This window comes from Muscardinus avellanarius, assembly GCF_963383645.1.
Source record: "Muscardinus avellanarius genome assembly, chromosome: 2".
Lineage (NCBI taxonomy): Eukaryota > Metazoa > Chordata > Mammalia > Rodentia > Gliridae > Muscardinus > Muscardinus avellanarius.
The window spans coordinates 139,092,072-139,152,255 of record NC_137787.1 but is presented as its reverse complement, the minus strand read 5'-3'; the positions used below and the strand labels follow the sequence as shown (position 1 = coordinate 139,152,255).

General features: G+C 47.0%; 1 protein-coding gene across 1 annotated transcript; it reads right to left on the bottom strand.

Moving 5' to 3' along the window:
• Positions 1–32,506: 32,506 nt before the first annotated feature.
• TMEM272 (transmembrane protein 272) lies at positions 32,507–58,651 on the bottom strand (the record flags this gene model as incomplete). Its single annotated transcript, XM_080690057.1, has 4 exons — positions 32,507–32,863; positions 37,547–37,629; positions 42,674–42,733; positions 58,594–58,651. 4 exons carry the CDS (start codon positions 58,649–58,651, stop codon positions 32,507–32,509), a joined length of 558 nt encoding a protein of 185 aa, XP_080546183.1.
• Between the last annotated feature and the right edge of the window lie 1,533 nt (positions 58,652–60,184).

Genomic DNA, 60,184 nt, shown 5'->3' with positions numbered 1-60,184 from the left:
TGGAAGAAAGAAAAGGAAAGAAAAGAAATAGAGCAAATTCAACTAGGATCTTTTCTGCTTGACATCTTACCAGGCATTTAGCATCTAGTCTCTGTGTGGGCCTGAAGTCATGAGATGACACCATGAAAGCAGATGTACTTCACTGTGCTATAGTTTGGGTCTTTTTTTTTTAATTGGTGCACTGTATTCATACATCATAATGGGATAAAAAAAAAAACTTGTGTAGACATACGTGCACACATCGCCCAGTTAATCCCTACCTCACCCCATTCCCTCCCCCTGCCTCCTTCCCATGCTTGGCTTAGTGGTTGACATCTAATTTTATAGCAATTTATCCAAAATTAACAATGATAATCTTACATAACAGATTCATTGGTCTGGTATCAAACTTTTGAACACTTAGAGATTACATTTCAATATTTCTTTTTGCTTTCTTTCTTACCGGAGGATATTTTTTTCTATTTTTTTAAGGTGAAATTATCATACATTTTTTTTCCAGAAAAAAATCTATCCTAACATGAAATATGAACTCTAAATACCCAAAACAATCTCGAAAAAGAACAAAGCTAGAAGATGTACATTTTCTGATTTCAAACCTTATAGAGCTACAATAATTGAAACAGTGTAGTACTGCTATAAGGCAGATATATAAGCCAGTGGAGTAAAATCAAAAGTCTAGAAATAAATTCTTCCATATATGGTCGTTATTTTTGACAAGGTTTCCAAGAACATTTGGTGAAGGAAATAATGATCCTTTCACTAAATATTGTTTAAAAATAATAATTACATGAAAAAGAATAAAGTTGGATCCTTACCTAACACCATATACAAATATTAACTCAAAATAGATAAAAGACCTAAATGTAAATCTTAAGACTATAAACTTTTAGAAGAAAACCTGGGTCATAACACTTCACAACATTGAAATTGGCAGTGATTTCTTGGATATGATTTCAAAGGCACAGGCAACAACAGAATAAACAAACTTCCTAAAAAATAAATAAATATTAAATAAAAAATATTGTATATCCAGTATAAACAGAGTTAAAAGTTACTGATAGAATGGGGTAAAATATTTCCAAATTCTATATCTGAAGGTATATTAATATTCCAAATAGAAATCCTAAAAATTAGCAACAATAAAAGCAAACAATACAATTTAGAAATAGGTAAAAGACTAACATAAATAATGAATCTCCAAAGATTTTAACCAATAAACATATGAATATATTCTTCTTTGCTTAGTTGTCTGTCTTGTTTCTCTGGTTCTGGTGTGTATTACCTATTTCTTCTTTGTAGTTAATCTCTTTGAGTATTTTCTCTAGCGCTGGTTTTGAAGACATGAATTCCTTCAGTTTCTGTTTGTAATGGAAGCTTCTTATTTCCCCATCTAATTTGATAGATAGTTGTGCTGGGTAGGATATTTTTGGCTGGAAGTTTTTTTCTTTCAGAATTTGGAATATGTTACTCCAAGCCCTTCTGGCTTTCATGACTTGGTTTGGGAAGTCTGGAGTGATTCTAATTGGTTTGCCTCTGAATGTCACTTGGCCTTTTGTTTTTGTTCCCTTTAAGATTCTCTTCTTGGTTTCCACATTGGTCATTTTGACAATTATGTGGCATGGGGAACCTCTTCTCTGATCCTGTCTAAAGGGAATTCTATATGTTTCCTGGAACTGTGTATCGACCTCTTACTCTATGTTTGGAAATTTTTCTGCTATTATTTCTTTGAAGATATTATTGATCCCTTTGGTTTCACCTTCTTTTCTCTCCTCTATTCCAATTATTCTTAGGTTAGCTCTCTTAAAATGGGCCCATATTTCTTCAATGTCAGATTCCTGTTGTCTGATTTTTTTTTCTAAGTTATAAATTATGCGTTCATTTTTGGAATGATCCTCTTCTAGAAGCGAGATTCTATTCTCCATGTGGTCTAATAGATTATTTATACTTTGAATTGAGGCATTTACCTCAATGATTGCATCCTTTATGCCTTTTAGACTCTCTAAATTCTTTTTGAAGGTCCTGTATTATTTCAACAATTATATTCCTGATTTGATCCTCTGGAGATCTCTGAATTTCTGTGTTATCAGGTTCTGATAATATGGGGTTGTGGGCATTCATTGCTCTATTGTTGTTCCTCTTTCCCATGATTTCAGAAGTTGGCACCTTCCCTGGATCACTACAACTTCACTTAGGGTGCTCTGTATCTTGAGTCTGTGGTAATCTCTGCCACCACTACTCCTTTATTGGGTTGGACTGCAAAATCTCAGACCCAGGGAGATTATCAAAGTCCCTGGGCATGCAGTACAGGGATTTCTCCTTTAGGGGCCGCAATTTCACTCACGGTTATTGTGCGTGTTGATCAGGAGCTGTTGAGGGTGCGATGAACTCGCTGTCGCTGCTGGCAATATGGCGCCACTGCCACACCCTCAGCTGTGAGGCTGGTGCTGCTGGCAATATGGCGCCGCTGCCACACCCTTGGCTGTGAGGCTGACATATTTCTTTTCTGGTTTTGAGCTCTGTTCTGAGTCCCTGGAAGGCGTGATGAGCTTGACCACTGGAAGTTTTAGACATTCTTTGTGCTGAAAGAACTGCTGAATTATACCTGAATGATCCGCAGCTGCTCACTTCAACTCCTTGTTTACCTTTCCTCTCTGCATCCTGTTGCTGTGAGGGAAGATGGTGCTGGCGCGGCCCCGCTGCTGCATTGCGGGCTTGATTTCTGGTCTCTGGTTGTTCTTCTAGTCTTTTTTTTCTCTGTCCCTTGTGTTTACATTTTTTATTTCTCTGCTGATGGCATTTTCTGGCTATGAAAAGCGCTAATTTTGTGGCAGTAGAGATCGAGTTTTAGCAGGGCTTCTAAACGCTGCTTTTCTCGGTCACCATCTTCCCGGAAGTCTCTAGTTTGGGTCTTGAGTGTCCCAAAGGTCCCATGTGTTGGAGGCTTGGTCTCCTGAGTGACACTATGGGAGGTGGTAGGGTCTTTGGGATGTGATGCCTAGTGGAAGGACTTAGAGTCATTGGGAGTGTGGTCTTGAGGGGGATTGCAGGACCCTGGCCCTTTTGTAATTTTCTCTTTTGCCTCCTGGCCATGAGGTGAGCACTTTTGATCCATGACATTTTCCTGCCATGATGTATGACCCTGCCACAGCTCCAAAGCTGTAGGATCAGCATATTAGAGATTGAGACTTTCAAAAGAGTAAGCCCAAGAAAACCTTCCTTCATATAAGTTGATCTTCTCAGGTTATAGTAATATTGAAAGCTGACCGACGTTAAGAAAAAGTACCCAATGCATGGATATGTTCTCAGAAGCAGAAATCACTAGGCAGAGTGAGGTGCTATCTAATCCTGATGTTGAGTTAAACCAAGAACCTAGAAATCTACACTGACTGGAGACACCTGATTCTCATCTTGGTGCTGGACGTCAATGGGGTTAATCCCTCGGACGTAAGGCACTATGACTGCACCATCCAGCCCGTCAGGGAGGTGGCAAGAGTCAAATGCTGCCCAGGTACTGTATTTCTGCAGTTTTTCCCTCTAAAACTCATAACTCCAGTTTAATCACAAGAAAGGCAGCAAATGAATCCTAAATGAGAGGACATTCCCTGATTCGTACTCCTCAAGACTGTCAAGGTACTCAAAACCTAGGAGGTCTGGGAGACTGTCAGACCTAGGAGGAGCTGAGGGAACATAACTAAATGTAATGTGGACCCTGGATGGGGCCAGAGATAGGACATGAGGGAGAAACAGAGGAAATCTAAATAAAGTATGAAGTTGAGTTAGTAACACTGTGTCAATACTGGTTCATTAGTGAATGCAAACTATACTCATGTTAAGATGTTAACAAAGGTGAGATCAGCTATAGAGTAAATAGGACATTTTTGTACAATTTGTACATCCAAAACTATTCTAAAATAAAACTTATTATTATTATTATTATTATTATTATTATTATTTGCAGTACTGAGGTTAGAACCCAGGGGCATTTACACTCAAGCTATACCCCTAGCCCTGTGTGTGTGTGTGTGTGTGTGTGTGTGTGTGTGTGTGTGTGTATATATATATATATATATATTTTTTTTTTTTTTTTTAAGCAGGGTCTCCCTGATTGCAAAGGGCCTAAGTAGCTGAGGCTGTCCTTGAACTGCGATTCTCCTATCTCAGCCTCCCAAATGCTGGGATTACAAATGTGCCGTAAAATGCTTCTTTTAAAACTGCTGTCTAGGGAGGTAACTGCCTGATAGAAGGCTGGTGCCTTTCTTCCCATGCAGTAAAGTGGTGACAAATGGCTACAGGGCCTAAGAAGGAGGGCCACACGCCTTTCTCCTCCTGGCCCCTTGGTGCATCATGCAGAGTGGATGGGTGAGAGGAGAGTCTGCTCTGAGAGACAAGCATTCCTTCCCCCAGCCTAGAGGCTGCACACAACCACTCTGAAAAGATCACCCTAGCAGCCAGGCATAAGGGCTCATTTTTGTAATCCCAGTTCTTAGGAGGCTGATACAAGAGGCTTGTAGGTTTTAAGCCAGCTCCAGAAACTTAGCGAGACTGGCAAAAGTTAAATGCTGGCCCCTGCACTGTATTTCTGCAGTCTTTTATTTTCAAAACAAAAGATAAGCTGGGCGTGGTGGCACATGCTTGCAATTTCAGCATTTGGGAGGCTAAAACAGGAGGATCTGGATTTGCAGACAGCCTCAGCTACTTAGTGAGGCCCTTTGCAACTCAGTGAGACCCTGTTTCAAAAAATAAAGAATAAAAAATAGGGCTGGCCAAGTAGCTTGGAGGTAGAATGCCCCTGGGTTTCATCCCCAGTATTGCAAAAACAAAACAAAACAAAACAAAAGATAAAATAGGGCTAGGAGCTGGGCATGGTGGCTCATGCTTGTAATCCCAGCTACTTAGTGAGGTCCTTTGCGATTCAATGAGACCCCATTTCAAAATAAAGAATAAGCCGGGCATGGTGGCACACACTTGTAATCCCTGCCTTTGGGAGGCTGAGACAGGAGGATCACGCAGGTTCGAAACCAGCCTCAGCTGGCTTAAGAGACCCTGTTTCCAAATAAAATATCAAATAGATCTGGGAGTGTAGCCTGGAGATAGAAGGCCCCTGGGTTCCATCCCCAGTGCCACAAAAATAAATATAGAAAGAAGGAAAGAAAGAGAGAGGGGGGAGAAAGAAAGAAAGAAAGAAAGAAAGAAAGAAAGAAAGAAAGAAAGAGGGGCTGGGGATGTCGCTCAGAGCTAGAATGCCCCTGGGTTCTATCCCTAGTACTGCAAAAAAAAAAAAAAAATATATATATATATATATATATATGTGTGTATATATATATATATATATATATATATATATATATATATATGTGGCTAGGGGTGTAGCTTGGGGGTAGAATGCCCCTGGGTTCAATCCCCAACACACACACACACACACACACACACACACACACACACACACACACGATCACAAGATTACCCTGGCACTGACCTCTCCGTACACCTGAACATCTGATCCTATCAAGTCAGCGAGTACAAGCTCAGATTCCCACATGACCTGACATCTTACCAGATGTCCAGCTTGCCCATGCTCACCTGACTCAGTGGGCCCACTGCACACCCCCACCCTAAGGACTTTCAGTGTTTGATGTCCATCCAACCAGGCAGCCAGGACCAGCCCTGTAGCCCTCACTGCTCAGCTACACGTTCTGCTTTGGGAAGCTTGAAGAACTTCTACAGAGCAACCTCCAACTCCTACAGAGCAGGGTTAAAGAGAACCAGGGAACTGAAGCAGACAATGCAAGGTTGGGAGTGGTAATATTAGTATAAATAGTAATGGTGACACCCAAACAGGTTGATCATCCCTAATCCCAAAAATCTGAAATGCTACAAAATCTGAAACTTTTTTAATGCCGACATGATAGCACAAGTGGAAAGTTCCACATCTGACCTCATGAGATGGCTCACAGTCAAAACAAAACAGCACTAAAAATACTGCATAAGATATCCTCTGCCTATAGGAAACGTAAATGTGTAGGTAAAACATAAACACATTTTGTTTTCAGACTTGGGCCCTATCCCCAAGATATCTCATTATATATATGCAACTATCCCAAAGTCCAAAAACTAAGAATCCGAAACCCAACACAAAACTGAGTATGGTGGCACACACTTGTAATCCCAGTACTTGGGAGGTGGAGACAGGAGGATCGGCAGGTTCAAAGCCAGCCTCAGCATCTTAGTGAGGCTCTCAGCAACTTAGTGAGACCCTGTTTCCAAATAAAATATAAACTAGGTCTGGAGGTATAGCCTGAAGGTAGAAGGCCCCTGGGGTCCATCCTCAGTATGAGAGAGAGAGAGAGAGAGAGAGAGAGAGAGAGAGAGAGAGAGAGAGATCTAACACATTTCTGGACCCAAACATTTTAGATAAGGAAGCTTTTTCTATTGATTGAAAGTGATGCATCTTTAGGATACCCTGAACTTCTCATGTTGTAGCCATTAGCATGCCATTTTGGTCAGGGTCTAACAGAAACCATTTGCAACAAAGGGTACTGAATGCAGGGATTGGTTCCCCAGGCAATGAAGGGAGATGAGAACTCAATGAAGATTGATGCAGTAACCCTGAAATTAGCAACAACCAGAAGGCTCCTGCCAGCCTAAGCTCAAGGGAGACTTCAGTGTGATGTGAGTCCATGAACCAGGAGACAAACCCAGAGAGGAGACACAACCACCACCAGGAAAGCCAACATCCTGGCTTCCCCTTCCTCCCGCCCATATATCTTCCTCTAATACCTGCCAGGGGCCAAACCCACCAGAAGCCAGGTGGTATAGGAACTGAATTAACATATATGTTTGGTCCATACCTGTCCCCAGCCTACCCGTGCTGTGAGGAGGCCAGGGCAGGCGGAGCCTCAGAGGAGTCGCTAGTTCATTCTTGTTCACACACTGCGAGAGGCCGTGCCTGTCCCTGTCACCTGTGTCTACCACTCCTGGATTATGGCACACTGCCTGGGCTATTGCCCACATCTAAATATATGTTAAAAACCGAATACAAGTTTTCACGCCTAATTTCCAGATGAAGAAAGTGAGGTCCAGGGAAGCTAAGAACATTGCCCCAACTCACAGGGAGTCTTGTGTGGCACACAGGCCTCAAATCAGATCTCAGCTCCTTGTGCATAGCATGTGTTTGTGCGGGGGCTGCCTGCCAGTGGGGGAGCTGATGAGGCTGTGGGGGGGTCCTCTTCACCAAAAGGGCAGAGCCCAGAGGGGACACTGAGTCAAGGACCCTGCTCAAGGGGGTGAGCAGGCAGGCGCCCTTAGCCCTGGACTGAGGGTGAGCTGAGACTGGAGGCCACTTAGAAACACAAAAGTGGGGAGCTGGTGTGGTGGCTCATGCCTGTAATCCCAGATTGCGACAGGAGGATCATAGGTTCAAGACCAGTCTCAACAACCTAGCAAGACTCTCAGCAACCTAATGAGACTCTGTCCCAAACCAAAAAAACAAAAACGGGTTGGGAGTATATGGGGTATATCTTGGAGGTAGAATGCCTCCAAGGAAAAAAGGAAGCCCATCTCCTGGAACGTGTACAGAGGTCTGTGGGCAGTAAGGGCTCACTCTCTCCCCACCCCAGGAGCTTCCTCTTCAGCTCCATATCCCTCCCAAAGATGGTGAAATTGGATATAAGGATGGCTCAGTATTATAAACAGAACCATAGCATCATCATTTTCTATATAATTTACTTTTTAAAAAATGTGGCCCAGACCACAGCAGGCTGGGATCCAGGCAAGCCTCTTGCCCACAGCCTGAGATTAGTATTCCTGCTGCATCGAGTAGCTGCACAGCTGAAAGTTATCAGCAGGCCGACAGCCAGCTTTCAGTCTCCACGACTGCAGCGGCACTTGCAGACATCAGAGGGAGATTTAGAGACCCTGGTTCTCACTGCTCCCGGCACCAGGCCTCAGGAGGCACCTGAAGGCGTGAGAATAGGGACGCCTGTGAGAAGGAAAGGGACAGCCGCTGGCTTTGAACATATTGCTTAGAAAAATAGCAATCGCCTTCATAAAATGATGCAAAATACTCCCTTGGAGATCAGGGCATTTTTCTCTTTGGCTTTGGGGTCCAAGTCTGAGGGGTGCTGTCTGCCCTTCCCCAGGTCCCCTCACTTGGGCGTTGTGAGGCTTGGTGGAGGAGGGGCTCATAAGACAGTCGTGGATGGAATGAAGATGCCTCTGGGTGACAGGGCGTGGTTCTGGTGCCTGAGGGTCATCTCCAGGAGTCACTTCTCTCCTGACAGAGGGGGTCAGGGATTTCCATCCAGGGCCAGCCTCTAGGATAACAGGTCCTACAGCTGCCCAGACCCCACATTCAAAAGGGCCTTGTGCTTGGTTTAATGCTCTCCCTTCGCCATCTTGAAATTCTTCATGACTTTTACACAGGGACCCGTATTTTCGTTTTGTACTGAGCCCTGTCAATTTCACAGCTAGTTCTGGTTCCAACTCCATCAGAAGAGGAAGACCACAAGATGTGGGCCAGGACAGAAAGTTGTCACTCGAAAGTCACTCTCTCAAGCTGCTGTTGGTTGTTACTATTCACTGAAAAGCCACTGGGGATTCAGTGACCCCATCTGTGAACGATGATGTAGCTCTAGAAACCAGCTTTTCTGAAACAAAGATTAGGACATGCGGGCTCACGTGTCTCAGGCTGGGTGTGATGCACAAGTCTGGAAAACCAGTACTTGGGAGGCTGAGAGAGGAGGATTGTAGGTTCAAAGTCAGCCGCAGACAACCTAGCAAGACCTTGTTTCCAAATAAATAAAAGGAAGGCCATTGGGCTAATCAATGTATATCTCAGCTTGGGGGCACCTGTCACCCCTACTGTGTCTCAGTGACATGGGCTCCCTCTGGGGTAAACACCTGGCAGGACTATTGTCCAAGGCCTGCCTGTTGGTTTCAGGAGTAGCCCAGGACTGAGGTCAGACCTCAGCACCCGCTATATTTTGGGTCACACCCAGCTGTTCTAGAGCGGGGCTCAGTTCTGCGTGGGTAGTGGCTGCCTCCAGAGCAGAAGCACAAACATAGGCCATCCTCAACCCAGAGACACGGGCAGGGGTCCAGCCTCCCTGAAGCTGACCACAGAGGCAAGAGACCTGAGCAGGAGGGCAAGGAGCAGGTCTCCTGGCTAACCATCCTCCTCAGGATCTCACCTTGCACCCCTTGGTGATCACAAACCGAGTGAACTGTGCCACCTGGTGGTATTCAACAGAACCATCTGTTCGTAATGATGTAGCTACAGAAACCAGCTTTTCTAAAAGAAAGATTAATACATATGGACCCACAAAAAGAATACCCGAGAGACTATTCTGGAATGTGTTGATGGATGGTCTCTACAGCTGGAATGGCCAGGGTAACAATGAGGGCAGCACTGGCGACTGACCGTGCATCTAGGACCATTTCCTGATTTTGTTAAGGATCTGAACACACAAAGGATAAGAAATGTCAGTCTGGACACTTCTGTATCTCCGACATCACAGCTACCTCGAAGGGCTGAGCTGGCTTCACTTTTGGTTCCTCTGAGGAGTTTTAATGATCCAGATGATGGACCAGGGATTCCTGGGGATCTGCTGTTCAGCCCAAGTGGAGAACCACTGGCCCAGCACGTAGTGGGGACTCAGTAGCTACTGGATGCTAACTGCATAAATAAATGGTGCTTGTGTTACTCTAGCCGATGCCACGCCATTGTCACCCCAGGTTCATTTCAAGGGATTTCTGTGGCCCCGGCAGTTAGGAAGTAAACATTAAGGAATCTGCTTTCTTCACTAAAAATAGCCCACTTTATTAACTGGGCCTGTTGCACGGGAGGCTCCGCGCTTGCCATGACACCAGGCTCTCCCTCCGCTTCCTCCCCACAATTCTTCAGTGGAATTCCCCGTTGCTAAGATGCAGTTATTCCTCTCCTGGACTTGGCAGATAATTTTTAAAAGCTCTAAATGATAGAGTACTCCCCTGGAAAAAGTCTACCTTGGTTTTGGAGAGAGAAGACTAAAACGGGAACATCTGCAGCATCTGGAAAAGTGATAAATGACCAATCTATTTCCCTGACTTCTGTGGGAACACCCAATTTTCCTAGAAAAGAGGATCTGGAAAGACAAAGTAAACTTTTTCCAGCTACTAAGGTACTACTAAATGACCCAAGACAGCAAGTTCATGCAAGAACTTTCAGCCTTCACCCGGAGGAAGACTTCTGCTTACTGAATAATCACAGGACACTGGAAAGCCTCATCAGGGTCAGGTTAGGAAAGTGGAAGGGCTGGGCACGGTGAGGAGGTGGGAGCTCAGTGTACCCCTCCCTCCTCATTCAGGAGGCCCTGGCTCCTCACTAAGGCCCACATCCAGCTTGCAGTGGACTTCCAGGATTTCTGTTCATGCTTAGTGTCCTGAGATTCTCAACAAGAAGACCTAAGAGCTGGGTTGAGTGGGGGCACAGCTGTAATCCTAGTACTTGGGAGGCTGAGACAGGAGGATTGCAGGTTTGAGGTCAGCCTTAGCAACTTAACAAAACCCTGAGCAACTTAGAGAGACCCTGTTTCAAACTTAAAGATAAAAAGAGCTTGGGGTGTAGCTCAGAGGTAGAATGCCCCTGGGTACAGAAAAAAAAAAAAGACATGAACTGAAGGCCACATATCTTTTATTATTATTATTATTATTATTATTATTATTATTATTATCATTATTCCATTGGTGTTTCTGATGTCCAGGGTCCGCTTGAGCCCCTCGCTGCTTTTAATCAGAAAATGCTGCGGCATGTGGGCAGGACCTGAGCACTTCTGTGGATTAAGTGTAGAGACAGCCAGAGGCTGTCTCCATCCACCTGCAGCTCAACATGAAGCCCAGGGAGCCAGCAGCTGTGTCCCTCACCGCGGGGTCACTGCCCAGAACCTGCTGACCGCAGTGACCTGGGGCACTCTTCCTGGTGTGGCTCACCCACAGGATGGCCTTAGGGTTCGCAGGACACACGGCTGGCAGGCCACTTATCTCTCCCGGGTATTTCAATGGCAGTTGCTTTTCCAATGTCGTGGTTCCCTCTGGTGACCAAGAAGGTTCTTCAGCTATTTGGGCATCCAAGTCACCGGGGACAGAGTTGTTAGAGGCACATTATAGCCTCTCTTGGAAACAGCAGAGCCGTGGGCAGACCGCTTGCAGAAGCAGGGACACCACCGCTGTGTGCAGAGAGGGAGCCTCACTCTGGCCTTGGTCATTGTTTGCTGCCTCTTCCAACCCCTTTCCTGCTCGGCACCCCGCTTCCCTCTGGGTTTCACAAACAGCACCAGCCTCCCAGAGCCTACATTTCCTGAGCCATTCTCTTCTTGAAGTTTTTTTTTTTTTTTTTTTTTTTTTTTTTTGTGTGTGTGTGTGTGTGTGTGTGTTGTACTGGGGTTCCTGGAAACCCTTCTACCTCCAGGCTACACTCCCAGACACCTATTTTTTATTTGGAAACAGGGTCTCTTATTAAGCTAGCACGGCTTGCTTCAAACCTGCGCGATCCTCCTGTCTCCACCTCCCAAGCACGGGGATTACAAGCGAGTGCCACCGCACCCGGCTCGTCTCTTCTTGAAATTTTGAGAATATCTAGGCATCCCAACTTTCTTTTCTAACTGCCTCCAGTCCTATGAAGCACCACCTTTCTCTCTCATTCTCTCCCTCTCTCTCTCTCTCTCTCTCTCTCTCTCTCTTTCTCTCTCTCTCTCTCTCTCTCACACACACACACACACACACACACACCCCTCCACAGATGAACAGATTTTTCCCATTTGGGGGAGAGAACTTAAGAGATCACTAGCATCATGCTTATTGAATCTCTCAACAGGTATCCTGACCTAGTTGGTGAGGAGATTTGCAAGCAGGAAATGAGGAAAGAGGAAGCCACAGTTATTGAGTTCTGCACCTGCTCAGAGGAAGCCAAGGCTCCTTTGAGGCTGCAGGTGCGTGCTGCACATCTCTAGGGGCACCATTCAGACCACTGTGGTGGGAGACTCACATCGGAACAAGATGACAGCCAAGCATATTGAGGAGGATGTGCTCTTTCTGAAGTGCACACCATGTCATACTAAACCTCGAGCCCTCCCTTTGGAGATACTCCTTCTAGCCAGGTGTGGTGGTACATACCTGTAATCCCACAGTACTTGGGAGACTGAGGCAGGAGTATCTCAGGTTCAAGATTAGTCTCAACAACATAGCAAGACTCTCAACAACCTAATGAGAACTTGTTCCAAAACAAACAAACAAAAAAATAAAATAAAAAGGACTTGGGATGGAGTTCAAAGGTAGAATGCCCCTGGGTTCTGTCTCCAGTAACACACACACACACACACACACCCCTTTTACTTGCACTTTCCTAGTATTTCCTGGCTTGGGCAGTGGATGCAAGTATCAAACCAAGTGTGTGGTATATGCCTGTAATCCTAATTCTTGAGGTGTTGAGACAGGAGGATCACAGGTTCGAAGCTAGCCTCAGCAATTTAGCGAGGCCTTCAGCAATTTAGACACTGTTTCAAGATAAAATATAGGGCTGGGGGTGTAGCTAACAGGTAGAACACCCTTGTGTCCAATCCTCAGTATCACAAAAAAGAATGTGGGGCCAGCGGGAGGTGGCCTTGAAGGCAGAGCCTCCCCACTCACCAGGCAGGGGCCCCAGAGCCAACTGCATCTCGCACCCACAGAGCCCAGCGAGTTCTCCCTTGCAACACAGAGCAGAATGGGACTCTAAGCTGAAGGCCCCCCTAGTGGAGAGCCCTCCCCGTCCCCACCCACTGCTGACACACACCCTGTCAAGCTGGCCTCCTGCCCCACGCCCTGGCCCTGCAGGACTGCCAGCTACACGCCCTAGACACTGGGGAAGAGGCCAAAGGATGTTTATGAGGTTGGATTTGGTTTGGAAGTCGCGGCCATAGGAAAGCTACGCCTCTTGTCCCAGTCAAGTCAGACTTAGGAGAACAAGAAGAATGTTCCTGTTGGCGCGTCTGCAGCTGTGTGGAACAGGGAGCTCAGCGAGGGCACTGCTGGTGCCCCTGTGGGTGTCCCAGTGAGTGGGGCAGGTAAGGTTTCTCACTCCAAAGTCTCCTTGACGGTTTGACTTGAAACTAAAAATAGTATCAATAACAAAGGCTTGGACTGAACACTCTGGGTTTCAATCGCAGCTCTGTGTGATCCAGTATGTTGACTCAACCTTTCCCAGCTCCTGTTTCCCCATCTGCAGAAAGGAGATAAGAAGAGCTACCTCTTGGGCGGCCTAAAGGAGATCATGTATGCTAGGTATTTAGCATAGCACTTGGAACGTATTAAGAGCTCAATAAATAGTAACTGCTATTATCACTGTTAATAAAGACATTATCTTCCATGTTCAAAATTGATTTTAATTTCCCTCCTCATCTCTCCAGAATCAGCAAGGAATTGGGTCTGCCTGGGTGTATGTGTGTACCAGGGGCACTCTACCTCTGAGCTACACCCCCAGCCCTTTTTAATTTTTTTTGTTTGTTTTGAAACAGAGTCTCACTAAGTTGCCAAGGCTGGTTTCAAACCTGTGATCCTCCTGTCTCAGTCTCCCAAGTATTGAGATTGCAGGTATGTGCCACCATGCACCCAGCACAGCAGAGAATTTGAGAGCACTATAAACAAAGATATAGCAGAGGTGGGTCCAGCCTAGAATCTCTGTGACAGGACTTTCTGATGGATGCCAGAGGTTCATCAGAGCCAATGGCCAGGAGAAGGCATTATGGGAATGAGCAAAGAGTCTCTCAAGCCAAAGCACAGCCAGAAAAAGAGCAGGATACAGGAAACATTCTAGAAAGTGGCCCTGAAATCCCTACTCCAGGGACCAGAAGCTGAAAGGTTTTTATCCATGAGAGCTAGAGGAGACACTTTCTCTGGGCCATTGCATTTATCTGTATTAGAGACTAGAGTTTGCCGAGGGCAGCTCCTATGGATTAAAACTCTTCCTCCAACTCCAGGCTGGGAGTGCGGCCAATCGTGCAGTGCCCGGCTGGCCTGCAGGACGTGTCCTGCCTGCCTTCTGTGTCCTCCACCTTGGATCCTTGCCTTCTACACCGGAATTCCATCCTGGTCCAGGCTGGTGTTAAAATAAGACTTGGCTTTTATGTATCCTCCTGAATTTTGGGGGGAAAAGATTTTCTTTCACAAGCTCTTGATATCCTTCTCTATTTTTCAGGTGCAGAGAGATGTTTAATGGCATGCCTTCAAGTCACAAGGCAGGTGAAAAAGCCAGAGGAGGATTCCCATGTATTCAGCACCCAGCAGAGGCACTCAAAAGGCATCCCAGACCAGCAGCATCAGCTCCACAGGAAACGTGTTTGGAGAAGCCTTTTCTCTGCATACTGGGTCAGACGCCTCAGGGTGACCCAGCAATCTGGTTTTACACATCCTCCAGGTGGTTTTGATCCAAGCTAGAAAAACCTTTGTGTTGTGCTTAGTGTTTCCTGAACCCCCCATGATGGGGGCGGGGGACTTGCAGACATCTGTGTCCCTCACTTACCCAAATATGAAATTTGCTTAAGTTTCACCCACACATACCAGGAACTTAGGATACTTTAAAACTACCTCAGAAAATGATTAGACTCAGACAAGCTAGGAAACTGTGACTCCATCCTACTGTCCAGGGGAGCACTACAGAGAGGCTTTATAAAGATCTTGGTGAACCTGGAGAAAGACTGTAACTCCTAAAACCATGAGCTCTCACACTAAAATCAAAACAAGGTTGTTGTCTTTCCCTCCAACTCACTTAATGCACAGCAGCAGGAAACCGCTCCTAGGTTTGCCACCTTCCTTTCCTTCCCCTGGGCCCCAGGTCCAACTCAGGAGAGTCCGGAGTTCAAGGGAGAGATATTTACAAGCCTGTTTTCTCTGGGGCCGGCTCCAGCTTCTACCCCGGATCCATGCTGTGTTGAGTTGTGTGTGACATGGAAAGATCCAGCAACCAATGGCTACAGCCAGGGGACACTCCTTTGAAAGGAAGTGGCTGACACTGTGTTTGTCTAAAATAAGGTGTGACAGGGTTGAGGTGTCACCTGGGAAGCAAAACGGACAGCTACACTTCCCAGCATTCTCTATGGGCATCGGCCCTGCGCCCTGCGCAGGGTGTGCACTTTCTCCAAAGGATGTGGATGAAGAGAAGGGAGTGGTAAGCTTGGCCTCTCCTAGGGGTTCCACCTCTGACCTGGAATGATGGAAACGTCCCCAGGCTGCCTTAGGAAGTAGTGAAACCTTAGTGTGGGGGAGAAAGGAAGTCTCTCAGAGATGAAAACATCTAGGAGATTGTTATAAAATGCCAGCCTAGTCCCAGTGCAGACCCGCAGCACCACAATCACTAGGGCTAAGACCTGAAAACGGACATTTTAAACTTAATTCTCCTTCAGTGATTTTCATGAGTAGAGAGGGCTGAAAATCACTGGGTTTGCCTAATCAACTCTAAGATAAAAGCCTCCATCTCTCCTCTGCTGGAACAGCACCCTTTAAAACCACAGGGTGATGGAGGGCCGACTGGGGCATATCGAGGTCAGGAGCGACCCTCAGCACAGTGGGCCGAGCGCAGACTCGGTGCGTGGCTGACACTCTGAAATCCATGCTCCAGAGGCTCCAGAGAGCCGTCGAAGTCCACAGGCCGCATCTTCTCAGTACGAAAAAACTGCACGCACGAAAGTACTAAGCCCGAGTCTTAGCTGGCGATTTAGAACTAGCCCAAACACAGCAAGGAGCCCAAGGGGACAGTACCGCCGGCGAAGCCAAGGCCAAGCCAAGGCCGGGGAGGCAGACAGGACCCGGGTTCGCGCCTGCAGCCCGGACCGACCACGCCCAAGCCCCGCCCTCACCACCCAAGCCACGCCCTAAACTCCTCCTCTGCGCGGCCCCGCCCGTCAGGCTTCGGCCCCGCCCCCTGGAGGCCAGCCCGCGCTCCCTCGGGCAGCCCTTCTAGGGGGCACGGAGAGGCCCGGTGCCGGGACGGCCCGCTCCCGTTCTCGGGCGCCGCTGTCGCGCGAGCCTCGGTTGCTCGGTCCTGCGAGGTGCCCAGCCACGGCCCACGCCGCCGCCTCGCCCGTGCGCGGCCCCCGGCGCCTTGCTCGGCGCACCCGCGCCGCGCGGCGGAGGGCGGCAGGAGGCGCTCGCTCGGCCCCGCCCCGCGTTACGTCATCGGGTTATGTAAGAGCCGCGGCTTCCGGGGCTTTCCCTGCGGCGAAGCGCGCAGGCTCCTGGAGCCTCTTCCCCTGGCCTCGCCGGCCTGCGTGGCGGTGCCCGAGGTCTGCCCAGGCGGCTCGGGGTTGAGACCCGGCGTCACCGCTGCACAATACTTACCGGCGGGGTCCTGCAGGACAGGGCGGGCTATAAAGGCCTCGGAACGCACCCTAGAATCTGATTACCTAGAAAATCACGCGCATTAAAAAAAATGATGCTTATGGTATAAAGCGATTTCTCCATCGAACTTTTTTTTTTAATTGTAACTAGCAATTTCTAGATTCCTACACATATTACTTAGCTCCCCGCAGTATCCCAGGTACAACTTCCCTCTGTGAGCGCCGGAAGGGGCAGAGTCAGGTGCAGTGCACGCTGTAGGGCTGGGGCTGCCACCTGAGACGAGAGCTCATTTGTCATCAAAGTTGAGGCGTTTGTCCTTCGTTCTGCAGCTTCATGCAGTAAGAAAAGCCCCTTGATTTACCCGAATCCCCACCAGTCTCCCTCCATCCAAGCTGAAATAAGCATGCACTGTGGGGAGGAAAAAAAAAAGTGGTTGCTGCCTGAGCGAGCCCACCTCTCAGACAAACACATCTCATTCCCAGTCCTGTAACTGGGACCCAACCCTGTCCACCTCTGACCTCTGTCCCCAATGTCATATTACATAGGGGTCTCACTGCCGCCCCCGCTCCAGGTCAGCTGGTTCATTTCAGCACTGCTTTGCCTAACTCGCCCAGGGACTTAGCACTCTTATGTAAGATGTACAGAGGCCAGCTGCTTTAACGGCCTCATTACCCAGGACATAGGATGACTGCCCACCCCCGCCTCCCAATGGGCATGTTTTTGCTTCAGAATAACTTCTGAAATAAACTTTCCCTAACATCTTGCTCCTCCAAACAGGACTCCGAGGTTCCCCTGCATTGCTTTTTACTCCTGACAGCGATAAAAGACCATTTAAACAAACAGCAGTTTGCAAAACCGCCCTGCTCGGTGTTACTTTCAATGTCTGTCCAGTTTGGCTGGGGAAAATATTTTTAATCTGCAGAGTTACACACTGTGCTTTGTGCACTCTGCTTTGTGACCGCAATGGAAAAGGTGTCATTCTGCTCTGAGTCGGCCTCACCACCTCAGGAAACAATGCTTATGGCTCACAGGGAGTGAGAAATTGTTTCGAACCGCCAGATCTATTGAGCGCATCAGCAGACCCCTGAAGTAAAAAGGCAGATGGAAACCCAGCTCGCTCCACCATGTGAACCAGGGCCTGCTGCAGAGCCACAGTCCTAGGTTTTTTATTGGTAGAATGGGAATTAATACGCTTACCTTGTGGTTTTGCTGGGTGATTAAGAACATTCATTATAAAGAGCTTAGCCTTATATGAAGCGATCAGAACTGTTTGTGACTCACCTTCAATTTTCTTCTCATTCCCGTCTCCTACACGTAGAGCCAAGCAGTATATGTTCAACAAATGTTCCGTGAGTGCATGTGTTAAATGTACATTAGCAAGCATCCCTTTGCCTCTCGGAGCCTCCGTGTCCTTTTTTTGGTGGGAGTACAGCTGGACTGTCCTCACAGCGGTGGTAGTGAGTGTGAAATAAAAGAGTAATAAGAGTATGATATAAAGATCCAGTGAATGCATTACACACCCTTGCATAGGAGGTCTTTAGAAAAGCAATCCCTAGCCGGGCGTGGCGGCGCACGCTTGTAATCCCGCGCTTGGGAGGCAGAGACAGGAGGATCGCGTAGGTTCGAAGCCAGCTGCGCGCGCTGGCTTAGGAGACCCTGTTTCCAAATAAAAAAGTATAAAAAATAGGTCTGGGAGTGTAGCCCGGAGGTAGAAGGGCTTCCAGGAACCCCAGTACCACCAAAAAAAGAAAGAAAGAAAGAAAGAAAGAAAGAAAGAAAGAAAGAAAGAAAGAAAGAAAAGCAATCCCTGTTGCAAAATGAACCTCCACTCTTCCCTGGATGACAGATAATGTTCAAAAAGAAACAAAGGGTAGCTTTTGCTAATATCCACACTCTACAGATCAGCAAACGGAAACCTAGAGAGGTCAAGTCACTTGACTGAAGTCAGTGAAAATATGCAGATTTGAGCCACTTGGTATGATTCCGGAGGCCACACTTTTCCCACTGTGTAATACTATATGGAGGAAAGTCAGCCTCTTTGGACCTGTTTTCTCACCTGAACAAAAAGGGGGCTGGGCGTGGTGGTGCCTGTTTGTAATCTCAGCATTATAGGCTGAGACAGGAGGATCACAGTTCGTGGACAGCCTCAGTCCCTTTGCAATTTAGTGAGATCCTGTTTCAAAATAAAAGAATAAAAAATAGGGCTGGGGGTGTCGCTTGGAGGTAGAATGCCCCTGGGTTCAATAATCCCCAGTACTAAAAAAAAAAAAAAAAAAAAAAAGGGACTCAGATGAGGTGACATCTAGGGCCCTTCCAGCTCCAACTTCTGAAGTCTAATAAGAGCATTATATGAAGATGCTGCTATGGTTTAAGTGCATTGCCCAAAGGCTTCTATGTTGGAGGCTTGGTCCTCTGTGGTAGTGTTGAGGACCTTTAAAAGGCCCTTAGGTCTGTGGGCTGTGTCCTGGAAGGGCTTGGGTATCACCCTGGGGCCCTAGTTGGTTCTTCTTAGCTGGTTGTTATAAAGGTCCCAGGCTGGCCCCACCATTCTCTCTCTTCCCACACCTGCTCCCTCGTTGCCATTGTCCCTGAGGGCATGGGTGGTGGTCTCCACTAGAGCCTGCATGTACTATTTGGATGTGCAGACTCCAAAACCAAATGAACATCCATATAAAGTTTGCCTGCCTCAGAAATTTCATTATGGTAGAGGAAAACATTGACACAGATGTTGAATAAGTTGGCCTAAGGTACCCTTAAGAGGAACACCAATGTGGATGTTGCTACATTTCATATTAGTAGAAAGCCTCTAAAATATTTATGTGCTGCTGGTTCCAATTTACCACTCAAAAAACTAAACAGAGACCATCCTCAAAGGTTTTTTTCAAATGACTTAGACTTCTGAGGCTACTTATAACAAAATTGGAAGGAGAAGAAGGTGTGAATTAAGGAATCCATGGCTTCCTGCACAGCAGATATACAGATGAAAAGTTTACAACCTTTTACACACACACACGTTCACATTGCCTCCCACTGATGCTCAGTACCAGTTTCTCTAGCCAAGTCGTCATGGCAACACCAGCTGCCAATGAGATCATGGAAGACAAGGTCATAATGGCAATGGTTCCTCAATATTTTACCTGACAAAGCCACTTAGTTAATAAGAAGAGTAACTATAAATCATAAACACATAGGAAGCCAGACACCACTCATTTAGTGTGTAGCTGGGGATGGAAAATAGAAATGAAAGTGAAGGGAAAGGAACAGAAAGGAAGAGAGGAAGAGAGGCAGTGGATGTAGAAGATCCCTGATCTGTCCCCGTTCTCGGTAGACTTTGGCTGTGCATAGATTAAGGATCTAGGTTCTTCTCCACAGAAAGAAGGGGTTGGGTGATCTCAGGTCCTCACTCTCTATTACAAAAGTCTGATAAGAAATTCAAGGTGACTGGTATTTGGAGTTCACACCAGCAAAGGAGAGAAGCAGCCCAGGGAAGATGTACAAGGTAGACACCAAGCCACCCTCCCCGGGCTGCCGACTGGCTCACAATCATCATTTGGAAAGGCCATTCCAGGTGCCTCCCAAGGTCCTTTGGTGCCTGTCAACTTTTGCAGATGGGCTTGCCCAGGATTGTCTCTTGAGTAGTCAAACCAACTTCCTAAAGGACAAATTAATTTGATTTAAGAGCTTCCTTCCTTTCACAAGAAGCTAATCATAATGCAAGCCACTGGCAAGTATTTTGGCAGTAGGGAGCCAAGATGGAAGAGGTTTACACCGAACACCCTTTGAACCTCTGGATTTCATACAACGTGCACAGAGCATTTCCCCAGCTGGTCTCCTACAGGGACTGGACACATCTGTAGCAAGATGGGCCCAAGGTGTCAAAAAGTGGGATCAAGAGTCAGGGACGCTGAGCTCAGCTCTGACACCTCTTCAGAAGACACTCTTTGCCTCTCTGAGCCCCAGTTTCCCCTCCATGTGGGAGTACAACTGGACAGTCCTCACAGTGTGGTGGTGAGGATGAAGCAAAAGAACTTTTACTTGTTTAACAACACTCATATTCCCCATTCTACGTCTGAGCCATATTCTAAACTCACAAGTGAAGAAAGGCATGGAGAGTTTGAGGGGTGTGTTTAAGAGCACAGGCATCTAGGAAGGAGCAGAGCTAGCATTTCTAGCCAACAGTCTGTCCAGATACCACACTCTTAACCTCTTTTCCTTTTCCTTTTCCTTTTCCTTTTCCTCTCTTTCTCTCTCTCTCTCTCTCTCTCTCTCTCTCTCTCTCTCTCTCTCTCTCTCTCTCAGTACTGGGGATGGAACCCAGAGGCATTCTACCTGAGCTATACTTCCAGTCCTAATTTTTTTTCATTTTAAAACAGATTCTCACCAAGTTGCAAAGGGCCTCACTAAGTAGCTGAGGCTGTCTGCAAACTGCAATCCTCCTGTCTCAGCCTCCCAAATGCTGGGATTACAAGCATACGCCACCACGCCTGGCTATTTTACCCCTTTTCTTCAAGAACAGAGGACTATGTTCCTGGATTCTTCTCAGTTTCATCTTCTTTTTTTCCCCTTTATAATGAGGCTTGAACCCAGGGGCATTCTACCTCTGAGCTACACACCCAGCCTTATTCTTTTTGTTTTGAAACAGGGTCTTGCTAAGTTGCTGAGGTCCTCTCGATGTTGCTGACGCTTAGAACCTCTTGTCTCAGTCTCCCAAATCCTGGGATTACAAGGTGTGCACCACCACGCCCAGCAGTTTCCTCTTTTAGTAGTCTGTGAGGCTGGAGACTTCCACTACTATCCCCACCCTTTATTGGTTAGTTAATTTGTCCCTGCATGTGGCTGAGTGGCTTATCGTCCCCCACAAGTTCTCTATAAAAGCATCCTCCATGCCCAAACCTAAGCCAGAGGCAGCCATGAGGTGCATAAAAAGGATTGGGTTTTGAATATGTGGCATGTGCTTCTTATGTATGCACAGAATAACCAAATGGTCTGGCATTGCTGACTGTTTAAAAACTTAATACTGAGTGATTTGGTCATTTTGTGGAGGCTTTGGAGGACTGAGGAATATACATATAGTTTTTAATTGTGGTAAAATAGGCATAAAATTTGCCAGTGTGTAGATCACATTTTAATTGTGGTAAAATGCATGTAACATTTACCGTTTGAACCATTTTAAGCGTACAGTGTAGTGACATTAAGTGCTTTTACATTACCATGCATCCATCAACACCACCAATCTTCAGAACTTCCCACACAGAAACTCTGCACACATTAAATACTAACTCTCCATCCTCTCTTCCCCGAGCTCCTGGCAAACACTATCCTACTTCCTGTCACTATAATTTTGACTACTCTGGGTACCTTGTATAAATGGAGGCTTGCAGTGTTTATCTTTTTGTGATGGACTTGTTTCACTTTATCCTCAAAGCTCATCCATGTTGAGGCAGATTGCAGAACTTCCTTTTTAAAGCTGAGTAGTATTCCACAGTGTGTATATACTGTTTTATTTATTTATTTATTTATTTATTTATTATTTTTTGCTTTTCATCTGTTCATGAACATTTAGATTGCTTCCACCTCTTGGCTATAGTGAATAATGCTGCTGTGATTACGAATCTGCAAATAACTCTTCAAGACCCTGATTTCAATTCTTCTGGGTACATATTCAGAAATCGGGTTGCTGGATCATATGGCAATCTATTTTTTAATTTTTTTAATTTTTTGAGGTGCCTCCATGCAGTTTTCTCTAGTGGCTGCACTAGTTTACATTCCTCCCAACCATACACAAGGGTTCCAGTTTATCTAGTTTATTCACTAATGTTTGTTTTCTGTTTATTTTTTTATTTTATTTTATTTTTTTGTGACACTGGGGATTGAAACCAGAGGCATTCTACCTCCAAGCTACACTCTAGCCCTATTTCATTTTCATTTAGAAACAGAGTCTCGCTAGGTTAATAAGAGTCTCACTACTGGCTGAGGCTGACTTCCAACCTGTGATCCTCCTGTCTCAGCCTCGAAAATACTAGGATTACAAGCATGTGCTACCAGGCCTGGCTTTGTTTTCTTTTCTTTTTTGTAGTACTGGGGATAGAACCCAGGGGCATTCTACCTCTGAGCTACATGCTCAGCTCTGTTTTTTATTCTTTATTTTGAAACAGGACCTCACTGAATTGTGGAGGGCCTAAATAACTGAGGCTGTCCTCAAACTGTGATCCTCCTGCTTCAGCCTCCCAAATGCTGGGATTACAAGCGTGCACCACCATGCTCGTCTTGCTTTCTGTTTTTTTAAATAGTGACCATACTAGTGCATGTGAGATGGTATCTCATTGTGGTACATTTTTATTTTGTTAATGTATCTCAGAATGCATTCTGTAACTCCTGTTATTCAGGTGCTGTCTCCATCTTGTATTCATAGCTAGGGTATCAGTTACGCATACGTACTGGCCCACATGCTTTGGAAAGGATAGTTTGATCCTTAGTTATATAATTTTGTCTATACTTTTTTTTGTCTATACTTCTTGATGGTTTTGTTGATGTGATTTTTTTGACAACACACATTGGGGGCCATAAACAATAACATATAACCTAATCACTTTCTTTCCACTCAAGAACGTTGTCCCTCTTGCTGGAGATAGTGAGTCTACATCAGGTAAAACTCACAGTTTAATCCAGAAGTTCTGAGATTATCTTCATCAGGAGTGAGAGCCTTACTTCATTAGGCACAGGAAGGGGAAAATGACAACCATCTTCTCAGATTAAGAGCTCTTGATTTTTTATATGACATTGAAATTTCATGTTACTATTTCCCTATTTTGACTCAAGGTCATGACAGTCATGTACGTTACAGAGAAGGTGCCTCTTCAGATGAGTCTTCAGATGAGATGGCTATGTTGGAGGTAGATCTATTCAGTAGAAAGAGTCCATGATCCAAAAAGGACAAGAGCAGGCTACAGGAATATGAGTACTTCGACATGGTTTATGTAAAAAGTATATATACATATATACCCTTAAGAATATATAGACATGTTCTGGGAGGATCTTAAAATGTTGTCACTGGTTACCATTTTTGAAGACTGGAGTTGGCAGTTGGGGTAGGGCTGAAATATTTATATCTTACTTCATATCCAGTGGCACAATTTGAATTTCTAGTCATAGAATGTATTACTTTTATAATAAAAATAAAATTTAAGATAGTAGTCACTTAGCTGGGCATAGTGGTGCATGCTTGTAATCCCAGTACCTGGGAGGCTGAGACAGGAGGATCGCAGGTTCAAAGCCAGCCTCAGCTAGTTAGTGAGGCCCTCTGCAACTCAGTAAGACCGGTTTCAAAATAAAGAATAAAAAATAGGGCAGGGGTATAGCTCAGAGGTCAAATGCCCCTGGGTTCCATCCCCAGACCTGAAAAAAAAAAAAAAAGGATAAAAAATAGGGCTAGGAATGTAGCTTGGAGGTGGAATGCCCAAAATAAATCTACTGCCTCTAGCTGTGGAGAGAACCCTGAAGAACCCCGAAGACAGGGCTTCCTGTAAGAGGTGTGGAAGGGGGTCTTATGGGAAACTGGAGGGTACAGGAAGGAGGGCAGAAAAGGAAAGTGTGGGAAAGAACATGGCTTCAAACCTGTGATCATCCTATTCCAGTCTCCCAAGTACTAGGATTACAGGTGTGTGCCACCGCAGCCCTGGCTACAAGTTCACAAGTTTAACCTGTCCTGAAACAGGGAGTTGAGCTTTCCTCCCTCCCCCAACTCAAACTCAGGTAGGGTGGGGTGGGGAGGAGAGGGTGACATTCATGCAGCCCTGGCAGGGGGCTTCAGTCAACCAGGACAGGCCCCAGTTATGGGGCAGGTGTGAACAGTTAGAAGCAACATGTGCTGGGGGAGGGGCCCAGGCTGAGAAGGATCCCAGGGGAATCTGGGCTGCTCCGCCTCTCCCCAGTGGCCTGAGAACTGAAGTGAACCGGGCTTCTTTGTAAACACGTTTGTCTGCTGTAAACCCACTTATGAAATGCTTTTCTTTTTTGTGGGGGCAGGGAATGGCAACAGGACAGGCTACAAGACTTTGGAAACTGAAATACTCAAATGAAGAAATAAAGAGTTAAAAAAAAGTTTGAAGGCGTCCAATCAGACTGCAAGAGTGTCGCAATTGCGGGGAGTCGTTAGAAAGCGGGAGAAGAGGCTGGGCTGCTGCCTTTGCCTGCTCTGGAAGCTTCTCAGGATGGCCAGAGGGGACGTGTTCTGTCTTAACCCTCATAGGCAATGCAGAGCTTACCACTGACTACATTTTCCTTTCTGCTCTGGTTGTTGAGAAAATTCAAATTCTGGACTAAATAATCCAGGGAATAAGGCCAAGGAATGTCAGAGATTGACCGAGGAGTTTGAGCCCTAAAGTTTCCTAGGCTGCTTGGAGTTTCTCAAGGGCCTGACCATGAGCTCCCCAGACACACCCTTGACCCAGAGGGATTGTTCTCCTATCAGGGGGGCTGGCTGCTCCTCACCCAGTCAGCAACCCAGTGGGCTCCACCTTCCAGCCAGTCATAAATGATTTCATCAGGGAAATTGTACCCTCCCATGGAAACACAGGGCACTGCCCTCTCTGGTTCCTACACAGCAAGACTCCCCCCCCCCCCGCCCTGCTGGCTCACTGTGACCCTCAGTGCACCTCCCATTGACCCTGAGTGGGGAGCTGTGTCCTCTGCCCTGGGCTGAGTCTATCTGACTAATAAATCACTATCAATCTCATCTGTGCACGGTGGGGTCATCAGTCAGGCAGGCCATCTCACACTATTTAGGGCGGGGTCCTCCTTCAGTAGTGATGAATAGGAGGTGATAAGAACGGAAGGATGCTTCAAGTCTCAAGATGTATAAGAGCCTGATCAGACCCTGCTGTGTGTGCAAACTCTTAAAACCAGCAGGGAAGTTGGGCGTGGTGGCACATACCTGTAATATCAGCACGTGAGAGGTTGAGAGAGGAGAATCAAGGTTTGAGAACAACCACAGCAACCTAATGAGATCTTGTTTCAAAATAAAATAGAACTGGAGGTGTAGCTCATAGGTAGAATACCCCTGAGTTAAATCCCCAGTACCACCAAACAAACAGACAAAAATCAAACAAAAAAACCAATATAGAAGCTGGGAGTGGTGGCCCATACTTGTAATCCCAGTACTTGGGAGGCTGAGACAGGAGGATCGCAGGTTCAAGGCCAGCCTCAACAGCTTAGTGAGCCCCTGTTTCAAAATCTAAAAAAGAGGTTAGTGACGTAGTGAGCTACACCCCTAATGATGTAGAAGGCATCTGAGTCCAGTGCCTCAGCACCAAAAATAACCAAAAACAAAAAACAGCCAAGAGTTCATGCTACCTTTGCTTTGCAGGCAAAACACTTTACTTCTGCACAATGCAGTACTTTAAAATTCTGAAATCTGATTGATAAACCTAAACCAGACATGGTGGTGTATACCTGTAATCCCAGTATTTAGGAGACTGAAACAGGAGGATCACAGGCTCAAGGGTAGCCTCAGGAAAAGCAAGATTCTCGGCAAAACTCTTTCAAAATTTTAGAAAAGAAAAATAAATAAATAAAAAGGAGCTGCCGGACGTGGTGGCGCACGCTTGTAATCCCCGTACTTGGGAGGTGGAGACAGGAGGATCGCGCAGGTTCGAAGCCAGCCGCGCTGGCTTAAGAGACCCTGTTTCCAAAAATTAAAAAAAAGTATAAAATAGGTCTGGGAGTGTAGCCCGGAGGTAGAAGGGCATCCAGGAATCCCAGGACCACCAAAATAAATAAATAAATAAATAAATAAATAAATAAACAAATAAATAAAACAAAAAATGAAAATAAAAAAATAAAAAAGAGCTGGAGATGCAGCTTAGAGGTAGAATGCCCCTGGGTTCAGTTTCAGTAAAGCACACACACACACACACACACACACACACACACACACACACACCACCTCAATGTAAGAAAGTACTCTAGAGAGAAAAGTGGAAGATGTATTTGGAAAGCACCCTCTCCTCTCCTCCTAGTCCACTTCTGCTCTCAATGACAAAATGCTTTTCCCCAGTGTATCCCACATGACGTGGCTGCTCTGACACCAGAAGAGAGACTTGTTATCTTCTTAGTTCTACACCCTAAAAGGAGAAATCACCACTAGACTAATTCATCTTTCTGTTAATTCAGAAGATCTCTCCCCACCTGAGGATTATGAGTTTTACAAAGCAAACTTTGCCCAGATCAGGCTCTGATATTACCAGCAACTGGGTGCATGGGCTCCATCCTTGGACTCCCAGTGGAAGCAAGAACAAGCAAAGCGACCCATGCACTGGGGGGTTCTCTTCCCCGGGGGCATTTGAGGAAGACACTGGGGAACAAATCATACAAAGTTTATTTCATCAACAGTGAAAAATGAGCCGGGCGTGGTGGCGCACGCTTGTAATCTCAGCATTCGGGAGGTTGAGACAGGAGGATCGCTGTTCGTGGCCAGCCTCAGCTACTTAGTGAGGCCCTCTGCGACTTAGTGAGACCCTGTTTCAAAATAAAGAATAAAAAAACAGGGCAGGGGGTGTAGCTCGGAGGTCAAATGACCCTGGGTTCCATCTCCAGATCCACACACACAAACACACACACACACACACACACACACACATATATGAAAAATGCTCACAAAGCCATGAAGCACAGGCTCAGTCAGGCAGAATGAGGGCTGTGGCTCACCTGGCCTCCTCTCACTTGGAAACAGAGAAACAGGAAATGCTGAGAAGTGACGTGATCCGGCCTCCTGCCTGCCGCTGAGGTGGCCCGGCCGGGGTCAGCCCATGCTCACGGGTGGCCTGGCAGCAAGTGCAGTTCCCTGGCCCAGCGAGTCATTACCGGTAGGCCCCACGCAGCAGAATCTCTGGGAGCTGTGATTCTGTGTTTGAAACAAACTCTTGGGTAGTTTCCATGGTGGGCTGAGGTTTGAACCACTGATGGGGCTGACTCCAATGAAATTGTTCCATTTTTACCACTTTCAAATATTTCTATGGATCCAGGCAAAGAATGCTTTTTATTATTTTTTTAATTTATTTTTGGTGGTACTGGGGTTCCTGGAAGCCCTTCTACCTCCGGGCTACACTCCCAGACCTATTTTTTTACACTTTTTTGGAAACGGTCTCTTAAGCCAGCATGGGTGGCTTCAAACCTTTGCCATCCTCCTGTCTCTGCCTCCCAAGCACGGGGATTACAAGCGTGCGGCACCACGCCCAGCAAAGAATGCTTTTTAGAAAGATACTCCCCGGGCATGGTGGCCCATGTGTGTAATCCCAGTACTTGGGAGGCTGAGACAGGAGTATCACAGGTTCGAAGCCAGTCAACAACCAAGTGAGGCAGGCTCTCAGTAACTTAGTGAGATCCTATTTCCAAATAAAATATAAAATAGGTCTGGGGGTGTAGCCCAAAGGTAGAACGCCCCTGGGTCCCATCCCCAGCACAACACAGATACACACACAAAGATACTCTTGTAGCACATAAAATTAAATGGCTTCGCCAGGCGTGGTGGCGCATGCTTGTAATCCCCGCACTTGGGAGGCAGAGACAGGAGGATCGTGCAAGTTGGAAGCCAGCTGTGCTGGCTTAGAGACCCTGTTTCTAAAAATAAAAAGCATAAAAATAGGTCTGGGAGTGTAGCTGGGAGGTAGAAGGGCTTCCAGGAACCCCAGTACCACCAACCACCAAAAAATATAAAAATAAAAAATTAAACGACTTCCATGTAGTTTATCTTTGCTGCAATCTTTTCTCAGATGGGAACAACTAATGACTGTCCTCCCAGCCACATGGGTATGTTCCCTTGGGTTTTCAGGCGTCCCCTTGTTCATTTTTCCACCGCCTTACCACATCCCCACCGAGGGGGATGGTGGTCTCTTTGGGTCAGTCTTGGGTAAAACTTTCATTTCGTACACAGTCCACTTAACACCCGTGCAAATACCTACTTCAGGTCATGCCAGCAATTACAAGACGACCTTATGGTCCTCTAGCAAAGATTTCCCCAGGCGAGGGAAATGATAATACCAGGGAATCACTTAAAGGACAGTCAGCTTGTCACTTCCTAGACAGCCTGGGTGTCAGCTCTGCATTAAGCCAGACCTTCAAAGCAGCTCAATTATAGACCATTTCCTGGACCCCAGAACTTCTTTCCTGAACTAGGACTCATCATAGCCACCTCACCACCCACCGAGGGAGGCCCTACCCAACTGCCACTCCGAGCCTGCTGGTGAGATGTAGAGCACGCTGAAGATGTCACCTCAGTGACCGAGCGTCCCCTCTGTGACCCGCTGCACGTGAACATTCTCTTTCACACCGCCTGTATCTCTCCAGAGGGAAGTGCTTTTTACTCCAGGAAAAAGGTGCAGCGTACAGATCACTGTATTGTCTTTACTGCTTCGGTGGTAGGAAAACTCAAAGTAAAAAATCTGGTCCAAGCCGGGCATGGTGGCGCACACTCCTAATCCCTGCGCTTGGAGGGCTGAAACAGGAGGATCGCACAGGTTTGAAGCCAGCCTCAGCTGCTTAGTGAGACTCTGTTTCCAAATAAAATAATAATTTAAAAAAGGTCTGGGAGTATAGCCGGAGGTAGAAGGCCCCTGGGTTCCATCCCCAGTACTACCAAAAAAATTTTTTGTTTTTGGTCCAGGTTTTAGTAATGGTTTAGGACCTATGATGGGTATTCTCCACTGCAGTGGGGCAGATGCAGTGGGCAGGGGTGGTATACATGAGAGAGAGCATACTTCTTCCACCACTCCCTCTGGGATGTGAGGCAGGTGTGCCGGTGTAGAGAAAAAGAGGAGGAAGAGGAGCTGGTGCTTTCTAACCACCAAAACATTTCCTATAGTTCTGGTTGTTTTGTGTGTTTTGTGCTGGGACTTAAACCCAAAGTCATTCTACCTCTGAGCTACACCTGCAACCCTGTTTTATTTATTTATTTATTTATTTATTTATTTATTTATTTATTTATTTTGCGGTATTGGGGATGGAACCTAGAGGCATCCTACCTCTGAGCTACACTCCCAGCCCTATTTTTAATATTTATTTATTTGCAGTAGTAGGGATGGAACCCGGGGGCATTCTACCTCTGAGCTACAACCCAGCCCAATTTTTTATTCTTTATTTTGAAACAGGGTCTCATTGAGTTTCAAAGGGCCTCACTAAGTAGTAGCAGAGGCTGTCTTCAAACCAGGATTCTCCTGTCTCAGCCTTCCAAATGCTGGGATTACAAGCGTGTGCCACCATGCTCGGCTTAGTTTTTATTTTGAAACAGGCTCTCACTAAGTTGCAAAGGGCCTCACTAAGTAGCTGAGGCTGTCTGAGAACTGAGATCCTCCTGTCTCAGCCTCCCAAATGTTGGGATTACAAGCGTGCACCACCATGCCAGGCTTTTTTTTTTTTTTTTAAACAGGGTTTAGCTAAGTTGTTGAGAGTCTCACTAAGTTGCTAAGACTGGCCTTGAACCTGTGATCTTCCTGTCTCAGTCTCCCAAGAACCGAGATAAGAGGTGTGAGCTATCATGCCAGTCTAGCTCAGTTTTTAACTATATATTTTCTTTGTACTTTTTCTTTTATACCAAGTACAGTATTTAAAAACTTCAAGTTTATTGTGAAATAAAATATAGAGAAAAGAAAAAAAGAAATTCTTCTGCCAAGCCACTTCTGGAAAAGAGAATACTTTTACGGGCATATTTGATAAATCATCATCTATACCAAGATAGAGATTTCTGAAACATTCCAATGATATCCATGTTTGCTGGAAACTGGGAATCTCCATGTTTGACAGCTGACTGCTGATGTATCCACAACATTGGCCCATATCTGCCATCTGCTAAAGGCTTTATTGGAGAGGGGTCTCAATACCTTACCAGACTATCTTCAATCTTGTGATCCTCCTCAGTAGCTGGGATTACAGGTGTGCACCACTGCACTGGGCTAACAGGCATGTTGGTACCCATGGCTTTCCGCAGGCTCCCTCCACCTTTGCCGGGGGCCCTGTAGCAGCCACAGAGGCATTCAGGTGGGAGCCTGGGGGCTCTGTGGGCTCAGCTCTTTACGCCCATAGGTTAGGAAGGGTCAGCAATGGGCTGTCCTCTGGGTGGAGAGGGCCAGTGTCCTCCTCCACTTCCACTCCCGCTCTCTGGGCCCAGCAAAGTGTCTCAGCTTCACTGTGAGGCGAGGACAGTGCCAAGGATGGGAAAGGGAGAACTTCCATTTGTCCTGGACCCCAGAATCCAGGTGTTGCTGCCTTGGGACTGCAAGGAGCAGAGCTGCCAATTATGGTCCAGCCGTTGCCACCTCCCCCTGTGCCCCAGGGGATGTGTTTCTTCCATGAGTAATTTCCATCACAGTGTCTAACTGTAACTGAAGTGAGCAAGAGAGATCCAGTGAGCACTGAGCTGGCTTTTTCTTATCTGTCTATAGGGACTTGGCTTGCTTTATAAAGTTGGGGCCTGAATATTGTTTTCAAGTCCCTGCTCAGGAATTAGTGTCAGGGACATGAAGGGGAGCGCTGGTTGCAGTGTGGCATGGATGGGGCTCAGAGCTGGGTCCTGTTGGCATTCAGCTTGATGTCCAAAAGCGGGCTGAGTGACTAGGTGTGGCTGACACATCATCCTCTGGCGGTGGTGGGGAGACACGGGACCTAAGGAGGATGGAATTGGGCACCTGTACAGATGAGGCAGGATCAGCAAGCCGCACACCCGTACAGTCCTCCATAGGTCAAAAGAAAAAGAAAATAGGAACTACCCCGAGGGAGGGCAGAATAAAGGCTGGTCCTCTCTCGCTCAGCAGAGGGTGCAGCAAGAACCTTCTTCTCACTGGGGAAGAATCTCGGTGGCACGCTTGGAGACTGCTTCCAAACTCAAATGGGAACTTTACGTAGGTGTCACAGATTAATTTTTTCTTAAAGCTACAGGGAGGAGTGAGCCTCTTGGTTTGAGCCGAGAAAGGGAGGTTCCCCTTGGGGGCTTGGCTTGATATTAAAGCACCCCCAAAAATGAAACAAATTGAAAGAAAAATGAAATTGCACCATACACAGGCTGTGCGTGCATTGAGACAAAAGCACGACTAAGCAGGTGCTGGGCTCCCACTGGGCACTGCCTCTAGAATTACCTACGATGGTGTCTTCACTGCAAAATTTGAAAACAAGGGGCTTCTGGTAGAGGAGCCTCCCCGTCCCGGGAGCACCACTCAGTAACCTGTACTGAGGCTTCCAGGAACTAAACCTCACAGGACAGCAGCTGGTGACTGTTAGTGGTTACTGTCTGGTGTCATCTAAAAACGTCAACATGTAGAAGTGTCACTGTGTGACTCTTTAAGCTCAGAAACCCACACCACCTGCACTGAAACACCGCAATCCCGCAACCTGGTTGGAACTGTACAAAACTGGTCCATGCCCCAGAGCCACCTGCAAACCACACAGCTAGACAGGGCACAAAAAGACTCGAGGTCAGGCACAGAATGCACAGTAGCAGCTCAGAAAACCAATGTGAAAGGACGTGGCTCTCTGCAAAGCCAGGCTAGCAGGCCAGCCGGAGCCTCTTGGTGAAATGAACTTCCTCAAACTTGGCTGACTTTAGAGTCGTCCTTAGGAGTCCCCACCTGTCAATCTGACCCTCTGATTTGGGGTTGGGGACATCCTGACTGCTCCTTAACTTTCCCAAAAGGAAGCTGGAGTTTTTAAAAGACATCTTTCTCCTTTCAATAATGAAAGCATCCGAGTAAAGAAAGCTAAGCCAGGTCTGGTCTGAAAGTTCACACTCTTTCTGTAACTTCAGTTCCAGCAGCAGCAGCAGCAGCAGCAGCAACAAACCTTGGGACAGTCCTTGGACAGACCCTGTGACTGGAAAGGGTCTCCCATTCGTAGCATCCTCCCTCTGACCCCCTCAAAAAAAAAAAAAAAAAACTCCCTTTGAAGATTCTGATGAGTACAACACTCCCACTGGAGAAGAGCCAAGTCCTTTTCCGGGGTCCAGGCTGACAAGAGTTTTTTGAGCCTGCTAGCATCCTCAGCGCATTTTGTTGGTTTCTGCAATGCCTTCATGGGAAGGTTCTATTGACTCACTAGCAGGCTCTTTTCCCAAAACTCTGTGTCTGTGTGTGCGTGCATGTGTGTTTGTGTGTGCATGCATGCATGCTGGGGGAGGTGGTCATCAGTCTTCATCAGCAGCAGATCTCCACCTAGAACACACGTAAACACAGCTACTGCACAGGACCAGTAAGACCAGCACAGTGTGACTGAGCACCAGGACCCCGACTGCAAAGACGTATAGCGTTTTGTCACAGTACGCCTGAGGCTGCTGGAAAGGGGGGATAAAGTGAGGCCGGTACACCGAGAAGACCCAGTAGTTTCCCAGCATGAACCAGAAGAAGAGGAAGAGGCTGAGGATGAGGTGGACGTAGTACTTGTGCGCGTTCTGCCTCCAGGGATAGTCGTCGTCATCGTCGATCACCACGGCCTTGGACAGAAGGCGCCTCATCCTGGTGGAGTCATAGAGGAGGAGAGACACCTGGGTGGAGGTAGGGAGTGGGAATGGCAGGGCAGAGAGGCAAAGGAGTGGGGAGGAGAAAGGCCCAAGGTGGGTGGGGGGAGGTGAGAGAGAGAGAGAGAGAGAGAGAGATCATGGGAAATCTGCGCATACCCTGGAGTTAGAAATGCTGCCAAAGAAGAAAATGTCATTTTGGAGATTAGAATTAGCACTAGCAAGAATAAAGGACTAAATCTATAGCCAGCATCCTGGGGACCTTTCTCTTTTGGGGGTGTGAGCTGGTTTGAATAATGGGTTTGTGACATAAACATCTCCTGGTGAGATAGGGGACTGACTTTCCCTTTTATTGTTCTAGCATGTTTGTGCCCACACACAATTGTACAAAAACAGTATCTGGTCCAGATGACCACCACACCAGCCCCTCTGTCTTGTAAGAAACTCCTAGAAGGTTCCCAGCCACTTCCAGACCACTTCACTGGCAACTTCACTGGGCTGATTGGTCTTTTCCTCCCCTTCCCTCACGGCACATGGCCTGCTTTTCTCTGGGATGTTTCTACCCCTCCCCTCCTGGGATCTGCAGTTCCCAAGTGGGACCATAGAGTGACAGCACTGTCTCATCTGTCTCCATATGTCTTTCAAGAGCACACGCCCTTTGATTGATACTCTTGGGAGACAAAAATCATCTAGGCCCCTGGTGGGTGGTCCCTGGCTCCAACCTGACATCCCTTTGAAGTTCGCTCCCAGCCAGGCGTGGTGGCCCACGCTTGTAATCCCAGGATTTAGGAGGCTGAAACAGGAGGATCCGGGTTCGTGGCCAGCCTCAGCTACTTAGTGAGGCCCTCTGCAACTTAGTAAGACCCTGTTGCAAAATAAAGAACCAAGGAAAGCAGGGCGTGGTGGCACACCCTTGTAATCCCAGCATCGGAAGGCTGAGACCGGAGGATCGCGGTTCGCAGACAGCCTCAGCTACTTAGTGAGGCCCTCCGCAACTCAGTGAGACCCCGTTTCAAAATAAAGAATCAAAATTTGGGCAGGGGATGTAGCTCAGAGGTCAAATGGCCCTGGGTTCCATCCCCAGACCCGCCAAAAAAAAAAAAAAAAGAAAGAAAAAAAAGAAAAAAAAAAGAAATCTGTTCCCATTGCTCCCATTTGATTACACAAAGGGCCACCATTCCCACCTACTGTCACTGACCTCAGACCCTGTGTCTCAGTGTCCCCTTGGCAGATGTAGCCAGGGAAGAAAACTAGCCCTTCTCTTTGATAGGAAAACCTTTGGCAAAAACAAAAAACAAAAACAAATGAAAACAACCTTTGGATGCTTTCCCCAGCTCCCCTTCTTCTAGCCCTTATCTTCCCTTCACCGGGCCTGCTTATTGTTCTATTCCAGTTTCCAGTCTCCCCACTTCTCCTGCAGCCAATATCAGGACACCCCATGGAGAGCAGGGCTCAGGGAGAATCCTTTGAGGAGCAAGAGCACGGCAGGTTGGTGATGGGGACGGTTCTGAGCTTGAGTGCAATGGAGCTGTAAAGAGGAGCCCAGAGATATCACCAAACGGGCTCCAAACCGGGTGGTGGTGGGGACAGGATAGCAAGAGGGCTGGACAGCAGAGGAGCCCAAGCTGTGCCCTTGGGGTGGGCGAGGGCCTCAGGTTTGCACGTGCTCCATGTAAAATTCTGAATGAACATGCAGGTGATGGTGGCCAGCAAAGCCTGGACGCAGAGTTCTGAGGGATGAGGGGAATGTAGGTGTGTGCTACCTGGGTTCTCAGATCTCTCTTTGATAGAATGCAATACTGTTAGGCTATGTGGTGCATTTCACAAAGAATGCTGGGGGCCCAATAAGTAATGTTGTGAGGGGGTTAAGTACAAAGCATTATCATCACAGGTAAACTTCTGCCTCTGGGGACACTAAACCTGTTTGCCGCTGCTCTGATGATTATGGACTCATTGTGTGTTACCACACCATGATGAGCACAAAAATTTAATTTGGCTTCAAACAGTTTTAGATTGCCAGGGAAAAAAATCGATGCTCTTTATTAGGGCTCTGGTTTGTTCATTAAAATAAATTACCTTTGGGTTCTGGGCTGGCTTTTGTAAAAGAAAAGTTGACTATTATTAAGAGAAAAAGACCCTGTGGACAACAACATCTCTAAAGGAAAGTTCCACTTAGCAGCCTGGTGACGATGCAGCCAGTGGGGTGGGGGGCAGAGGTAATTACTGCTAAACTCTGTCCTTGTTTTGAGCATCTCCACGGTGCTCAAACCATTGGAGCCTTTGCCTAACACCGTGAGGCCGCAGGGGATCTGTAGCCACGCTGAGTCAAGAGCCTGTGGGTGTCTCTTGAGCCAGACAGAGTCTCAGGAAGCTCTCAGAGGAATGTTGTTAAAGGGATGATCATGTTTATCTTTACATTCCAGAACACTGCTACCAGACTGCTGTCAGGAGATGAAGGCATCTAATAGTGAGGTGACCTCAGATACAAAAGTGCCAGTGGTTTGCCCCAAATCAAAACATTTCCCATAACTGGATGGTAGCCAGTTAATGGATACTGATTGCACCTGAGAACATGATTTTTAAGACATTCCTTTGATGTCTTACGTAAATGGCATGGCCAGTGCCACTGGCCAGCATCTTATGAAGAACCCAAGCACCAGGAGGAAGATGGCAAGTGGATTCGAATGAAATTTTATATATGGCACTCTTGATTCTGTTTTCAATTTTGTTGTTGCTTCATTTTTATGAATCCACTTTAGAAAAAATGGATGCTATGTTTTCTAGCTTTGATATGGAAAGCTCTGAGGTAGACTTGGATGGTTGGCAAGAGTCACTGATAAATGCAGGTTGTCTTGGGGTACTTTTTTGTGTGTATGTTACTGGGGGTGGAATACAGGAGCTTTTCTACCTCCAGGCTATACTCCCAGACCTATTTTTTTATACTTCATTTGGAAACAGGGTCTCACTAAGTTGCTGAGAACCTCAGTAAGTAGCTGAGGCTGGCTTCAAACCTGTGCGATCCTCCTGTCTCAGCCTCCCGTGCGCTGGGATTACAAGTGTGCGCCACCATGCCTGGGTACTTTTGGCACATGTAACATTTCTGTGGGCCAGGAATTTTGGAAACTTAACTACAGCTATGCATGCCCCTTGCTTTTACTGTTTAAACAGATGTCAATATGACCCAGGAGCAAATCAGTTCTCTATATTGACACAAGCTTGAGATTCAGAGAGAAGCTCTGTAGCGGATGGCTTTGATGTTGATTGATTGATGAGAAGTGATCTCTCACAACTACGAAGTCAACATGGCAGCTGGGGAGGCCTTCCACGAGCATCCTTCCATGGCAGCTGCTGTCCTTCCACTAGCATCTTGCTTTTATTGAGGGGTATAACCAAAACATTATAAGATATCATTAATCACAGGAAATAACAAAGAAATCATGGGGTGAGTCAGGGAATAACACCAAGGTAGTCACAGATGAATCAGGGAAGGAAAGGGTGAACAAGGAAACTGTCAGGGTCTTTGCTTATCTGTCAGGGTCCCTGATTATTGGTCCCATTTGGTCTTTAGAAACTTGTCTGTGTGCAAAGAATTTCCACTTGGGTGGACAGTTTGTGCCCCTCGCAGGCTTGACCGAGGTGGCCTCAAAGCAGATGACTAACAATGTTTTCAGCAAAGTTCTCCTAGCACCAGACATCAAAGTGTAATGGTTGATTAATGGCTGCAGCCATTTTATTATTTTTTTTCTTTTACTTCTTTTTATTCTTTTTGGTACTGGGGATTGAACCCAGGGACATTCTACCTCTGAGCTAGAACTTTTTATTTTTATTTAAAAACAAGGTCTCGCTAAGTTGCTGAGGCTGGTCTCAAACCTGCAATCCTCCTGTCTCAGCCTCCCAAAGCACTGTGATTACAGGTGTGTGCCACCTTGCCTGGTCCAAGCAGCCAGATAATTCTACAATTGACAACTAGAACCTATAGTAAACTAGTGGTCAACTGACAACTAGAACTTATAGTTAACCCAGAAATACACGCTACTAAATTAAAAAAAAATAAAAAAAACTTTTAACCAAATGCAATCTCTCTTGCCCTAAACAGGACACATTTTTCGTGTGTGTGTGTGTGTGTGTGTGTGTGTGTGTGTGTGTGTGGTACTGGGGTGGAACCCAGGGGCTTTTCTACCTGTGGGCTATACTCCCAGACCAATTTTTATACTTTATTTGGAAACAGGGTCTCACTAAGTTGCTGAGAGCCTCACTCAGTAGCTGAGGCTGGCTTCAGACCTGTGCGATCCTCCTGTCTCAGCCTCCCAAGTGCTGGGATTACAAGCGTGCTCCATCACACCTGGCAACTGAACACGTTTTTAAAAAGAAGCACAGAGAAAAGCTGTGACACCATTAGCTAAATTCAATGGCCAAACTGGCAATCTGTTGGCCACTCCTTGGCAAAAAGTCATTTTAGGCCCAAACCACAACTCAGTACACTGAGCTCAATGGCAGAAAGAAGCTATTGCAAAGATGCACAGCCCTGTGTGAATGTCCCTCATCTGGGAAAATTTGTGTCTCTGAAGCCAGCTCTGTTACTTTAACAGCCAGCATAGGCGGAAGTTGTCCTGGACCCCTGCAAGCCACAAACACTGAATGGATGCCTTCCACCTGGCTTGTAAGTTAAACTGCTACAAAATCTACAAACAACAGGTAGATATACTTTACCTTTAAGGTGCCGACGATCCCGCCCACTAGCAAATACAAAGGAATGAGGGGCTGTATGGGACAGTCCTCTAAGAACTTCATTCCTGCAGAAGGCAAACAGAAGAGAATTGAGAGAGTCGCATTCAAGAGCACTGAGCCATCTGGGCCTGGTGGTGCTTACCTGTGATCCCAGGATTTGGGAGGTTGAGACAGGAGGATCGCAGGTTCAAGGCTAGCCTCGACAGCTTAGTTAAAAAATGAAATAGGGTTAGAGGTCTGGCTCAGAGGTAGAATGTGCCTGGGTTCAATCATCAGTACAAAAAAAGAAAAAGAAAAAAAAAAAACACAGAGCCTGGTTAGGAACATTAATTTAATACCTATAAAACCCCAAATGCCAGCTATACAAAGCATAACTTGAGTCTGCTCAGCTTGTGGAAGTTGCTTAGCCTCTCTGGATACCCAGAACTTAAGCAGAGGGAGTAAACCGTTTTTTCCTGTCTTTTCTATTTGGTGTTTGGGGTGAGCGGCCCAATCTGGTTGACTGGGATCCCTGGAGTCAAGTCTCTGCCTAGGACTCCAGTAACAGATGGACCATCAGACAGAGTAGGGAGAGATGCCGCTGCACTTTTTATCTGGATATCAATGGCTATTTGTGTACTTGGCTTTTATGAAAAACCAATGTATGACAGTTCATGTTTTCAAGGATTCATTTTACAAAAGGCCTTAAAGAATCCCTTTAAATATCCAGTTCCTGTGATATGCTTAAAAGAAGATTCAGTTTATGGGTCATATTCCCAAAATGCATTCACTGTGTAAAATGAAGCTTCGTCAGTGCATTGCGTCCGGGCGCCGGGTGGTAGGAGCAGCCAGCAGGGAGCCCTTCCACCTGCGCAGCGGCCCTCTGCCGGGCTCCTCAGGGTCACCATGTCTTCCCCACTGACCATGTCACTCGCCCAACCACAAGCTGGGAAATACACGTTTCTCAGCTCATCCTTAGCAACTCGGTAAGAATACTGCAAATTTAGTGCTGCCCAGACCTCCACCACTTTTAATGATAAATTTTCTCCCCAAAGCAATGTTTTCTCTACTTTTCTGAGTTCTTTGTCTGTTAGGCCTATTATGAAACAATGATATGATGCATCTGTTTAAAATAGAAGAAAGAAATTCCTTCTTTCCCTCAATAACAAATCAGGTCCAAATGACCAAACTGCAAATGGGTTCTAACATACATCTTTTCTATGTGGAAGCATTTGTGGCCCACATGTATTCTGTACCGCCCCACTCCTTTGTGGGTATACAAGGCTGTGTGACCGATTCTAACCAGTTACCTCAATGGCTGTGACACTTTGGGGCCATACCACTTAAAAAACACTGTGTGATCCTTAGGCGGGCGTAGTGGCGCACGCTTGTAATCCCCACGCTTGGGAGGCAGAGACAGGAGACAGGAGGGTCGCGCAGGTTCGAAGCCAGCTGTGCTAGCTTCAGAGACCCTGTTTCCAAATAAAAATATAAAATAGGCCGGGTGTGGTGGCGCACACTTGTAATCCCCACGCTTGGGAGGCTGAGACAGGAGGATCGCACGGGTTCGAAGCCAGCCTCAGCTACTCAGTGAGGCTTCTAGCAACTTAGTGAGACCCTGTTTCCAAATAAAATATAAAAAAAGTCTGGGAGCATAGCCCGGTGGTAGAAAGCCTCTGGGTTCTACCCCCAGTACCACCACAAACAAACAAACAAACAAACAAACAAACAAACAAATAAAATAGGTCTGGGAGTGTAGCCCAGAGTTAGAAGGGCTTCCAGGAACCCTAGCACCACACACACACACACAAAAAAAAAACCCCAAATAAAAACAAAAACAACAAAAAAACAAAAACAAAAAACAAAAAACAGTGCCTGATCCTTCTCCTCCTCTCCTGCTTTGACCACTGGAGACCACAGGTTGAAATGGCCTCTCTCAGGATTAGGACCCTTCATAAGGTTAAGTTATCACATTGCCTGGGGAGTCTCCTGAGGCTCCAGGGCGCCCCCTGATCCACAGTAAAATTTGCATAAGCAAGAATAAGGCATTATAGTGTTAGCTGCCAAGATCCCCGGGTTTGTTACCGCAGCACATTCAGTATTTGTCAACAGGTTCCAAGGAAGGGAATTCTCACTGTAGAATCAGTCTCCTGTTTAAAAGACATTTAAAGTTTTAACTTTGAGACATTTTATTTCCCATGAGTGCTTCCTCTTAAGCAGAGGAAGTAAACCATTTTTCCTATCTTTAACATTAGTGAGAAATTCTAGGTTTCAGAAAGCTATAAATTCAGGGCCATAAACAAAGTAAGTCAAATATATATATATGCCTTCCCAGTTATCTCTGATATTTAGCTGAATCAATTATTAGATGGAAACACTTTCCAAGTCTCCATACAACCTTTCTACACAAAGACATTCCCGTATCCGATGCCAAATTTGTTGTGTATGAACTGCCTTTTAATTCAAAACCAGCTGTGACTCACATATCTGCTCAATCCTAATGAATAAAAACAGCTGCTGCTCACAGGAAAGTCAGTCCATGCACAGATGGCTTAAAAAGATCCTAATAAACTTAATAAAAGCGGTCCCCCCCCACCCCATGTTCTTTATGTATTTCTTAGGACCTATCTTACTTAACTCCAGATTTTCTTTCTCTCTGATTTGTAGGTTAGCAATGATCACCTTTGGCTATTTAGAACTCTTCCCAGTGCATGAGAAGGGTTAATTGCAACTATCAAATGTAGTGATTCCTCGCCCTCAGCATCATGGTATGTGTGTTTTGACATTTTTATTATGCTATAATAGCCAAACAAAATAAGCTCCCATTTTGACCATTTAAGTGTACAGTTCAGTGGCATTAATCACAATCACCACCTTTGTGACCATCACCACAGTCTACTTCTAAACCTTTTCATCACTCCACGCTTAAGCTTTATAATCAATAAGCAATACCCTCTTTCTGCAATGGATGTCCTGATTTTAACACAATCAATTTAATAAAATTAATTTAATATAATATAAAGTTCATGTGAATTGGCCATATGGGATCTTGTCTCATCTATGCAGCTGTGGTAAGGAAATTGTCCCAGTTAGGTTCATAAGCTGGATAACCAGCCATAAACCCCAAAGGTTCTCTTACTCAATAGATTTTGCACAGAACACTATCTTAAGGGCACCCCTGACTTCTCAAGCAGGGTATAACTAACATCTTATAATCTCTTCTTGAAAGAGCAGAGCCATAAATAAATGTTAATTTTTGAACTGACTATAATAATGATCGCCTCCAGACTTACTGAAGTGGCTGAATTGTTTTACTCCATTAAATGGCCCCAGAACATTCTGCTGCTTTAGTTCTGAGAAACTGCAAAACTTTATTTTGTTCTCTCCTTTTTTGCTACCAGGATGCCAGCTTTCACATTTTATAGCTCTAAGGATAGTGTTTTTGGAATTATTGCTTTTTTTTTTTTTTTTTCTGTACTGAAGATGGAACCCAGGGGCATTCTACCTCCAAACTATACCCCTAGTCCTGTTTTTATTTTTTCTTTCGAAACAGGGTCTCACTGAGTTGTAAAGGGCCTCAACTAGCTGAGGTTGTCCATGAACCACAATCCTCCTGTCTCAGCCTCGGGATGCTGGGATTACAAGCATGCACCACCACGCCGGCCTACTGCTTTTTTTTTTTTTTTTTTTTTTTTTGTGGTGGTACTGGGGTTCCTGGAAACCTTACTTGTGGACTACACTCCCAGACCTATTTTTTATAATTTTATTTGGAAACAGGGTCTCCTAAGGCAGCATGGCTGGCTTTGAACCTGCGCGATCCTCCTGTCTCGCCTCCCAAGTGCGGGGATTATAAGTGTGCGCCACCACGCCCAGCTGGCCTACCGCATTTTTAAACATGACATTCACAAACAAAATCAGCCATTTTAAGCGGAACAATTCAGAGGCATTTAGTGTATCAATAGTGTTGTACAATCACCCCTTCTATCTAGTCCCAAAATACTTTCATCAGCCCTGAAGGAGGCCCTGTACCCATTATTCAATTGTGGTTTTTCTTTTGTTTCCAACAACTTGTATGCACCTTTTAACTTTTGCTCCATAGCCTATGAGCCTGGAACCTATCATACTGGCTTGCCAGGCCTCTATGTAAATAGGGTAGCTGGATTCTGTATATAAATTTTGGGGGCTCCCATTAGCAAATTTCAAAGGCAAGAGATTCATTTTACTTACTCTTCTTTTCCTTCCTCCCTTCCTTCCTTCTTTCTTTCTTCTTTCTTTCTTTCTTTCTTTCTTTCTTTCTTTCTTTCCTCTCTTTCTTTCTTTCTTTCCTTCTTTCTTTCTCTCTTTGTTTCTTTGTTTCTTTTTTTGGGGGGGAGTCATACTTGGAATTGAACCTGGGGCATTCTACCTCTAAGCTACTATTTTATTATTATTAGTTTTTTAAAATTTGAGACAGGATCCCACTAAGTTGCTGAGGGCCTTGCTAAATTTCTGAGGCTGGTCTCCAATCTGTGATCCTCATTTTCTCAGTCTCCCAAGTACTGGGATTACAGGTGTGCTCCACCATGCCTGAATATTTCACTGACATGTGACAATGAATTTTGGCTTTTCAAGGAGCTCCCCCTGCTCCCTTCCCTATACCTCCCCTACACTTCACACTTCTAAATTGTGTTGTTTCATATTTGTGATTTGTGGGAGAATTCATTCATTCATTCATTCATTCACTCATTCATTCAGTAGATGTATAGTGCACCCTAGAACCATGTGCATTTCTCTCATTGTTCACAGCAGGCTCCACACAGGAGCACACTAACCGGGTCCTCAGGCAACCTCCAGCCCCATGGCTCCCAAATCTAAGCTAGAGGGATGAGAATCATCTGGAGAGAGATTTTAAAAGCAGATGCCTTTTCCCACCATATTGCATCAATATCTCCTGGGACAGGACCCAAGATTCTACATTTTAAAATGTTCATCAAGTCATTCTGTGACAGCAAATAGGTATCTGGGAATAACTGGCCCGGCCAGTTCTTCTTCAACACACATTTTATGCTTAAACATTGGGCACCGTCAGCACCTCCCTGCGACGACCTTGCTGACCTGCAGCCTCCAGCCTCTTCTCAGCAGTCAGCTCACCTGTGAACGCCATGGACAGCGGCAGGGCCAGAGAAGTGAAGAGAGCGAAGACGAGGCAGGCTGCAAAGAGAAGGAGGAGCTGCGTGAGAAGCACACCACGCTCTCATTTCCGCTTGCCTGCAGTGCGCTTTGCATCCTGGGAGCCTGACCTCTCAAGTTTCAAGTCAGCAGATGGGAGAAGGTCGCGGCTTGCCTGGGGCTTGCGTAAGGTGGGTGCAGGCCAAGTCCTGTGTTTCTGCATGTGCTGAACACCTCTGTGGTCCCGCTGCCAAGCCGGAGGCCCAGATTTCCTGCACGACCTCTCCAAGTCTGACAGCTTATAGAAAAAGGCTTCGTAAGCTTCTGCTCTGCTCACGCAGGCTGCCAGAAGCCACCGGCACTCACCGAGCCAGGCAGGATCAGCCGGTGCTTCCTGGGAGCCTTTACCCAGGGCAGATGGTTCTCCTTCCTGGATAAATTTCACCGATGATGAACTTTATCACTTACAGACCTGGTTTCATGAAATCCTTTATTACCTCTCTGTTTGGTTATATATTCCATCACATATGACACTGGGGAGATATCATTTGGATACTGTTCCAGTGTGTCCCAAATGGTGCATGTGCTGGAACCTTTGTTCCCAGTGTGGTGGTGTCGAGAAGGGGTAGAGCCTTTGAGATGTGGGGCTGCCAGGCATGGTGGCACATTTCTGTAACCCCAGTATTTGGGAGGCTGAGGATTGCAGGTTTGAGGTCAGCCTCAGCAACTTAGCAAGACCCTGTTTTGAAATGAAAAAATGAAAATGGCTGGGGTGTAGTTCATGTTAGAATCCCGCTGAGTTCAATCCCCAGGGCCACAAAAAGAAAAAATAGAGGTGGATCCCAGAGGTAGGCGACTATGTCACTGGGAGCACCACCATTGAAAGGGACCATTTCCTTTCTCTTTCCTCTGTCGTCTGTGACACAGCCACGGGGGCCATCAGCAGAGGCCAAACAGATGGAGGAAGGAGGCCCATTTTGAACTCTCAGCCTCTAATACTACAAGCTGAATAAACCTCTTGCCTTTATAAAGTACCCAGCTTCAAATATTTTATTATAGCAACATAAAATGAACTAATATAAGTGGTCTCTTAAAATCCCTTAATGAGCCGGGCGTGGTGGCGCACGTTTGTAATCCCAGCATTCAGGAGGCTGAGACAAGGATTGCGGTTCGCAGACAGCCTCAGCTACTTAGTGAGGCCCTTCACAACTTAGTGATACCCCATTTCAAATAAAAAAGAATAAAAAATAGGGCAAGGGGTGTAGCTCAGAGGTCGAATACCCCTGGGTTCCAACCTCAGACCCCCCCCCCCCAAAAAAAAAACAACTCTTAATGATACAATATAAGAACAGGCTTGGAGGTTTTTTTTGTTTTGTTTTGTTTTTCTGTTCATGCCAGTTATTCCCCCTTTAGATATTGGGAGCGAACAGAGGCATGGGGACTGGACAGGCCAGGGTTCAAGTCTTGACCTAGTAAATAACTAACACAACTTTCTGCAAGTTTATTGACCTCCAGAAGCCTCCTCTTCCTCTTCTGTACATGTTAGCAGACACACACATAAGGAGCTCAGAATATGGCAACTATTACAATTAGACAGTTATATCCCTTTTTGGTCCCTCATCTGTGAAGTGGCCTGAAGATATGAGTTTTGCTTGTCCAGAATTATTATTATTATTATTATTATTATTATTATTATCATTATTATTATTATTTTGTGGTACTGGGGATGGAACCCAGGAGCATTCTACCTTTGAGCTACACCTATAGCCCTAAATTTTTATTCTTTATTTTGAAACAGGATCTCACTGAGTTGTAACGGGCCTCACTAAGTAGTAGTTGAGGCTGTCCACAAACTGTGATCCTCTTGTCTCAGCTGCCTCCCGAATGCTGGGATTACAAGCGTGCACCACCACGCCTGGCTCCAGTATTATTTTTAAATTATGAATTTGAATATTTTTGTAAGCCTGCACCTAGCTTCCACTTTCAAAGCCTAGACAGTGTCACACACTTATATTTTCTGCTGGATCCTGTCACTGGCCTCAAGAACTGAGATAAGGTCTCTAAGATGGTGGCCTGGCAGGGTCTCCTCACCCCAGTTTTTGTTCTGGTGCCTCACTGCCCCATTCTCCTATGTGGTATATGTTCTCTGTGGCAGATGCTAGCTAATTCCACCTGGGCTTGGGAAAGGGCATGCTAGTTAGCCTTAACTAGTACCCTCTAAGTTAGCCTTGACTAGTACCCTTGTAATGGTACCCTCTAAAGTACTTCTGGGCTTTCCGTTTACATGAACCAATAAATTCCTTTATTAGTTAAACCAGCTTGAATTATTTTCCTATAATTGTATTGAACCCACTGTAATTGGTTTAATCTATAATGTCCATCCCAGTTTCAGGTTGTCAAAAGTCCTCAGATTTATTTGCATATCTCAGTCATCTCTGGAGGAGACAAGATCTGAGACAACAACTCCCAAGAACCCAGGCTGACTGAACCCCTGACACCGCTCAGCCGCCTGGGGGAGGGGGACAGGGCAGAGTCCGCCTCCCCCTCAAGAGTCCCCCTAGGGTTGTCTCCCTGCCAGTCTTGGCCTTTACCTCCAGGAAAGGTAGAGGGGGCCAGGCCTGCAGAGCGCCTTGCCCCCGCCTGCTGCTCCCCTCAGGCCATCCTTCTCTGAATTAGCCCCAATACTGGCCATCGGAGCCAGCTTCTTGGGCTCACAACCTCCATGGTCCCGAGGCCGTGTGTTCAAGAAGGCCCCGCATTGGGTTTAACGCTCTTCTGTTGCCTTGAGACTCTACATGACTTTATCTTTGAACTTGTGTTTGGGAGTAAAGTCTGATGGGATAGAGGAGCGTGTGTGAGCAGAGGGCCTGCGTGTAATACCAGCGCCTGCTACCGCTTGGGGCCACAGTCACATACGTTGAATTCCAGGGGACCCATGTGCAAGGATTCAGTGAGACTTGACATGGAGACAAGATTTTACCTTCTGAGACACTGAGTAAGTGGGGGCCTGACAGCCCTGAGAGGCCCCATTCCCATTTGCTGCAAATGCAGACAGAGGCAAAGATTCAAGAAACAGGAACCGCCAAGGACCCTGTCTTCTCCCTTCTGACCAGTGCATCTCCTTACATCAGCCGGCTCCTCCCTGCAGGTGGCTCCAGGGAAGGGCGACAGGTGAGCAAGCCCCAGCTCCTCTGGCCTCCAGCCGGCCTTACCCAGCAGCACGCAGAAGGTAGTGCTGGCAGAATGTGCACAAATCAAGACGTGAGATGAAAACAGTTAAAAGTTGGTTTTGTGCAGCATTCCCACTATTCTGGTAAAAACAAAAATACATGAGTAGGAGAGCTATGAAACATAAATTGTGTCATTTTGGTGACTGCATATGATTTAAATGCTCTTATAATTGTATTTAAAAATAGCATTATGCCATATGACAGTACACACCTGTAATCCCAGTACTTAGGAGGCCGAGATAGGATGATCTCAGGTTCAAAGCCAGCCTCAGCAGTGTAGCAAGGTGCTCAGCAACTTAGGCAAACCTTGTTGCCAAATTAAAAAATAAAATAAAATAAAACAGGGCTGAGGGTATAGTTCAAAGATAGAATACCCCTGGGTTCAATTCCCAGCAACCCAACCACACACACACACACACACACACACACACACACACACACAGAGAGAGAGAGAGAGAGAGAGAGAGAGAGAGAGAGAGAGAGAGAGAGAGAGAGAGAGAAAATAAAAAATACCATAACAGGGCAAAAGGAAAAGCTTTAAATTTAAGTAGTTTGACTAATGATTTTTCCCTGCTGTTTGAATGAGGTGCCCTTAATTTTCATTTTGCACTGGGCCCTGAAAATTATGGAGTAGAACTTACAGGTCATAGGCAAGACAGCACTGTTGACAGAGGTGGTCAGTTAAAAAGAGAATTTTTCACTTAATCTGGCTCATTCTCTCTCTCTCTCTCTCTCTCTCTCTCTCTCTCTCTCTCTCTTCCCCCTCCCCCTCTCTTTCTCTCTCTTTTTCTCTCTATGGAGGAATACACCACCTGAACACGGCTACTTTGGCAAAGGATTATTTTGAGCTAAAGACACTTAAGAAATTACAGATGCAAGAAGCACTCTGCCCCTTCCTTTTTTTCTTCCTAAAAGTGGAAATAAATAGTCCATGGAAATACCCTCCATAGAGCAGTAGGAAAGTGACATTGTTGCTGAGAATGTGAAACTGAGACCAAGAGAATTCCTCATGAACACCTCTTATCAAAATGATTCTATCTTCCTTGAGCGGACGCCCTCCCCTCCCTGTGCCTTGGTTACTCTCCACAATTATCTCTCAACAAAAGCACTACATTTTGTCATTTCTATTGAGTCTTCGTTCCTTATAAAGGCTCCTGTGTCTCAAACAACTCATATTAAACAAATTTGTATGTTTTTCTCCTATTTGTCTGTCTTAGGTCGGCTTCATTTTCTGGCCCCGCTGACAAAGACTAGGAAAGCAGAGGTAACATTTAACTCCCCTCCACCACATCCGAGCAGGGCTGGAAAGGGAGGCTGAGACCAGACATTCCTATGGCCACCCAGAGGGGACACGGAGACTCCAGACCCCACATCTGGCATACGCCCCACTCTGGCCCTTGCTTGCTGCGGCGTGGCTACAGGACTCATCCTGATGTTTCAGGGTCCCCATTTCAAACACGAGCAAAAGTCCAAGACTTCCCTAACTTGTTGAACTGATCAAATGCCATAATCCATGAAAACTTAAAACACAGGATCTGCCACATGAGACACTTTCAGCCATTAAAATTAGCATTATTATTCTCTTCTCAGGAGGGAAGGAGACTGTGGCTTCTCCTTTTATTTCAGCTCCCACCTTGAGACCAAATAGAGAACTGTAAAATCAACAAACAAAGGATGCTCTGGGGTTCTTGTGGACTCTGAATGGGAAGAGATGGGGCTGTGGGAAGCCTGATCTCCCCACGTGGACCCAGCTGCATTCCCTTACTCAGGTTAGACCCCAGATTCATTAGTCGGCCTCTTTGGAGCACTGCTGTCAAGGTTGAAAAGCTCGTTCTCATTTCCCAAACTTCAGAGCCAAGATGTTCAGACTTCTGAGGTCACTCTAGAACTGATAAACCAAAACAGTAATAGACAGGGCCAGCGTGTCTACAGTGTGTGTGTGTGTGTGTGTGTGTGTGTGTGTGTGTGTGTGTGTGCGTGCGCACGCTCTACACATGCGCTGCTGGGGTTTAAACCAGGCATTCAACCTCTGAGCTAGAACTCCTAGCCCTGTTTCATTTTTTATTTTGAAATAAGGTTTCACTAGATTGATCATGAAGTCTTTGGTCATGAGAAATCTTGGAAACAGAGGCCAAGTTTCCTGGTGATGTTGCTGTGTCAGGACAGTGATCTGACCTCAGTGACCACCACCCATAAATACTGCTCTCCCTTTGAGTTTATTAACACTGATTCCAATGTGGCACTGAGCACCATATTCTGCTTTCTGTCAAAATTAGGTTTTCTATCCATAAAGTCAGCTCAAAAGAGCTGTGTGGATGAGCTAAAGCCACTGAGAACCCCGCAGGAGAGAATGCCGCCGATGCGAGCAACGGTGAGGATGTCAGGCTCAGAATGCTGTCGCCAGGCCATTCTTTGTGACAAGATGGAAGATGATCAAGATTCCTGATCTAGGCACAGATTGCAAAGGGAGACGCTTGGGAGGGCGCCCTCTTCAGGCAGGTTCTGGGTACTGGCTTGGGATTCTTGCCCAGCTGGCTGTTCTCCCCTTTGCTGGTTGCTGCCGCCCGGATTGTCAGAGGTCTAGGCATGGCCGCAGGTGTCGAAGAGATATGGGCACCTAGCCGTGAGTCAGAATAGGCAGAAAGAAGAACTAGGAGCATTTTTTAAGTGGGTAATGCTGGTAGGGAATGTGGGTAGCTTTGAAGTTAGTCCTCAAGGGTCTCCAGATTGTTTCTATAAATAGCAAGGGCATCTCCTGCTCACTTGCTCAGATAGGTCTAAACTATCTGCAGGCACTGAGACCAGGCTCTAGTAGTTTTTCTCTGCAGCTTTGAGAGTTCCATTAAGCTACCAAACACCCAGGAGGCAACTGGAGGAACGCAGGGGTGGACTCAAACTCAACTCCTCTCCCAAGCTGCCCCCTCCACTTCCCTCTATCTACACTGGCACCAGAACCTCAATCGCCTAGGCCTCTCATGCCCTCTCCTGGTGCTGCCAGCAATTCTGTCTCTGTCCATCTTTAGCGTCCAGCCCTCTTTGTCCCTCATCAGCACTCGGCCTCACCCTACTCCACAGCCCCCTCCCACTGGTCCCCACAGGTCATGGGCAATAGCAACATGCATGCTGTGCTAGTGTTTCTTTTAGCATCTAGCCTGCATTGAACAGGGCACAAACTTCTTTATATTTACTCTACCTCTAAGCTACACCCACCACCCCAGCCTTATTTTTTAATTTTAATTTTAATTTTGAGGCAGGCTCTATGTTGCTGAGGCCCTCACTAAGTTGCTGAGGCTGGTCTTGGCTCTTCCTGTCTCAGTTTCTCAAGTACTAGGATTACAGGGGTGTGCCGCCACATCCAGCTCTTACCCATTCATTCTTGCTTCTGACAAAGGTTTAGGGAGATTCAGCGTGGGTATGACCAGACCTGTACCCATGGGGCAGAACAAATCAGTGAGTGGAAGGGACCTCCAGAAGGGCAAGGAACAGTAAGGAACCCAGAGGAGGAAAAGGTCCTGAGGGAATCCAAGAAGGCTTCGAGGAGAAGGCGTTAACAGCTGGCATTGATGGATGCCCAGGATTTTGATAGACTGAGCTGGGTAAAAATAAAACCCAGCAAAAATCAAAGACATAAAGAGATGCCCAAAGATAGGATAGGTCTTCCATAACAGAAATGACAGGTGAGAGGGGAAGGAGATATTGAGAATAGAGTCTGTTTCCATTCTGCAACAGGGCATTTGGAATTTAAGAGGAAAATAAAGGAGATCTTGGGATTTTGCTGTGGTTTGGATAAGTGTCCCCAAAGACCCCCTGCGTTCAGGGGCTTGGGCACCAGCCTGTGGCGCTATTGTGAGGTAATAGAACTTCTAAGAGGTGGGTCCAAGGGGAGAAAATTAGATCATCATCAGGGGCATGCCCTTGGGGGGCACTGAGACCCCAGCCCGCTCACACATACTCTCTCTACTTCCTTGTCACCGTGAGGTGAGTGGGCCTTTCCACCCCTCATTCCCGTCATGGTGTGCTGCCTCACCACAGGCCCAAAGCACCAGGGCCAAGTGGCCATGCACTGAAACCTCAGAAACTTAGAGGCCAAACAAACCTTCTCCCTTATTAAGTTGATTATCTCAGGTACTTTATCACAGTATTAGAATACTGACTAACACCGACTGGGAGATAGGATGTGAAATAACCAAAGTTGAATCTTTGGAAGAAGGATAGGACAAAAGTCTTTGGGGGTGGAAAAATCAGGGAGGAGGCTGATCTGTAACATAGCCCAAGAGCAAGTGTGAGACATGGCCAGGCCTGGGCCTTGGACACCAACGCGATGCAGGAATGAAGGAAAGGAAGGAGTAGAGAATGACTCCAGCACTGTGCTTGGGCGACAGGAATGGTGGAGGTATGGAAATAGGAGAGATGGAAAGGGGAGGCCTTTGGGGGAGGGGCATTCAGAATCATGCATTTAATGTGATAGATGAACCTGCTGGAATCTTGGATTCTAGAGCTCCAGGGCTTTCCAAGATCATCTCCATCTCCTGTTCTTGACTTTCTAAGGGTCAAGGTTTTCAGCTGTTGGTGCAACAGGATGAGTTAGTAAGAAATGTTGGGCCCCTGGGGTTGTCTTTGCCTTCTCTGATTCCTGGAAAGAGATGACAACCTCATGCTCCTTGGAGCCCAGCAAAAACAATTCCATGGGACTGTTCCAAGGGAAAGGATGGCCGGAAGTGCCCCGGAGGGGAGGAACAACGAGCTGAAAAGGAGTGGAGTTCTTGGTGGAACCTGTGGTCTGTGGCCTCCCTTCCTGGGAGGGAAATGCTGCAAGGACCTGGGGGAAACTCGGGCCCAGCTCCTAAATATCCAGCTGCCAAGGGCGGCACCAGTGCTGGCCCAAGAACAAGGAAACAGAGTTCTGGCATGCAGTTTTGCATGGGAGAGAGGGCCTGGGTGAGGCTAAGGATGGGAATGAGGGGAACTCTTGCCTAGGGGAAGGTGTCCTTTGCTTCCAACCAAAGCACCATCTGCTTCTACTGCAAGTCCTGAGACTGCAGCTGCCAGGAAGGTTCCTTTTGAAAAGCTTCCCAGGGAGGTTGTAGAGGTTCATGATGGCCTTCCTTGGAGAGTAAGAGCAGTCCTTCCCCATACCCTTCAGATGTATTAATGTGACCCCTCCCCATCTCCCTCACCCTGAATGCTATGTGGCCCACGATGCCCAAAAGTGATTTTCCTGAAGCTCTGACATGTGGGAGCTTGTAGTTGGATTAATTTTATTTGATGGGGAACAATTTTAAAAGTACATTAAACAATGAAATGAGACAGGGCCAGGACGTGGTTCAGTGGTAGAGCATGTGCTTAGCATGTGTAAGGCCCTGGGTTCAGTCCCTAGCACCTAAATGAATAAATCAAGGGCTGTTTCCCACAGCTGGAACTGTAGAATAAACTGCTGTCTGCTTGTCATGTTGACTTGCAGGAGTTCCCCTCATCTCTGTGGGGCTGCAAATATCATATAACATTACTTTTCTCTGAGTCCTATCTCAGAGCAAAGCCTTGTTTCCAGGGTTGGGCCCTTCTTGGCTGCTATCTCTACGCAGAGTTAAAGCAGGCTTCCTGGGACCCCCTGAAAAGGGTAATAACCCCAGCTCACTACACGCGTCCTATTTAATTGAGTTACCCTGCAAGGGCTGGAGGCTGGGCATGGGCACAGGCATCCATCAAGGTTCCCTGGCTTCCCAGGCAGCAGCTGGCACAGGGAGGCAAACGTTCTGCAGAGGAGCTTGCCAGATGGGGAGGCTAATGAGCAGGGCAGCTGAGTGGCCAGGAGGCTCCAGAGAGCTCCTCCAGGGACTCCTAGAGTCAGAGGGCACTCCCGACCCTGCCCGGCTCCCTGGAAGGGACGGACAGATAGAGGAACCACTCTCCTGGGACCACCTGCCCCCTGCCACATAGCTAACCTATGGACTTCCTGAAGACTGTTCTTTAAACATAACTCTCCCCCATTACCCAAGTATGTAGTACTTTATAGGGAATGTAGAAAGCAGAAAATCACATGGAAGGAAATTTACATGTCACTTGAAAAGGAAAACACTGTCATCTCGCTCTATATACATGCAGTGTACTATTTTATTGAGTTTAGGATCAGGACAAGGTAGCCAATTTTTCTCAGTTTAAATTCCAAAAAGAGGGGGCCTGGGTCATGGGACTCTGGGCCCCGGGCTGGAACGTGCATAGCACACCAGACCCCTGGAGAAGCCAGGCACAGTAAGACACTGGGTCCTGAACGGGGGTCGTGCAGGGCACGCAAGCCGGGGCCTGGGTCACGGGACTCTGGGGCCCGGGCCGGAACACGCATAGCCCGCCAGACCCCTGGAGAAACCAGGCACAGTAAGACGTTGGGTCCAGAGTGGGGGTCGTGCAGGGCACGCAAGCTGGGGCCCGGGTCGCGAGACTCTGGGTCCCAGGCAGAGTAGTGCGGAGCACTCTGGACCCATGGGGAAACCGACTGGGTCACAGTGCTACTGAGTGCCTGATCCCACTACCTCCTCAAACCACATATACTGTCTTCTCTTATTTTTTTAAAAAAAAGGAAAAGAAAAAGAAAAATATCGGAGAGGAGTTAAGAAAGCTGTTGCGGATGCCAGGACACTGGAGATGCAGACAAAACTTATCTAATTGCACTGGAACTTATGGAAAAATTCCCCGTGAACGAGGACTGCTGTTTCTCTATATTGTTAGGATTCTTGGACATCACCTGTAAGGAGAGAGTTTAGCGGAGACGAAGGAGAAAGGCGGTGTTGAAAGCGGTCTCCGCGATGGCGGTGGAGACTTGTATTCAGGAGAAGCAGAAACCGGATCCTACTAAACTTATTTTTTGGAGAAATTACACCAAATGTCGAATGTTACCGTCACGCATGCTAGGAACACTGGACAACATTCACAGTGGAAAAAGAGCCTGGGAAGGATTTGAAATGGTGAAGGCAGTGGCAATGGCAGTGGCCAGTACTCAGGGGAGGCAGAGATCTGATGCATTACACCTGGAACCTTTGAAATAATAACCCCAGAGACAGCGATCGGAGCCTGCTGAGGGGTTAGGCCGGTGCTGGGCCAGCGGCCGGCATCGGAGCCTTCCGTGAGGCAAGGCCGGTGCTGGGGCCTCCGAGGCCAGGTTCGGAGCCTGCCTAGGGGTTAGGCCGGTGCTGGGGCCAATGAGGCCGTCATCGGAGCCTGCCGTGAGGCAAGACCGGTGCTGGAGCCTCCAAGGTCAGGATCGGAGTCTGCCGAGGGGTTAGGCCGGTGCTGGGGCCAATGGCTGGCATCGGAGCCTGACAGAAGGCAAGGCTGCTACTGGGGCCTCCGAGGCTGGGATCGGAGCCTGACGAGGGGTTAGGCCGGTGCCGGGGCCACTGGCCAGCATTGGAGCCTGCCGTGAGGCAAGGCCACTACTTGGCCTCCGAGGCCGGGATCAAAGCCAGCTGAGGGGTTAGGCCGGTGTGGGGGCCAGCGAGATCAGAATCAGGGCCTCCCATAAGGCAAGGCTGCTGCTTGAGCCAGCAAGGTCTGGATTAGTCCACCGGGTAGCCAGGCCACTACTGGGGCCGTCAAGAGTGGGATCGGCACTTGCAACGCGGCATGCACAGAGAAATATCACAGAAAATATAAATTAGACGCTTCCCCTAATCAGCAATAACTAGGAGGAAAGGGGCAACAGGAAGAGGTTGAGCTATAGAAAGGGCCCTATAGTGAAGCAACTAATGTGACCAATCAGAGGGTATGGAATAGGGAAGGATGGAGCCTCTTTAAAATGCAGGAGGTACATAAACAAATGTATCAAAGTTAATCACCAAAGAAGCCTGGGATGGAGGGAGGGGGAGGGAATGGGATGGGGGCTGGAGGAGGGCTAATTGGATGATGTGTGCTTGTATATCCTCTCAAGTCTTGTACTCCAGTGTGATTGATATATGACTACAATGCACCAATTTTAAAAAATAAACAAAGTTTTCTTAAAAAGGCTGAAAAAAAATAAGTAGGGAACACTGTTGGCAGCATATCATAAAGGTGTCCGTGGGAAGAAAATTGCCTTTTTTTTTTTTTTCCAATTTGGTTTCCTTGAAAAAAAAAAAAATCCAAAAAGAATGCTGGGCGTGGTGGCGCACGCTTATAATCCCTGCACTTGGGAGGCTGAGACAGGCGGATCGTGCAGGTTCGAGGCCAGCCTCAGCTACTTAGTGAGGCTCTCAGCAACTTAGTGAGACCCTGTTTCTAAATAAAATATAAAAAATGGGTATGGGAGTATAGCCCAGAAGTAGAAAGCCTCTGAGTTCCACCCCCAGCACCACAAAAAAAAAAAAAAAAAAATTCCAAAAAGAATGTTAACTGGGAAAAAATTTTAAACATGCATAATAGAGAGTAATCGAGCAAACATCCTGATACCTGCCACTCAGCTTTTTGTGTGTGGGCTTGTTAAGTTGTCTTTTTAACGTTTTAGTCAGAAATAATACCAGTGTTCATTTGCTAAGAAGGATATTCTCTTATATAACCTTAGTAGAGTTGCAGCTTCTTTAATTTACATTGATGCAAGACTTTAATTTACTGTTCCAATGTTGATGACCTAATAAAGTACGTGAATCTTACTAACCTAGGGTCCCTACATTTGTTGCCATATCTTCTTCACCCCACTACTGTCCCCCTAAGTTCATGCGCTAGAAGCCTGATCCCCTTGTTGGGAGGTGGGGCCTAGGAGAGGGGGTTAGGCCAGGGGGAAGGGATTTAGTACGCCATCACTGCAGGAGTGGTTTAGTTATGGCAGAATGGGTTTGTTATAAAAGAGGGCTTCTAGCCGGGTGTGGGGGCGCACGCTTGTAATCCCAGCTGAGACAGGAGGATCGTGGTTAATGGCCAGTTTCAGCTACTTAGTGAGGCCCTTTGCAACTCAGTGACTCTGTTTCAAAATAAAGAATTAAAAATAGGGCTGGGAGTGTCGCTTGGAGGTAGAATGCCCCTGGGTTCCATCCCCAGTACCACAAAGGGGGGGTTCTCTCCTCTCTTCTCTATTTCTCTCTGTCTCTCTATCTCTGTCTTGGACTCACTCTCCCTCCCTCCCTCCCACTCCTCCTCCTCCTCCTCCTCCTCCTCCTCCTCCTCCTCCTCCTCCTCCTCCTCCTCCTCCTTCTTCTTCTTCTCCTCTCTCTCTCTCTCTCTCTCTCTCTCTCTCTCTCTCTCTCTCTCTCTCTCTCTCTCTCGTCCATGCCATACCATGAGATGATGCAGCAAGAAGGTTCTCACCAGATGCAGTATCTGGAGCTTGGATTTCCCAGCCTTTAGCACAAAAAGACCGACAACTCTCTTGACTCCACAACATTTCCAAAGATTTTCCTTTTTTTTTTTTCTTTTATTGTTTGATGTTGACATTTTTGAAGCATACAATCCTCCTCACTCTTTTTTTTCTTTTTTTCAGGTTTGGGGATGGAACGCAGAGGCATTTGACCTCCAAGCTACACCCCCTGCCCAATTTTTTATTCTTTATTTTGAAACAGGTTCTCACTGAGTTGCGGAGGGCCTCACTAAGGAGCTGAGGCTGTCCACAAACCGCGATCCTCCAGTCTTAGCCTCTGGAATGCTGGGATTACAAGCGTGCGCCACCACGCCGGCTCTCTTTCTTTTGTACCCAAGGGCATTCTACCTCTGAACTACGCCCCCCATTTTTTTGTTTTGAAACAGGGTCTCACTAAGTTGTTAAGGGTCTTGCTAAATCGCCAAGGCCTGCCTCAAACTGCAGTCTTCCTGCCTCAGCCTCCCAAGTACTGGGATTGCAGGCATGTGGACCATCACGCCCAGCATCCCCCTTATTTTCCATATGATGTTCCTTACTTTGTTTTTCTCAGATGTCATTTGTGTTTAGATTGAGGTTTGCATTCCTGGCTGACTTACGGTGTAGGTGATGGCTCCTGGTCCCTCACTGGTGATGTTAATTTTGAACCCCAGTTTTCTCCACTGTACAATTACTATCTTTTTCTCCCTTACCATCAATGAGGAGTCTGCAGTTAGACTTTCAGACAATGCAGTTATCCTGCTTGTCATCAAAATTTCTCTTAGATATAGCATCTATTGGTGGTTCCTGATGATACAACCTTTTACCTGAGGGGCAGGTGGTAGGAAGGAGAAGTCTGGGCAAGGAGGCAGTTTGGAAGACCCAAGGGACAAACAAAACCTGTCTTTTTAGGCCAGGCATGGTGGCACACGCTTGTAATCCCCGTGCTTGGGAGGCGGAGACAGGAGGATCACACAGGTTCGAAGCCAGCCACGCTGGCTTAAGAGACCCTGTTTCCAAATAAAAAATATAAAAAATAGGTCTGGGAGTGTAGCCCAGAGGTAGAAGGGTTTCCAGGAACCCCAGTACCACCAAAAAAACAAACAACCCCCCCCCCAAAAAAAAAACATGTCTCTTTTAGGGAAGAGAAGGGAAAGAAATGATACAAGAAGAAACAGGAGCTAAAGCACGAAGGGTCTTCAAGGGATGTGGAGCGTGTGTGTGTGTGTGTGTGTGTGTGTGTGTGTGTGTGTGTGTGTTTTACTGGAGATTGAATCTGGGGGCTCTACCACTGAGCTACATCCCTACCTTTTTATTTATATATTATTTTTCTGGGTATGGTGATACTCACTTGAAATCCCAGGACATGGGAGCCTGAGACAAGAGGATTGTGCAGGTTTGAAACCAGCCTCAGCAACTTAGTGAGGCTCTCAGCAGTTTATTAAGACCCTGTTTCTAAAAAAATATAAAATAGGTCTGGGAGTATACCAGAGGTAGAAGGCCCCTGGGTTCCATCCTCAGTATCACAAAATAAACAAATAAATAAATATTTATTTATTTATACAGGGGATAGAACCCAGGGGTCTTCTACCTCTGAGCTACACCCCCAGCCCTTTTCATTTTTTGTGTTGATACAGGGTCATGCTAAGTTGCTGAGGGCCTCCCTGAATTACTGAGGCTCCCATGTCCTGGAATTACAGGCCTGTGTCACTGCACCTGGTGGTGTAATTGTTTTATTTATTTATTTATTTATTTATTTATTTATTTATTTATTTTCTTTGAGTACTGGAGATTGATTGCTGAGAGTGCCACTATGTTTCTGAGGCTGGCCTCAAATCTATGATCCTCCTTCTCAGCCTTCCTAGTACTGGGATTATAGGTGTGTGTCATGGAGCCTGGCTGTTTCTTTTCTCTCCCTTCCCTTCCCTTCCTTTGTTCTGAGGCAGGGTCTCTCAGAGTTGCCGAAGCTGTCCTGGGATTAGAGGAGTGCGCCTGTGCTCAGTGCTTCTGTTCTCTTCTGCAGGTGTTAGGGGTCACTGCACAGTCTGGACAGGAGCCAAAAGCCTTTACAGACCTTGTGATCATCAGACTGGAGGTCTAGCCATTCAGTGTGGGAGGGGAGAGCTGGGGGGCTCAGGGAGGCCACGGGCAGGGCGGGCCGACCAGCACTTTCACATCACACTAAGGGCCTGTGAAGAGTTAGTGACCTAGCGCAGCCAGAAACACCTCTTTTTCTGGGAGTGTCTGAGAGCAATACTGCCTCTCTTGCCCCGCTGCTGCTGCTGCTGCTGCTGCTGCTGCTGCTGCTGCTGCTGCTGCTGCTGCTGCTGCTGCTGGCAGGGCTTTTACTGCATATATCTGTGCATTGCATAGGGGGTGGTTTCAGTTGGCCCCACAGCAATGATGAGGCTGATGGTTTCTCCTTTCCCTGCAGGCAGCGAACCTGCCAGGGCGGCAGAACCTCCAGCCACAGTCATGCTCTAGGGGCGAAGGCACAGTAGGCCTCAGAGCTTTTCTTGGGAATAAGATGTCAGGACTGCATCTTAGGGGAAAAAAGATGAGTGGTGGGAGGGAGGAGGTCAGTCATGTCCAGTGGCTCCACTCTTACCCTCTTACTCATTGGTGGATAGGAATGAGCTACTTCTCTATGTGCCCAGCGCACTGGAGGTGCTGCAGTGCAGGAGACACCCTAAGAGGAGAGTGGTGGGGAGTTCATGATGGCACATGGCTACCAGCAGGTAAGCGCCAGGGGGCAAAAACCCACCCACTAGCCCTTTTTCTCCTGATCATACTGTCTGAGTCCGCTTCTTCCTGCCAGCTACTGTCTCCTAATATTGCAGCTATAGGACTCAGCAACACTGTAGGGGCTTTCCACAATGTCCCCTTTATTCACATTTCATCGGTATAAAAGACCACCCATGAGGTCAATGCTTTCATCCCAAGGACAGCTAAGGCTCTTGGGACATCCCACATGTCATGAGATAGACTGGACCTTCTGTAATGTGGTCCAGGCCCTCTAAGAGACACAAGAACCCTAGCATGTGCTGGTGGGGGAAGCTACAAGGAAATCCAGTCTCATAGCTCCCTGCCCTGCCGCCCAGCTCCACTATCATTACACATTGGTTGTATCAGTGCCTCCATTCATAAAACATTTTCAAACTCATATTCGTGCTGAGAACACATTCTGTGTACTAAATAGCAGTAAGTTTGAAGCAGCCGCAGAAGACAGAGCTGAGCAGGCAGGATGCTCTTCCCCAGCACCACCTCCGTGAGACAAGCACAGGCGGTTCACACCGCTCCTTCGGGTTAGCTCATTGTACTGTCCCAGAGCCCCCAAATCCTTTAAAACAAAGGCACTTCTCTGGGCTATGACTCACCATTGCTGGCGATTTGGGAAATGCACCGATGACACCTTTTCTCCAGACCACCTGCCATTGTTCTCGCTCACCGACAAAGTTCTGGGGATCAAAAATAACTCATTAGCAAGGCCAGTGGAAGGATTCGCTCGGCACCGACAGCTGCCTCTCTCTCTGTGTTCAAGCTGTGGCCTGCAGGGCTGCAGCCTGGGGGTCTGAGTGTGAGTGTCAACTCTGGTCCACCTGCAGACAGGGCCTTGTTATTGGGATGGAGAGGCATGGCCTTTATTTGGAAGATGGGGATTGAAGCTCATAGAGGTTAAAAAGCTCACCAGGTATAACCAACCAGGAAGACACAGGCCTGCTAGTGAGATGAAATATCTATTGCTTATTGAGCAACTGCTACATGCCAGGCACTGGATTCGCGTTCTATGTACATCATCCGGTGTTTAGTCCCACGGCAATCCTCTCCTTTAGCTCCATTTTACAGATGGCACCCGGAGGCACTCAGAGACTAAGATTTGCCCTAAAGCCGAGCTGACAGCAGGCGGAGCCCCAAATTGATCCAAGTTGATGGGCAGAGCTGAGCCTGCCTCACTTCCCAGCTCAGGTTCAACTTCTATCATAATGCCACTCCCAAGGGCCAGAGCCTGGAGTGGCCATGGGCGTGACCACAGCCTGGACTGTGGCCCCAGAGGCCTGGCACCATCTGAGCTTTACCATGGACTTGCAGTCCTCTGGGAAAGTTGGCTGACATTGTGAGAAGGGGAGTCCCTTCCTTGGAAGTCATGCCCATGAATTTTAAATACACCCCACAAAAGAAAACAGCAGATTTTTATGCTCAATGGAATATGACAGCCCAGTAAAGGTATGGGGTGGGGGTGGGGGGCATGTCCTCTTCCCTTACCCTCGGTGCCCAGGGAATGGGGGTAGTTCTACCATTTTCTACCACGCTGCTGCTTCTGAGTGAGGCTCTGTGGGGTCCAACGATCCAAACAGGATCCTAACTTCATAGACATGGCCACTTCAGGAACCTGCCCCAATGCATGTGGCTCCGTGTGAAAGGGGCTCTTAAATAGTTACTGTTTCTAGTACTGTGGAGGTTTGCAAAAGAGAGTCCTGCTCCTGCCGCCTCTTAGCAGGGCGCCCTGTGGGCCCTCCTGGGGGAACTCGGCCTTCACCCAGCGGGGGCAGACAGGGCCCAGGAGGGCTGGCGGTGCAGGGACAGAGGTGAGGATGGGGTAGGAGCAGGCCGGCTCACCTGACCGGAGCCCTGAGTGTGAGCCCGCTGGCGGGAGGTCGCCCTGGCAGGCGGCTTCTCTCCCCAGCTGACCTCTAGTAACTGGCAGGCATCGTGAGTTCGCCCGAGCTCGGGCTCCCTGGACTAGAATGAGCCTGAATTTCTCCTGTGCCCCCCACCGTGCTTCTAGAATATGCCATGCTGCAAACCTGGTTTCGTACCTGCAGGACAGAAGACCCCCCGCCTGATCTTACCATGCAACCACTGTGATTCCCATTTGACAGTTGAGGAAACTGAAAAGAATTTACCCAAGACTGGACAGCTAGGCTGCATCTCACATGTCTTAGGTGCCATAAGGTCTCTGGAGACCAG